We start from the raw sequence: 72,089 nt of genomic DNA, 5'->3' as shown, positions 1-72,089 counted from the left end.
GTGGTACTTCTTGTACCTCTCAAGTCTGAGCTGCTCCGCCTTAGAAACTGTTGCCCTAACCTCGGACTAAGCTGGAGCTACCGGTTGTATCAGTATAATCTCTGGAACCTGGTCGACCTGAACCCGCTGCTCTAGAGTACCGGCGACGGGAGTTTGTGCTCCTCCCCCGGCCTGAGATGTGGCAGGAGCAAGTGGAATCAATCCAGCCTGAGCTAAGGTGCTGAACATGCTTAGAAACTGGGCTAGAGTCTCATGGAGGGTTGGTGCAGCAACAGGTACCTCAGGTGTCTGCTCTCCAGCTGGAGCTACTGGGGGCTCCTCTGTTGCAGCTCGTGCGGGTGCTCTGGCTGCACCGCGTGGACGTCATCGGCCTCTACTCCGGTCCCGGCCTCTCGCGGCTCTAGCAAGGGGCGTGGGTGCCTGGTCGTCAGATCCTCCGGTACGGGTCCTCACCATCTGTGAGAAAGAATAGAAAAAAGAAGTTTAGAATTTGATGCCAACAACTTCGCACGACAAGGAGTCAAAGAAGTATAATTGTTCCTAACAGTTCCATAGCCTCTCGAAGATAGGTACAGACGTTTCCATACCGATCCGCGAGACTCTACTAAACCGACTTGTGACTCACGACACCTATGAACCTAGAGCTATGATACCAATTTGTCACGACCCGAAATCCCTCCGTATAATGTCATGACGGCACCTAATCTCTACAACTAGGTAAGCCTAACAAATTGCGAAAAATAACAAAACGAAAGTAAAATTTGGCAACTAGCAGCAGTGGATAACTGAATAACTAGTAAAAATGCCGCCCGACATGTACAATAATCAATACTCTATAATTACACAGTCTTCCCAAAACCCGAAATATCGTAAGTCACAAGCTACAAAAGGAAACTAGTATCTCTATACACTAGAGTTTAATAAAAGAAGTACAGAAGGTAATTGACATAGGGGAGAATAGAAGGGGACTCAGAAGTCTGAGGACGTGACAGATGTACCTTGAAGTCTCCGTACAGCAGCAAGCACTCTCAGCTAATAGCGGGGCTGATAAGAAGTGCCTGGATCTGCAGACAACAACATGTGCAGAAGAGTAGCATGAGTACACCACAACGGTACCTAGTAAGTGTCAAGCCTAACCTCGGTCGAGTAGTGACGAGGTCAGGTCAAGCCCACTAGTAAATAATAAATAAGGCAGGAGAATATATACAGTATAATAAGAGTCTAGAATTTAATAAAAGGAAGCATAACAAGGCAGTAGTACAACATACATGGGTAAACATCAGGGGATCTCTCGAGATACCGTCTCGTAGTCCCAAAATAAATATACAGGTAGAACTCCCGAGGTACTGTCTCGTAGTCTCAAAAGTATATATACAGGGAGAACTCTCGAGGTACCGCCTCGTAGTCTCAAAAGTAAATAAGCAGGGAGAACTCTCGAGGAACCGTCTCGTAGTCTCAAAAGTAAATGTACATGGAAAATTCCCGAGGTACCGCCTCGTAATCTCAAAAGTAAACACACAGCTCAAACCAATAAATACAACAAATAGTAAGATTTCTACAGTTATACTGATAAAGAACAAGGAAAAACAGAAAATCAACTAGGCATGCTTCACAGAGTTCAAATAAGCCGTTAAAGCACGTAGACATGTGATATTAGACTAAACAAGATAACTACACATATTGGAATAGCTCAATTAAGAATGAAAACAGACTAATACTCATTTAAACGGTATAACTCAAATGAAAGGGGAAACATGTTGCTACTCAGTAAAATAAATCGGGTTTTACAACAAATAGCCCGTGTACGTACTCGTCACCTCACGTACACGGTGCTCACATATCACAACAGTGCCAAATCCTAAGGGAATTTTCCTCACACAAGGTTAGGCAAGCCACTTACCTCGAACCAAGCTCAATCAATCAGTAAGAATGCCCTTTCCTCGATTATCCGACTCCGAATGGCCCAAATCTAGCCAAAAATAATTTCATACCATAAATACACCTATATTATACTAATTTAATTAATGAAATCAAGGCTTTAACAAAAATTTCAAAAATCGCCCTAAAAAGCCTCCCGGGTCCACGTCTCGGAATCGGGTAAAAGTCACAAAATATGAACAACCATTCACTCACGAGTTCACTCGTACCAAAATTATCCAAATCCGTTATCAAAATCTCAATCAAAATCCAAAACCTTAGTTGAAGAACTTTTTTCCATTTTTTCCAAATTTCCACCCAAATCCGATATTAAAAGATGAATTTAGTGATAGATTAGTGGAGTATAACCATAAATGGGTTAAGAATCGTTACCCAAAAGCTTCCTCTGAAAATCTCCCAAATTATCGCCTCAATCCGAGCTCCCAAAGACCCAAAATGAAAATGAGATCAAACCCTCGAAATTGATCTTTTCTGCCCAGCTATTCTGCATCTGCGGACTACTAGTCGCACCTGCGGAAAAATCCCTTGCAAGTGCGGAAATGACTTAAGGGGCTGGGTCCGCATCTGCGAGCAAGGGGTCGCACTTGCACGCCCGCTTCTGCGAAACCTCACGCTCCAGGCCCCGTCCGCTTCTGTGCTCCATCTTCCGTACCTGCGGTCTCCCAACCGCAGGTGCAAAAACACCAGAAACCAGAAATTTCAGCAAAAACACAAGTCCAATTTTCGATCCGTTAAGCATCTGAAATATACCTGAGGCCCCCAGGACCTCAACCAAAGATACCAACAAGTCCTAAAACACCATACGAACTTAGTCGAGCCCTCAAATCACATCAAACAACGCTAGAAACACAAATCACCCTCCGATTCAAACTTAATGAACTTGAAACTTCCAAATTCTACAACCGATGCCGAAACTTATCAAACCACGTCCGATTGACCCCAAATTTTGCACACAGGTCATGTTCAACCCTACGTACATACTCCAACTTCCGGAATCGGAATCCGACCCCGATATCAAAAAGTCCACTATCGGTCAAAATCTTCAAAAATTCGACTTTCGCCATTTCAAGCCTAAATGAGCTATAGACCTCCAAAACAAAATTCGGACACGCCTTAAGCCCAAAATACCCAACGGAGCTAACAGAACTCCATTTCGGAGTCGTCTTCACACAATTCTGACTATGATAAAAAAATTCTAAGACTTAAGCTTCCGTTTAGGGACTAAGTGTCCCAATAATACTCCGAAACCAACAACAAACCTCTCGGCAAGTCACATAAGCAGTAAAAAGATACGGAGGAAGCAGTTAATAGGGGATCGGGGCTATTACTCTCAAAACGACCGGTCAGATCGTTACAATCTATTAGTAAATATATAAATATTTAATTACGAATTTTGAGTTTAATGACAAATTCAAAATCCATGAACTTCAAATTTTAGTTCCGGCAATATAGATGGCAAGCTGCCTTTGAGCCCATTCAGACTGCTTTTTGTTGAGCTTGTTTTCTTTTTTGATGCGTGTGAAATGAATATATTGTCGGAATATCTGTTACGTACGTGAGACGGCAAACCTCTCATTCTGTACTTAATCCTTTTATTTTCATGTTCCTTTCATACCAAAAAGGACGTATCTGAATGGTTTTTGTTTTAGGTACAATTTTATCAATCTTTGATGAGTGATTGACTGATTGTAACATACTAATTGCCTAGTTGATGGTAGCAATTTACATATTACTATCAATACTTATTTATATGACATATTAAAGACATTATTGTAGACAAATTTTTTCTTAAATTTCAATGTTTCCTACATATGCTAGATAAAATAAATTTGTTCAAATGAGGGAACTTTTGCTCTTTATCTTTTCCTATACTGTTAATCATGGTGTAAAAGTAGGAATATGTATTGATTAGAAGCAAGTTCCCACTTCACTAAAGTATTAGTACTGTAATTTTTTTTCTGCTATTATATCGATGTCCAATATTCTCTTTGTGGCTCGAATAATTTGAATTTGCACGAAATAGTACATGATCACTAATAATATAGATTCGCGTCGAAATATACCTCTTAATAATTAGTAATGGGTCAGAGGCAAAATGAAGCAATAGGTGAACGACGGATCGAAAAGCTCGATTGGAAGGAATAGACGAAGAAATGATCTGTCCTACATAAGACCATATTTTGGAGGTTTGAATGCATTTACTATAATTAAGTCGTAATTTTGTATGGTTATTACATAAATAAATTAAAAACCCCTAAAAATATTGACAATCTATTTAATTTAAGCGTACCTATTGCAAGGCCTACTAAATTAAATGCGTAATTCATTTCGGGTCGCAATCCACATTAAAGAAATCCAACTGCCATTCGGACATTTTCTGTTTCTGATTCAGAACAGTAAATGCAAAAATAGAAAAAAGAAAAGAGAAATCTGCCAAAGCTGTAGCTTGTGGACTGCCTCAATTATCTGATCATGGACGCCTCCTTTCTCCTTTGTCTTTGTTAAATTCTCCATTTTTCTTCCTTTGCCAGAATTTGCCAGAATATCCCCTACTCTTGGAAATTACCAATCTGAGAGTAGGGGGACAGAGAATTGTACACAGACCTATAATTCCCCTATCAAAAATTCAAAATGGGTGCCTCTTCATCAGTTCCACAAAAATCAATTCATGAATTCACTGTCAAGGTGATAATTTTTACCACCTCCTGTTCATTTTTCTCAGGCATAATCATTCTCGTATGTTGGATTTCCTTTTTGTTCCCCTTTTTTCTTATTCTTGTTTTTTTTTTTTGTGTGTAAAATTGGTGGGGTTGTTTCCACTTTCCAATATACAGGATTGCAAAGGAAAGGATGTAGACCTCAGCATCTACAATGGAAAAGTGCTTCTTGTCGTCAATGTTGCTTCCAAATGGTCTCCACTTTTCCTTTTTCCCTTTTTTCTGTATACAAGTTTTAAACTCAAGTTTCTTCTTTTTTCTTTTTCACGATAGTTTTTTGTATTATTCTTGATGATATGAAGTCCTTGGACATATGGTGATGTTGATCATGTTTGTTGAAACAGTGGGTTCACAAACTCCAACTATACCCAATTGACTGAACTCCACAACAAATACAAGGATAAAGGTAACTTTACTCAGATTGTTAAGATTAGTTACTGCCTTATACATGATCACATGTTCATATTATTAAATATACAACATGGCTCATTAATTGTATCTGGAGTTGGTACTTTTTGAGGTATTTTGTGACTGTGCATATTCCATCATATTTATTTTAATTGAAATTTAGGCTTTGAGGTCTTGGCTTTTCCTTGCAACCAATTCTTGAAGCAAGAGCCTGGTACAAGTGAGGAAGCACAACAATTTGCTTGCACAAGATTCAAGGCAGAATATCCCATTTTCCAAAAGGTAAGATAACATAACTGATAAATTTTGATAATTGAGGCCTTTTTATCTAATGACATGGATTTAGTTATTGTTACAATTAGACTGATGCTCTTAGTGGTCTCTCGGGTGAAAGAAGCAGCTCACAGTCTTCTCTATTATGCTGAAAAAGTACAAATATAAAGAGCACAGTTCAATTTAACCGTAGTACGTGTAAAAAACATGAAACCTTAGCATTTAGCTCATCAGTGTTTTAACTTGCTGCATTTTGAATCCAATCATTCCATTATTTATAATTGCATCATTTCCAGTTATTACTCTTTGTTCGTTCTCTACTCTTTACCTTTGTTTAAACTTCAATAAGTAAACCTTATCTGTGTTGCACCCAATGGTAACACAGAGAAGCGATAGGTTTCAATACATTTTCCAATAGGTTTGTTGTCTACTCTTTGTCTCTGTCTAGACTTTTCCTGAGTAATCCGCATTTGTGTTTGTTGTCTACTTTATAGGTTTCTATACCATATGTCATTGCTTCTCTTTGGATTCTTTCTTGTTGCCATATGGTCATCTTACCATTCAGATATCACTTACTTTTTAGTATCTGCTTTTAATTCTATAAGAAATGGTTGTTAGAGTTATCCAACAGAAAGCTTATTTATTTGCTGGACTAAATCTCGTTAAAAGACCAAAAAGCTGATTAAATGTATTGGGAAATGATAGCCATTGTTGTACTGGTTCATTATCTCTTTATCATTTTGGTATGGAACTTCCCTAATCTAATTATGTAGACTTACCACAGATCAGCAGGAACTGTATAAAGGGAATGTGTGTGGTAGCAATTGCTTTTTGTTGCTCTGCACCTTTACTTTTTAGCCATTTGTCGTCTTATTTTTTTCGTTATTTCAATTTAAAGGTGATAATTCAAGTTTTTCAATTGTGTTGTACCCTTGAACATGTTTCTGCCCTTGTACCAGAAATTGGAAGCAGCCGCCCTGCTATATATGACCTTTTTGCATTCCATGTATTAGTCAGTCTTGTAGATCAGGATTTTGAAGAGTCTATCTGCAGCTGGTTATTGAGGATATCTTTTGTTGTTTTATTGTAATTTTGTGGACCTTATGACAAACTTGAATGTCAAACTAGGTGCGAGTTAATGGTCCGGATGCAGCACCAGTCTACCAATTCCTTAAATCAAACAAAGGTGGTTTTCTTGGTTCCAGCATCAAATGGAATTTCACCAAGTTTCTGATTGATAAGGAAGGGAAAGTTATCAAGCGTTATGGCTCCACTACTACACCATTGGCAATTGAGGTTGGCCTCTCTCTCTCTATGTCTCTCTCTCTCATCAACCCACCAGCAGAGAAGTTTATATGGTTTTACTTGCCCTTGCCTCTACATCTTAAATCTTTTTAGGTAAAGGTGAGGATTTGTTTTTGAAGTAAATGCATCTTAGCAGTTCTCCTCCAAGTATGACAAAAACTTGTTTCCTAATGAAGCTAATATACTGATCCTTCTATTCAAATACCTATGATTTGTTGGACAAGATAATTTTGTGGACAAATATATTCTGACCATCTCCTTATTTTACTTGGTCTCATGGGAAATAAACTTATCCAAACGTCCCTTTATAACTCACCAAAGGTTTCCTCTTATCTTTCAGTAAGAAAACCTATCTTGTCCTGCTCTTCATGGCGAGAAATACTTCAGAATCTATCTGTCGCAGGATGACAAAAGTTAATACTTTGTCCAGAGGGGGAAGGGTTGTTGGGGAAGGAAAGTAGGAGATGAAGAGAAGTAGAGAACTGTCTAGAAGCTGATGATATCGGCTTTCAAGAAGTATACTATTTGACTTGAGGATATGCCAAAGTTGGAAAAGGCAGATATTTAAAGGAAGAGGAAACAAAAAGAATAAGGAGCACCGAAGGTTAATAAACTTTCATGTATAGAAAGGAGCGCTATGCATTTCTTGTTTGCCATCATTGACTGTTGTCTTCTGGAGATTATGATGTACATATCTTGTATCAGGAGGCTTAATGGTTACCAGTTACTAAAGCTTATCTTGTTAACATTTGCATATGATTTCTTTTCTATGAAGTCTTGAGCAGTAAACTTGCAGCTGAGAATTTTCCACTCAGGTTGAGGAGGCTTCAAGTTGCTACCATCTCCATAATCTAATGCTTATTTACTTATTTTTCGATAAGGAAGATATCCAATATCTCATGTATTAATGGAAGACTATTAGCTTTTCTGATATATACTTTTGGTTGATGACTCCCAATCAAGAAGCTTATTCAGTGCCCTTTACGAGGTTCATGTACATTTTGAGGTGGTTTTAACAGTTCTCCTTTGATTTACTTGCAGGCAGATATCCAAAAAGCACTAGGGGAAGTGTGAGAGGCTATCAAGTACAGATAGTTCAGTTGATGAACTCAATTATATAAATAAAAAGAGAGGATGGAGATTTCTGTTTGTTCAACCTGCTTGTGCTCTTGTATATTGTGTTATCCGGGGAACAAGGTTTCAATTGTCGTGTGTCTCCTATTAATATAATTTGTATTGAATACAGTATATAGTCTCTGTTTCATGGTAAAAAAGTATAACTTCTATTAATTTTATTCTTGGGCGCGCATTCATGGTGAGAGCCTGTCACAGGCAGTTGCAGCTAAAACTAATTGCTTATGATATAGCTTGCAGTTTACAACTGTCCAAACAAGTTGCTCATCATAACATCAATTATAACTGCTGCTGTTGTTGAGTCAATTGAACTCGGTCGAATACGAATCATTGATTCCCTTTAACGCTCTTTTGATCTCTGAATTGAATTAGGGTGTCAAATGGGCGGATTGGTCTGATTTTTGGCTGGTCAAAATGGGCGGGTCAAAGTTACTTGGATTGAGATGGATTGGGTCAAGATGAGCTAAAATTTGGTTCATAGCCCAACACATCCAACTCTTATTAAGCTTTAATTAATGTGTGCTATTTTCTTATGAATTGCTTAATTACCAAATAAGACTTCTTTTCTTTTGTTATGGTCATATATAATATATCAAACAAAAAAAATTATTTTAAAGATATTTTTACAAAGTTGCTCATGGATCAATTTGGGTTAAAAATCAGCCAACTATAGATGGGTTGTGCCAAGATGAGTTGAGTTCAATAATTGGGGGAGGTCAATGAGCGGCCCAACCTTGAACGAGTTAGGCAGGTTGAAATTGTCACCCCTAAATTGAATTGAGAAAATCTTGATAAGATTTGAGAGTGATTGTGAATGAGGTCGAAGGAGATTGAGAGATTAATGTAATGATAAATCGAAAGCTTATTCTTTTTGCTAGAAAATTAAAATATTTCAGACGTGAAAGATTAAAAGTCTTATTAAACTCGATAGAATGTTCTGCCCATCTATTACATTTAGAATCTCCAAGCAGGCCATGAGATGAAAAATAGTACTATATATTATATAACAAAATGTGATACAATGAGTCATACTACATTTAAACCTTTAATTAGGAGGTTAACAATTAAGCTATATATCCCCTCATAAATATGTTTACTTATTATTGACTATTAATATACTGATTGTCAAATTTCCCAACATATGCTATTTTAGTTATTAATAAAACATAATCATGTGAACGTACTTCAGTGAAGAAGGTAGTGAGAGAGACATCATGGAGACTGCGGTGACTTCTCGTTTAAATTTTCATACCTAATCCTCGAACTACACTTGAAAGTGACACTGCAAGATGCATCAACCACAGCAGTATACTGGTGAATCGGCTTAGAAAGGAAAGGAGGCAAATGAGCCAATAGGGCACAAACACATTCGCTATCGATTGATTTCATCCACCTACAACATTCTTCTTCTACAGGAGTTTTTTCATACTCAAGGCTCGAAGCTGAAGGAGGTGACGCTTGTGGCTCGGGTGAAGGGCTAGGGATAGGGGTAGTGGATGGTGGAGGCAATGGAGTATATGGCAAAAATCGACATGCATGGTTAGCAAGTGTAAATTGATGGAGACAAAGCGGACGTGTGACAATAGGTGGCCAAGGCATAAATTGGCTATTTGATCCTCCTAGGTGAAGTACTAGGAATACCAAAGTTAATAAAATCTCTGGGATCATATTCTGTCGGTTCATTTTTGCTTGTAATGTTGTAACAAATAGCTAGGAAAAGTTAGATACTTACCCAGAATTAATCCTATGTTAGTCTTTTATAATGACAAGATTGCATTCATAATCTTTGTATGTTTTCATAGTTAGGTATTTTCTTCTGGTTTTGCAAGTAAAGAAGACAAAAGGGGGGTGAGTAGGACTCATTCTTTTTATGTTAACAACGCTTCTTTTATTCAGCACTAAAAACTTCCTAACTGGGCGAATTGATATGTAAACAAAACTTTAGAAACCCAGTTTGAAATTGAATATTTTTTACTCGTCAAATTCAATCACATTTGACTAATAATAGTATGGTCTAAGGGTTGAATATTCTATATATGCACCGTCAATGTCAAGATATTCTGACAATTAGGTCATTTACATGGTAGTTACAAGTAAATTTTGATGATAAACATTAATTGATGTTATGGTAAAAATCTTTTTATAATAGTACTAGTTCCTCGGCGTGTATGTCAAATCATAAAGTACACACAATTTTATAAAATAAATTTAATCTTAGTAAAATAAAATTTTGATTAAATAATTTTATATGAACCAAGATGGTCAAGTTTCTATATATGGATAATTAATGCGGACTGTCTTATGATGACTTATTTGTTCAAATCAAGATCATGAACCTCTCAAAAAGCAACAATTATATGATCATACTCATGCATGTTTTAAAGTTACAAATTGCATAAATTACATTAACTTATCCATATATATAGTACATCAAATAAATATTTTTCATGGAAACTCTTGTAATTTCAACTTACCTTACGTTGTAACTTTATCTCTTTTCTCCTTCATCCTTCTTCAACAAGCAGTTCACTATTACTAACATGTAAATTACATCCGAAAAGTATGTTAATATTAGTGATAAATATCAAGGGATTATGTAGGAAAATAATTCATAAATTCCTAAAGATTATTATTACCTAAGCTAGTGCGGTCACTAAATTTTTTCGCTTCTTCAAAGGATAGAAAACCATTTGAATTTCTTTTGTTGGAGTGAGATTGCCGAATTCTTTTACAATGGTGGTGTTGTAATTTCACGTTTTTGTGCACTAAAGAGTAGTTGGAGTTAACATGATCTAGTCGAACATTCATAAAATAGTAACTCTTAGTTGGTTTAAAGAAGTTTTTTTACTTTTCAACATGATTATTGAAAAGTATTGCTCGAATCTTATCCCCAAGTGAAGATTTAGCCAGCATTTGATGCTATTAATAAAGGCATATAAATAAGTAAAAATAAAATATAAAAATAGTATTACCTCTTCTTCAATTAATATTATAGTCCGAAAAATAACTTTGTGTCTTGGATTTGTACGGTGTTACTGAACCTCTTCGAATTAGTAATACTTTTATCACAGCATCAAATGAATAAGGGACGACATTAACTTGGTTCAAAATGAAGGAAAATTTAGGTGCTGACAAGAAAAATAAGGAAGATATTTTGATTTTTGGAGTTCTCAACTACAAACATCTACCCCATATGTTAGTAACTTTTATCATGATTCAATCAAAAAAAATTCGCGTTTTTTGAATTTGTATCTTCACCTATATCGAAATAGTTCCTACAGTTCTATATTTATCAACAAGAAACATTGGAATGAAGAAAGTTGTGTCAAAACCACCTTCCCCCCCCCCCCTTCCCCCCTAAGGGTGGCAGGCGGGCCGGTCTCGGGTCTAAACGGGCTAAGTGGACCGGTCCAAACGGTCCCGGTCCCAAATTAAATGGGCCAAACGGTCTTTTTATAGGGACCGGGACTGAGACCGTTTTGTCCCGGGCTAAACGGTCCCGGCCCGGGGGCTAAATGGGCCCAACGGATTTAAAAAAAATAAAAAATTAAATAGATATTAGAGACAAAAGGATGTTAAAAAAATTATCTAAAGCAATGCTTTGTAAATTTTATTATAGAATTGTGACCTAAATTTTATTTAATATATATATACACTATACTATATATACATCTTATATCGAATATAACTTTTTTATATATATATATATATATACACTATACTATACTATATATACATCTCATTTAGTATATATACTATACTATACTATATATACATCTTATATATAGTGTATAAGATGTATATATAGCTTATCGAATATTAGCTTTATATATATATATATATATATATATATATATATATATATATATATATATATATATACACACACACACACACACTTTTTAATAGTAACATGAAAGGACCAAAGTATGGTACTTCTTAGCTCGTATAAATATAGAATGATAGAAGATCAAGTTTTAGCTCAACTCAGATTACAGTTTCAACTAAAACTGAGTTGAGCTAAAACTTGATCTTCTATCATTCCATATTTATACTAGCTAAAAAATACCATACTTTGGTCATTTCATGTTACTACTAAAAGTATATATATACTAAGTGTATAGTATATAAGCTATATAAGATGTACATATAATATAGTATAGTATAATATGTAAAGCTTATATATTATACATTTAGTATATATACAACTTATATAAATATATATATATATATATATAGATGTACGTATAGTATAGTATATATATATAAAAGTTATATTCGATAAGCTATATATACATCTTATATAGCTTATATAAGTTGTATATATATATATATATATCGAATATAGCTTATATATTATACACTTAGTAACAATAAAGTAAACAATAGTAGCAATTATAGAAGAAAATTAGAGAGAGATTGTGATAGATTGATGATTTTGTAAGAAAAAATAAAAGAATGATGGGGTATTTATAGTTGAAAATAGGAAAAAAATGTAAGTATAAAAAGTTTGGTATCAAAACAAAGTTGGGAGGGGGGGGGGGGGGGGAGGGGTTAAATGGCTATTTTATAAATAGCCAACGATTATTTTTGTATTTTAAAATAAAAATATATATTTTTTTAAAAAAATAGCCGTTGGGACTTTGGCCCGCTAAGGGACTGATCCTGTCCGGGGCCGATCCCTGGCGGGTTAAATGGTCTCGGGCCTGGCGGGCTCAAATCATAGGACCGGCCCAAATCATACGACCGGCCCAGACCCACTAAAATCGGGCCAAATGGTCCTGACCCGTTTAACCCGTTTGGCCCGCAGTCCCGATCCGATCCCGGACCTGAACCGGCCCACTTGTCACCCTTATTACCCCAAGAAAAATTTCTGCTAGAATGGTTACTTTAGCATGGGTAAGATCACAAATCACAACTAATAAGAAAAAAATTCTCTTGAAAACAAATGTACTTTGTTTTCGTAAAATTTCCCATATTAAAATATATTAGAGGATATTTTTATGTAAAATTGATGAGATCAGAACACTTTATAATCGGAGTAGTTCGAATATAGAAAAGGGCAGCTCAGTGCATTAATCTCCCGCTATGTGTGGGGTGCGGAGAAGGGTCGGATCACAAGGGTCTATTATACACAAGCCTTACCCTACATTTCTGCAAGAGGTTGTTTCCACGGCTTGAACCTGTGACCTCCTGGTTACATGACAACAACTTTACCAGTTACACCAAGGCCCCTGTGATATATTTAAATTAATTATGATAAAAAAGTTTGCATTTAAAACTGCCAAAACTTCAACCATTTTATCGCAAAATGGAGGAAAACAAATATAAGCCATACAATAAGTAACTTCATACTGGGCCTTGGGCTCCGGAGCTTTTTTTTTCACCAAACTTTAACTTCTTCTCTTGAACGACTCTCTTCTTCGTTGTATTAGAATTGAAACGCCAATATTTCGGTATATTAGATATTTTGGAAACATAATGATCAATTACATTAGATTGAAGTACATTGGAGTCTCTTCCTAAGCGTAAGGCTTTATTTTTAAAAAAAAAAAAAAAAAATTAAATAGGACAATTAGGATAGTATGAAGGTTATTATGGTAATTTAACTTTTTAGTTTAGCTCTTCCCATTCAAACTATTACTATTTTAATTTTATCTTTAATGATTTGCTTTTAATTTATAGCCACAAAAATATCATGACATATATTTAAAATCATAAATTTTAAAAGTTATTCATTTTTTCTTAAACTCCATTGTCAATCAAACAATCTCACATAAAATGAAATTAAGGAAGTAATTCTAGCTGTCTTCGTGTCATTTGATAATGTGAAGCAGTTCAAGTTGGTAACAATTACATAGTTACTGCCAGCTGAAAGCCATAAAGGGACATACGTTTTGGAAATGATAAAATTAAGGTCCAAATTATTTTTTATGTACATATAGTAGTTCTTGAATCCTTCTACTTTTTAGTATTTTTACCTTTTTATATTTTGAATATTTTTAGTGAAAATTCTTGTTCCCTGTGTATAGCTAGTAGTAGTTGCTGCTGCCGCAGTCAATATCGCTCTGTTAATGGCTTTCCCATCACTACTACAACTCATTGAACTCTTATAATTTCCGCATAAAAATCTATCAACAATAATCTTGCCTTGTCCCACAATTGAATTCTTTCACAATTCCTCTACACTTTCTTCCTCCTCATTTCCACGTTTTTTATACACTTTTGTAGCATCCAGTCGATGTACACGGTAGGAATGATGGATGTGTTCATAACACGCACCAGAAGATAATAATAATCCTAGACAGGTCTTTTCGCGTTTAAAATTTATTTACATGTCAAAGATCGGATCTAAGACGTATCTGGTGAAGAGAGTCTCGTTTCAAAAATTTCTTCGATAGTGCGAAGACTCTATTCGTATCCACACCGAGATTGGTCCTTACTATCAACTCTTTGATCAATGAACCCGCGAACAAATTGAATGAAAATATTATGTTAAATTTTTTCTCAAAAATCTCAACTCAAAAGTAGAAGAACAAGAAACATCTTTCTTGTAATATTCTTTTCTGTCTTGGCTTTGTATTGCACTCTCACTTTCACAAGTGGTTCAAGACTTACTGCCCAAAGTTGCACGACGATTCTTGTACGTCTTTCTCTTAATTTTGTGGCTTCTTAAAAGTATTATTTTGACCATGGATTTTCATGTCAATTGGACATATTTATAACCGCTGAAAATCCTTTTCACTATATAAAGAAAAGGTTAGAGGCGGTGAACTTTTGTACAATTCTAAACCAAAAGTAAGTTTGCTATTGTTGAAAAATTAAATCTCATTCTAAATGAGATTGTGGGTGCCCACATGTTGGACTTTCCAATACAATTCAAATTTAGATTCTTGTCTAAACCGAAAATAAGTTTGCTATTGTTAAAAAATTGAATCTCATTCTAAATGGGATTGTGGCTGCCCACATGTTGGACTTCCACGTGAATCCAAATTCACTTTCAAAGTTTCCACCAAGCTTCTTTCTTAATTAATATTCTATATAACATCTTTTAAATAAAATAAGTATTAATTATATATATCACATATATATCTTAACCAAGAGATACAATTTAATTTTCTATTCCAAATAGAAAATTTTAAGTTGTTCACATATTAATTATATCCTCTGTGCTAACAAAGAATATAATAATATTTTATTGGACTAATAACTAAATTTATTTGACTAATTAAATTTTTTAATTTAATTATCAAATAATAAAATAATTAATTCTTTAGCAAATATCAGAACACTCGTCATTGTGCGACCCCATTGGTTCAATACTAAGCCGGTAGTAAATTGATCACATCAATGTACTAATCAAGGTGGCATCTAGCAACACTCCTCAACGACCAGATAGAATGAAGTATACAATTTACTCCCAAGAACCAGTAGAAGAATAATATAGAAATTCTTTCTGTCCTTATAGCTCTGGGTCACCCCTAGGAAATGATTCAATTGTCAAATCCTAATAGGCGACAAACTATGTGTTCATGTCAAATATAATCGACCATTGAATGACCTAAGAAACTCTTTTCTTCTTTCATTCAATTGCCGTGGCCAAGATCTTAGTTTGATCGTTTATAATTCATGACAACATGGAGCTTAAACTCATTACCAAGAGTTGACAGATTTCATCTTGATCAATCACTAATTTTACAAGTATTTAATCATACCTAATATCCTTTCAACTATCGTCCTATAGCCATATGTGTCTAGTATCAAAGCACAATAAATAACTTGTCAATTACTATGATGATATCAGGTCAAAGGAAACTCTTACATCACATTCTTCAAGAGAATATCCTATTGACAGTTTTATGATAATTCTAACTATTAGGAATTATCCAATGAGTCGGTTCAATAATCATATCTCTATATGCATCATCTATCCATGTGATTTAGTTAATGAGATCAACTAATCTTTATCCAATAAATACGGTCACATAAATATTGATCTAACCGAATTACTAATGTCCAAATTAATAATCCTACGATCAAGAATAAATTTAGATTAAATTATAAGAAACTTTACTCTCACTATCATGATCTCCATCACGATGACAAGTCTCAAAATTTAATCAAGGACCTTATTAAATTAATCAAGCAATTAATAATAAATATGATAAACGAATATCAAATGCCATATATTTTTATATCAAATAAAATTCACAAAAATATGTTCAAATCATCAAATATGAGATTGGATCTAGGTCATATCTAATATATCCCTAACAATCTTCCATTTGCACTAGAGCCAATCTCTCTTGTACTTCATTCCCAATTTCCACTTGTGCTTGTCAAACTCCTTTGCTCCAAGAGCTTTAGTGAATGAGTCTGCAACATTTTCCTTTCCATCAACCTTTTGAATCTCGACGTCTCCACGTTCAATAATTTCTCTTATCAAGTGATACCTTCGCATGACTTGTTTAGATTTTTGGTGTGATCTTGGTTATTTTGCTTGAGCAATGGCTCTAGTATTGTCACACAATAATGGAATTACACCTTCTATTGAAGGAACCACACCAAGTTCAGTTAAGAACTTTTTCATCCATACAGCTTCCTTAGAAGCTTCATTAGCTGCTATATATTCTGCTTCAGTCACTGAATCAGCTACTGTAGCTTGTTTGGAGATTTTTCAACTCACTGCACCACCATTTAAGGTGAATACATAACTAGAAATAGATTTGCTATCATCTCTATCTGAAGAGAAGCTTGCATCAGTATAACCTTCAAGTTTCAACTCAGAATCTCCATAAATGAGGAATTGGCCTTTAGTCCTTCTTAAGTACTTAAGAAGGGTCTTTACCACCTTCCAATGTTCCTCACCAGGATTTGCCTGATATCGGCTAGTCACTCCTAGTGCATAAGCCACATCAGGACGTGTACATATCATGGTATACATGATAGCTCTCACTGCACTAGCGTATGGGATCCTACTCATGCGTTCTCTCTCTTCAGGTATTTTAGGACAATCCTCCCTACTGAGAGTAATTGCAGTGCCTATCTGTAGATAGACTCTTTTGGAATTATCCATGTTATACCTCTTTAAGATGCTATCACTGTACAAGGACTGGGAAAGCCCAAGCATCTTCCTAGATCTATCTCTATAGATCTTTATTCCAAATATATAAGTTGTTTCTCTTAAGTCTTTCATAGAGAACTGTTCAGATAGCCAAATTTTGGTACTTTGCAATGCTGGTACATCATTTTTGATGAGCAATATATCATCAACATAAAGTATTAAGAATATAATTGTGCTCCCACTAACCTTTTTGTACACACAAGGTTCTTCTTTGCATCTAACAAAATTGAATTTTTCAATTGTCTTGTTAAAGCGAATATTTCAATTTCGAGAAGCTTGCTTTAGTCCATAAATGGATCTATGTAGCTTGCAAATTTTATTCTGATCAGGCGGAGATGTGAAACCTTCAGGTTGTGTCATGTACACATCCTCTTCTAGCTCACCATTAAGAAAAGTTATTTTCACATCCATTTGTCATATTTCATAATCGTAGTATGTTGCTATAGTAAGCAAAATCCGAATTGATTTGAGCATTGCCACGGGAGAGAAAGTCTCATCATAGTTGACTCTTTCTTTCTGATGATATCCCTTGGCAACAAGACAGGCTTTGTAGGTATCCACCTTTCCGTCTACTCCAATCTTTTTCTTAAAAACCTATTTACAACCTATAGGTTTAATATCCTTTGAAGGTTCAACTAAAGTCCATACTTTATTTTCCTTCATGGATTCCATTTCGGATTCCATGGCCTTTTGCCATCTCTCATAGTCAGAACTTTGTATAGCCTCTTCATAGGTCTTAGGGTCATCATCATTTTGATCAACCTCATTTGATACATAATCTTGTACCATTAGATTATATCTAGTTGGTACATGACATTCGCGTGTAGACCTTCTAAGTGGTGCTTGTGCAACTTGCTCACCTTATGTTGGATTTGGCTGTTTTTTAATTTGGTTTGGAACTGGTTCATTAACTTGTTCTTGAACTACATTTAGTTCTTGAACTTCAACTATTGAAGATGGAAACTTCCTTGTCAACTTCAAAACATCCAATAAAGGCTCTTCTACTTGTGTCTCATGATCTTGATATTGTGTTTATTTATTGGTTTCTTGAACTTCATCAAGTTCTATTTCTCTACTATAATTTTCTTCTAAAAGAAATTCCCTTTCCAAAAAGGTTGCTCCTCTAGACACAAACACTTTATAGTCAGAAGGGTGATAGAAATAATATCCCATTGTTTCTTTGGGATACCCTATGAACCTACACTTATCAGATCTTGAGTCAAGTTTATCAGATTGTAGTCTCTTAACATAAGTTGGACAACCCCAAACTTTAATATGCTTAAGGTTAGGCTTACGTCCTTTTCATATCTCATATGGTGTTATAGAGACTGACTTAGTGGGAAGTTTATTAAGTAAGTATGTTGCTGCTTGCAAAGCATATCCCCATAAATATATTAGAAGATCAGTGAACCCCATCATAGATCTTACTATATCTAATAAGGTTCGATTTCTCCTTTCAGACACACCATTATGTTGTGGTGTTCCTGGAGGTGTCCAATGTGAGATAATCCCATTCTCTTTGAGATACCTCGTAAAATCTTCACTAAAATATTCTCCACCTCTATCAGACCTTAGTACCTTGATACTTTTACTCATCTATTTCTCAACTTCACTACATAACCTTTTGAACATTTCAAAAGATTCAGATTTGTGTTTCACAAGATAAACAAATCCATATCTTGACATATCATCAGTGAAGGTGATGAAGTAAGAATATCCATCTCTAGCTTGAATTTTTATGGGCCCACAAACATCTGTATGAATTAGTCCCAATAATTGAGTAGCTCTTTCTCCACTTCCAATAAATGGAGATTTGGTCATTTTTCCTTTGAGACAAGATTCATAAGTTGGATATGATTCAAAATCATACTTGTGAAGGTACCCGTCATTGTACAACTTGTTAATTCTTTTCTCTCCAATATGACCAAGCCTACAATGCCAAAGGTATGTATGATTTACTTGATCATCTCTTTTCCTCTTAAGACTTGAAACATGCATAATCGAATTAGTATTTACATTAGGTAAGACATAAACATCATGTTAGAGATATCCGGTCACATATAAATTATCACCATAATAAATAGAGCAAATACAATTGCTTATAATAATGCAAAAACCACGTTTGTCTAACATAGAATTTGAAATTATATTCGAAACAAATTTAGGAACGCAATAACAATCATCCAACATAAGTACTTTGACCGTAGGAATTATTAAAGAAATTGATCCTATAGCTACGACCGCAACTTTTGCACCATTTTCAACTTGTAGATTAATTTCTCCTTTCTTCAACTTTCTAATTATTTGGAACCCCTACAACATATTACATATGTTATAACCACTACCAGTATCTAATACCCACAATGAAGCATCAGTAGTAATTAAAGAAACTTTTAAAATATTTTTCATTCGAGTCTTACCTTGTTTCTTGTCATTTAGAGTTGCAAGATACTCCTTGCAGTTTCTCTTCTAATGCCCTATATTCTTACAATGGAAACATTCAACATCAGATTGGTCAAATTTGCCTCCTTTGCCTTTGGATTTGGTCACACCACCCTTAGGCGCAGTAGGCTTCTTCTTGTGTTTACTTTTACCCTTACCCTTCTTCTTAGGAGAGTCTCCAACCAACATGACAATTCCTTTTTTCTTCTCAGATGCAAGTTGATTCTCATAATCAATAAGTATCTCATGATGATCACAATCCATTTTATGCATATTAAAATTAATAATAAATTGTGAAAAGGATTCAGAGAGTGACTGCAAGATCAAATCTTGAGAAAGCTCTTTGCACCCCAACTTCTTAAGTTCTTCAATAAGATCAATCATATGATTGACATAGGGTCCAACTGGAGAGTTTCCAGTCAATTTAGATCCATATAAAGCCTTAGATTGCTGGTATCTAGATGTCCTGCTTTGTGTACCAAACATCTTCTTAAGATGTTCAATGATTGCAGTTAGATCCATATCCTGATGTTTCCTCTAGAGATCAGAACTCATAGAAGCGAGAATGATGCATTTGGTAGTAAGACATTCTTCCAAGTATTTCTGATAAATCTTGGTGGCATCATCATCCGAGACTTCTTTGCCAGGCTTATCGATCACATCAATAAGCTTTTCATGCATGAGAACAATTCTCAAATTTCTGTACCAATCATCAAAGTTTGGTCCTACCAACTTGTTGGTCTCAAGTATTTCACGCAGTGATATAGCAGACATATTGAGAAATCTAAAATGTAGGAAAGAAAATATAAGAACATATTTACACATATCATAAAGATATGGACTTTTATCTAAATGATATTTTCACTAATTATTTTAAATTATTTACCCTCATTATAGTTTAAGAAATCTTAATTTTTGTTATTTGGAGTAAAGGAATCTTTCAACAATATGTATGAGCCACTTGGAAGTCAAGTTGTTTCTCACATATATTTTAAAGGTAGGTACACTTACCAATTGCATCCCCATACAATTTTCTTAAATAACTCTATGTCAATTAGTCCCCTGGTAGTCAGGTCGATTCTATTGGCATAGTTGAGTTCAACCATCATGATAACAAAGAACTTATTAAATTTTTATACTCCCCGGATAGTCCAGGCGTCTAGTATAAAATTAAATAAATCTTTCAATCCATGCATCTAATGCAATAAATAATTTTAATATATTCTCAAACTATAAGTCTCCTGGTTGTCAGGTAGCTCCTTATGAATAAGAAATTGTCACGACCCAAATCGCAGGGCCGCAACAGGTACCCGGTGCCTTACACAACCGAGAACCAACGTAACATATCTTTCTTATCATACCGTCATTGGTAAGTGGGCTAGAAGGGCCATCATGAGATAACGGGAATAAAACATAAGGGAATACTAGCCATAGGATGACCCAACATAATATAGAAACTTATACATGTGACATACGGGCCTATAAGGCTGACATGATCATTTGTATACTCAAAACATAGGCCGATAAGGCCATACAAGTATTCATATATATGACATCTGTCTATAAGCCCCTAAGAGTACATAAATATCATAAAGGTCGGGACAGGGCCCCGCCATACTGATCAATACATGTCCAAATCATACTGACCAAATAGGCAACTTCGGAGCAATTGGAGTGCACAAACACCTTCGGCTGAGCTGATAGCCTACTAGGAGAACTCTCAACCTATCTATCGGGACCTGCAGGCATGAAACGCAGCGTCCCCAAGCAAAAGGGACGTCAGTACAAATAAAGTACCGAGTATGTAAGGCATGAAAGCAGTATAGAAAAGACATGAAAGAAACATGGAGTAAAGAACTCAACCTGTAAGTCTGAATAGCTCTGTGAATCATGAAACATTTATAATGTCATGCATATGTGTATAAATGTTATACCATGCATAGGTATATGCGTACATAATATCATTAAGCCTCTGAGGGCATCCCATCATATCATCTCGGCTCTGTGAGCAAAATTATCAACGTATACCAGCTGATAAGTTAGTGGTGCATATATAACGCTACAACCTTTCCCCATACCCTATACCCCATATACTATACACATATATAACTCCATCTGGTCATGGGTCAGTATACATGTATAAATGGATGCAATTCATAATAAAGTAAGTCAATAAGATCTCTTAGAATGTCATAAAATCATTATGCCTTCGATTAATATCATAAAATAAACTTTATCAACTTACGTATTTTCTGAGACCCATGAACAGACGATAGAATAATAGGACACATGGAGAATCAAGAACATAGGAACCCCTAGTAATATTAAGAATATAATCATTTATGAAAGTTGCGTGCTTGCTCGTTTCGTTGTATCATATGGATCATGCCAAAAGAAAAGAAGGGATAGCCTTAACATACCTCAAGTCATCAATGCAACTCAACAACAAGATTATGACAACTAGCGCACCAACCCTATAACAAAGAAATACATGTACAACTTAGATGGTGCTAGTATATCACGTATCTCAAATGATAACTCGATTCTAAAATAAAACGAGCAGCATTTTTCCTGATTTTACTGCTCCCTCAAGCTTACTATAGGCGAGATACAAACATAATACAATCAACAACTCAAAAACAATCCACTACAATTCGGGACCTTCAATGCAACAAAAACCCCAAATATACCATAATACACCCAATCAACAAGTTATCAATTAGCCTGAAATTGTAACGATTAGTGACCAGCCTACTACCCTACCACATGTGGCATTTCTCCATACCCTTCATCCTTCCAAACTCCATAAATAAGCAGCACAATAGGCCAACACGAGTGGACTACAAAACTGTCTACTGAAAGTGAAATAAATCGAACTCACGACTTCCTATCACCCTCCCGTGAGTTCTAACTATTAGGAAACGAATTTATCAACCTTACTTGATATATAAAATCTTAAATACAGAAAGTAGACATTTTATTAACTATGAATTACCTTCCAAAACTCAAACTACAAAAAAAAAAAGAGGCGATAGAGCGATACTTACGTCGTAGGGATCGTTCTAATGTTATCGCTTCTTGATTTCGTACCCGGGATTTTAATCTTCATTGAAACCATAGAATAGAGCTTAAGGATATGTTTATGGGTGTTCTATGGTCGTGTTCTATGGAAACAATGAAGATAAAGATGACCTAAGACCTTAATATATCAACTTTTGAAAAATCAAAGAGGTGCCAACTTGGCACTCTATCATTGGCCCTTCTTCCAACGCTTATATCATTTTATATGGAAGTCATATAAATAAATGGTTAAGAGCATTGGAAACTAAATTCCAATACCTTCAATTTGGTATATAATATATCCCAAAAAGACATCATATAAAACACAAAATGTATTGCTTAAAAAGCTTCAGTGACACACATACTTGTCACCTATGCAGTCTGAGCAGTCTCGCAAAATTATAAATATCTCTCTAATCCAATGTCGTATCAACAAACGGTTTAATGACTTAGAAAATAGACTCGTAGATATTCAATTTGATATATAGATCATCCCGTAATTCAAAGTATATTGGGAGAAAAGCTCCGCTATATTTGACCTAATTTTCAGCACATTATGAATGTAACTTGTGATGACCTTTGTCAACTTTTGTTCCATAACTCGCTTGACTTAAAAATGTAACACACGACTATCATACGACTAAAATAACTCATAACATAACCTCCTTATCATGTTAAGAACCCTAGTATCACCCCAAAATTACATGTTATAACATTCCCAACTTGTCGACATTCGACGAAACTTATTTTCTTCAATATGTTTAGCTTCTAAGCCTTTCAACCCTCTTGGTACTTGTTATCCATGATCTTAAAGATTTGTAACCTCCATGGTAACATGATTACTTACTTTATAGACTTTTCAAAGATGATTTTATTTATGAGCTTACATCAATTGACTTACAACGTACTCTTACGTACGAAAACATGGGGTGTAAAATCATTCCCCCCTTTGGAACATTCGTCCTCAAATATTGACTGATGCGCTTATCAGTCTCATAACTCATAGCTCTTACGAATACTTTAATACTGTCTTTGCCATGTAGGCAACTGTTCTGTGAATAAATCCAAAGGCCAGTGCATTCCCCCCTTCAGGCCTCTTTCTCATACCACGATTTGTTGTCAGAATTCTTCCAATCTCGTAACTGTTTCTACCTCCTGTCATGCAGCCTGTACGAATTTGTCCTTGTATGTGCGCCTATATGACTCTTCTATCCTTTTACCTCCAGTTTAAAGACCCGGCCGGTCATTTTGGGTATTACGACCCCATTCCTCTATTTACTGCTCTATTTGTGCTTTATAGCTGTATTATGACCTATTAGATTAGTTAGTTCGGGTCCTGAAGGATTTTGGAATGAATTGAGATACTTAGTCTCATAATGGAAAGCTTAAGTTGGAAAAGTTGATCGGATGTTGTCTTATGTGTAAATGACCCCGGATTTCAATTCTGATGATTCCAGTAGCTCTGTATGGTGATTTTTCACTTAGGAGTGTGTACGAAAAATTATTTGAAGGTCCGTAGTGGAATTAGGCTTGAAATAGCGAAAGTTAAATTTTTAGAATGTTTGACCGGGGGTTGACTTTTTAATATCGGGGTCAAAATCTGATTCTAGAAATGGGAATAGCTTCGTTATGTCATTTATGACTTATGTGTAAAATTTGAAGTCATTCCGGATTGATTTGATGTGTTTCGGCACAAGATACAGAATTTGAAAGTTCTAAGTTCATAGATTTTGAATTGGGGTATGATTCGTCATTTTGATGTTGTTTGATATGATTTGAGGCTTCGACTAAGTTCGTATGATGTTTTAGGACTTGTTGGTATATTTGGTTGAGGTCCCGAGGGGCTCAGGTGAGTTTCGAGGTGGTTTCGGACCATTTCTAGGCCATTTTTAATTGCTGGTTTCTATCTATAGAGGTGTGCATCGCGATCGCGAACATTTGGTCGCGTAAAAGCAGTTTGGGGCCTTGTGAATCGCGATAGCGGAAGCTCTTTCGCGATCACGTAGAACAAAATCTCTGCTGCACTAACCCGACTTTGGAAGCTTATATCTCGCAATCTATAAGGAATTTGGAGATGATCCAAAAATAAAAGTTGTAGCCCCTGATTCTAGTTTTCAGAAAGTCAAACCATTTGTCATTTGGAGTTTTGTAAAAAAGGTTATGGCCATTATACTAGAGGTTGTCTGGAAAAGTTGGGGAGTTTGTTCTTCGCGATCGCGAATGGCAAATTTTGGGCTGGTAATTTTTGTGCTTTGCGATCGCGAAGAGTAAATGCTTGGACAGAAGCTATATTTTGAGGTTTCGGCCATTTTAACACATTTGGAGCTATGGAGCTCGGGTTGAAGCGATTTTTGAGGTGATTTTTACCATATGGATTAGGGTAAGTGATTCTAACTCGATTTTGGTTAAATTATACGAATCTATTGTTATTTTTATCAACATATTAGTGTTTTGGGTTGAAAATAGTAGAAACGTTTATAAACTTTAATTTGAAGATTTGAGGGTCGAGTTGATGTCGGAATTAGATAAAATTGATATGGTTGGACTCGTGGTTGAATGGCCGTTCATATTTTATAACTTTTGTTGGGTTCCGAGATGTGGGCCCCACAGGTGATTTTTTATTTAATTTTAGATTTTTATTGGAGAATTAGTATTTCCTTATGGAATTGATTACATTAATTGGTATTGACTGAATCAAATTAATTGTGGCTAGATTCGAGCCGTTCAAAAGTTGATACGTGAAGAATGGGATTTCTGGAGCATTGTTTAGCTTGCTTGACATTGGATTCGTCTTGTTCGAGGTAAGTAACTCTTGTAATCTTGGAGCTGAGGGTATGAATCCTGAATATACGTATTATGTGAATTATTTGGAGGTGACGCACATGCTAGGTGATGGGTGTGTGGGCATGCACTATAAAAATTGTGACGTAATTGGTTTCGTAAAATTTTGTAGTCAAATAATCTTGGCATTTTCAATGTAGTTTTATGTATTAAAGAAATTGACCTGAGAACCATATTAAAAATCATGCTGAGGCTATGTGCCAGTATTATTTAGACCCACAGAGGTCATATTGCTGTTGAATTATTTATTTAAAATGAAATTTCATATTCAGTCATGTTCATTCATTTCATATCATCTCTCAGTCTCTGTTGCTATTTATTGATTCATCATATCATCATTTTGGGCAAGTTTCATGGCATTCTGATCCCGAGAGACTGGAGAGATTGATGAATGAGTTAGGCCGAGGGCCTGATTGTGAGGATAATTATGGGATCGGGTTGCACGCCACAGCAGGCCATATTGGCTTTATATACTTTATTATTATGTGGATCGGGGCTGCCCGCCTGCAGCAGGCCTTATAGGCTTTATTATAGCACGTGAGTTGTTCGGGCGGATATAGATATTGATACCATAGAACGTGAGTTGTCCGTGCAGCACGTGAGTTGTCGGTGCAAATTATAGCGCTTGGGCTGAAGGAGCCCCTCCGGAGTCTGTACACACTCCCAGTGAGCGCAGGTACCTACTGAGTGCGAGTGCCGAGAGATTGGGAGGATTGAGTGACTGTGAGGACTGAGTGATGGGAAGGACTAAGTGAATTGATACTCTAAGAAGTATGCATATGGTTTTATCACTGAGATACATTGCATTGATATGCACCCATGACATACAGACATAGAGATATATTTTCCTCACGTTGTACGGTATCACGTCATTCATGACTTCTCACACATATTGGCCTATGGGCATAATGATGCATTTTTCACTGGCTATCTAGAAAGAAAATGAAACTTCTTATTTATTGTGGAAAGGATTTTTGGGAAAATTACTGTTTTCAACTTACTCATATTTTTGGCAACTTCGATAAACGATTTGGGTTTTTATTGATGTACTTGAAAGGTAGAACATTTTTCAGAAATCATGTTTTGTTGAGCATTTGATCGTTGAGTTACTTATGGTATTACTTGTTTTATTTTCTTATGAACTATTGTTAGTTATTGAAATTGGACCCGTCCTTGGTACAAGCTCGTCACTACTTTCAACCTATGATTAGATTTATTACTTATTGATTACATGTGGTCGGTTGTACTCATACTACACTTTTTCACCTTGCGTGCAGATATTGGATGTTGATGTTGCTGTACTCGACGGGAGCTAGAATTAAAGACGTACCTGTGTTCCAGTTGTAGCTGCCTCTTGTTCATGGTAGCTTTAAATTTATAAGAATCTGTTTATGTACATTTCGAACAGATGATGTATTTATTTCATACCAGTTTTATAAATTCTAATCTTAGAAGCTCATGAATTGTACTACCAGTTCTTGGAGAAATGTATTGGTTTTATATATTTTCTTTTAATTAATTGCCTTATTAAATTCATTGGAATTAGATAGTTAATAATTGACTTACCTAGCGGGTTGGGTTAGGTGCCATCGCGACTAGTCGGATTTTGGGTCATGACAAAGTGGTATAAGAGCTCTAGGTTTATAGGTTCTACGAGTCATGAGCAAGTGTCTAGTAGAGTCTTGCAGATCGGTATGATGACGTCCATACTTATCTTCGAGAGGCTACAGGGCATTTAGGATAATTTCCCATCTTTCTTTCCTTATCGTGCAGAATTGATTCAGCTTAAAAATATAACTCTTTGAATTCCTTCCACGCATTCGTGTGCGTATGTGAGCGATCGGTATCAGCTGTGTATCGCCGACTTGTGATTTCAGGGATGATATGCTGGATGTGTTAAGATAGATTGAATGTGACAGGAAGTGTTTCCTTGGAATGTAAAGAGGGCCATTGGGTGCTTGATTTTCGTTTGATGTGACGTACAGTCTCGAATTGTAAGTGTGTTGAAGGATCTGTCATGTAGTTTAATTATGGAGAGAATTAAATTTTCATGTCTTGTTCATGAGTTTGGACTCAGGAAGATTAAGTGATTGCGTTAGTAATTGTGGATGCGAAATGTTATAACAAGATGCCAATTTGAGGCTAAGTAGGTGTGTTTCTTATAATGTTGATTGGAGAGTTTCTTTTCTACCAGCGGGTTATATGTGTTGAGATTTGAATTTGAATCTAGTTGAGAAAGTTGACTTGACTGTCAAAAGAATGAAATGCGAGATTAGCGGATGATTGAAGTATTTTATGGTTGGTGTTGCATGGGCCTGAGAAGAATTTTCGTTGAACTGACTGCAGTATTAAGGCAGTAATAGAGTATAGGTATTGTGAGTTATCGAGTGTTTTAATCTATAGCTTTGGCCAAGTGGGGGAGCCTGCTATTGACAATTCAATTTCATGGTTATATGTAAAGGCTTAGTTTTGGGCTGAGGCATACTTGTGGGTTAGTTATGACTTGCAGAGGTTGAGATCGAGGATGACTCGAATAAGGAAATTCCTGGATACGGGTTATATTGCACATATGAATACATGAAAATCATGGAATGAGTGAGTTATTATTTGTGAAGGATGTAGTGCGCACGGAGTATGAATTTGATTGGTGGTGTTAAGGCAGGGGTACTTCTTTGGGTGTTGTTGTGCTATAGGGGCATATGTCTTTCGGCCCGTTTGGGCGGTGCAATTAATATTTGAGCAGAGTGGATGACTCTCGAGAAAGTTCTAATGGATTCAAGATTAAAATGTAACAATTAAGAATTTTTGGCGGGTTTGTTTATGGCTAAAATCTGAGATTTAAGTTGGATGGTGTCGAGACTTGTGGCATTTTTGTATATCAGTATGGATTTTATATTTCGGTATCAGGAAGGTGAATGAAATTTCCTTAGACTCAAATAAGGTATTTTCAGAGTGTGTGTTTCGGTTGTGGTATTTATAGGGGTAATTATGATGTGGTGAGTCTCTACAGATGTTTTGGTGGCAATATTCTTGGGTTTTGGTGACCTACGTGGTTTGGTCGAGTTAGAGGAATTTAGTTCTAATAGCTTGGTTATGTGAAGTTGGATTTCAAAGTGTTCTTGATGGTTTCTACCATGGTTGGAACCAAATATTTTCTACTGGTGTGGGAAATATGTTGTGTATTGTGATTTCTTCCTGGAAGGAAGCAAGAGGAAGATTTCTAACTAACCGGGTATGTAATTTGCTGGTGACTCAGAGTTGATAATGAGATTTTTGTGTTTGTCACATGATGAAATAATAGATGTGGTGTGTTGTGCGGGATTAGGATTTACATGTACAATGTGACAGTTCAGTCTTGAAGAGAAGGTAACGAATATTGGACATAATGGTCAGTTTCAGATATTTCGATGAATGTTAAACTGCTCGGTAATTCCTGAGAAGGGTGCGCATTTCAGAAGGTGCATTGTGTTTTGACTTACGGATGTTCATCGGTATTGCAGTACTTACCTGGTTGATAGACTGTTGATATTCAAATTTTGCTATGTGGCACGGAAGAATTTTAGAAGTATTCCTCGTGGGATGATCGTGAATGAGAGATGTGTTAGACATTCTGGCGGTGGAGTTGGGATCAGATATGGGATTCGTGTGTTCTATGGATTTGGAGACTGGGAGTTCTCAAGAGCAAGTTGTTTTCATGGTTGTGGACTATGAAGTCATGGCCGAAGCTAGCTAGACGATAGTATATATTATGATTCAGTCATTGTGGGATTTCAGAGGGTTATTTATTCATGTGTGGGTGCCCGGAGTTGATTTAGGGGTCCATTGGTAGGCCCAATTAGGATGTGTATTCTACACAGAGCCAGATTGGTTGGCTCCATACTGCTATTATTGAGGGATGTGTTATTCGGTTGTTGTTGAGCTTATTCGTGTTCTGTTATGTTCGGTGAGTTACTCTTCTATGCTACGAGGAGTTGTGATTCGTTGGTTATAAGCACACATGGTGCAGTTCTATTGGGGCCTTATAGCGAAATTTGCGCGAGATGGGTATTTGGGTGATGTATGAGTGGTTGCGCATTGGTTATGTTCTTTCGGGTTTGTGTGGCATTGTGTCATTTGCTTCTCCATGGTTATGGTAATGCATTGTGAGTACTTGATGTCGGATTGCGCGTAGCTATTAATTTTGAGCATGGTGGCTGAGGTATTTCATATGGAACAGTGTTTGGATGGGGTCGCGCATTACAGCAGAGTTATGTTGAGATATGATCCTTTGTGTTAGATTCGTGTGTTATGGTTCTACGGTGTGTGATAGTTTCTTAGCATTGCGTTGGGGTGGTACCCGTCGAGCTTGCAGGACGGTTCTTTTGTTTGAGTCATTTTCGTGATTGAGTACATTTGAAATGTTGCTTATTGGTGCACGGGTTGCACAGGTTGTGACTTTAGGTAGTATTGGTGTGGCATGTCAGTAGAGTAGCTGGTATTTGATAAGGTGAAGTCATCGGATCTAGGATAGATGCTATCAGATTTGATTGTGGTATATTTGGAAGGATAATGTCGAAAGTCGGCTTAGAAATTTGCTATAGTTCTTGTCGAAGGAGAGGGAGCTCCACGACTGGTGGATCTGATGAATGGTTACGAGTTTCTACGTGTTTCTTTCATCATCGGTAGTGTACGAAGGTTTTTAGACTGGAGACTTGTTTGATGTGAGGTTTATTACCGGCATTGGGTTATTTTGAGCAGCTACTGTGATTAGAAATTATTGCTTCGAGCATTGTAGCTATGTGGTATTTGAGTTTTGAGTTATGGTTATAGTTTTTGGTACAACTTGTTCAGACTTATACAGTGTGTAGGTTGCGGATTCAGATCTTATAAGAAATTCCGAATGTTGGGAATTGGATTCTAAGGCTTGTGGGCTAGGTTGAATTAAGAAATTTCAGTTATGTGGTGTTGTCAGGCCTATGTGGAATAGGGTGACATGGGATCACCCCGGGTACGTGCATGGTAAGATGGAATAGTGAGTTGATGGCATGGAAACAACTCTTAGCACATTCGAGGACGAACGTATGTTTAAGTGGGGGAGAATGTAACGACTCGGCCGGTCATTTTGGGTATTACAGTCCTGTTCCCCCATTTATTGCTCTATTTGTGCTTTATAGCTGTATTATGACCTATCGGATTAGTTAGTTCGGGTCCGGAAGGATTTCGGAATGAATTGAGACACTTAATCTCATAATGGAAAGCTTAAGTTGGAAAAGTTGACCGGATATTGGCTTATGTGTAAACGACCTCCGATTTGAATTCTGATGATTCCAATAGCTCCGTATGGTGATTTTGGACTTAGGAACGTATACGGAAAATTATTTGGAGGTTCGTAGTGGAATTAGGCTTGAAATGGCGAAAGTTAAATTTTTGGGAAGTTTGACCGGGGGTTGACTTTTTGATATCGGGATCGGAATCCGATTCTGGAAATGGGAATGGATTCGTTATGTCATTTATGACTTGTGTGCAAAATTTAAAGTCATTTCGGATTGATTTGATGTGTTTCGGCACAAGATATAGAATTTGAAAGTTCTAAGTTCATAGAATTGGGGTATGATTCGTCATTTTTGATGTTGTTTGATGTGATTTGAGGCTTCGACTAAGTTCGTATGATGTTTTAGGACTTGTTGGTATATTTGGTTGAGGTCCCGAGGGGCTCGGGTGAGTTTCGGGGTGGTTTCGGACCATTTCTAGGCCATTTTTAATTGTTGGTTTCTGCCTACTGAGGTGTGCATCGCGATCGCGATCGCGAACATTTGGTCGCGTTCGCGAAGAGCAAATAATAGTTTGGGGCCTTGTGAATCGCGATCGCGGAAGCTCTTTCGCGATCTCGTAGAACAAAATCTCTGCTCCACTGACACGAATTTGGAAGCTTATATCTCGCAATCTATAAAGAATTTGGAGATGATCCAAAAATACAAGTTGTAGCCCTTGATGTCTAGGTTTGAGAAAGTCAAATCATTTGTCATTTGGAGTTTTGTACTAAAAGTTCTGACCATTATACTAGAGGCTGTCTGGAAGAGTTGGGGAGTTTATTCTTTCGCGAGTGGTTTTCCGCGATCGTGAAGGGCACATTTTGGGCTGGAAATTTTTGTGCTTCGCAATCACGAAGCATTTTCCGCGATCGCGAAGAGTAAATGCCTGGACATAAGCTATATTTTGAGGTTTCGACCATTTTAATACATTTGGAGCTATGGAGCTCGGATTGAAGCGATTTTTGAGACAATGTTCACCATATGGATTTGGGTAAGTGATTCTAACTCGGTTTTGGTTAAATTATACGAATCTATTGTTGTTTTTATCAACATATTAATGTTTTGGGTTAAAAATAGTAAAAAATTTCATAGACTTTAATTTGAAGATTTGAGGGTCGAGTTGATGTCGGAATTTGATAAAATTGGTATGGTTGGACTCGTGGCTGAATGGACGTTCATATTTTGTAACTTTTGTCGGGTTCCAAGACGTGGGCCCCACAGGCAATTTTTGAGCTAATTTTAGATTTTATTGGAAAATTAGTATTTTCTTATGGAATTGATTACAATAATTGGTATTGACTGAATCGAATTAATTGTGGCTAGATTCGAGCCGTTAAGAAGCTGATACGTGCAGAATGCGATTTCTGGAGCATTGTTTAGCTTGCTCGACATTGGATTCGTCTTGTTCGAGGTAAGTAACTCTTCTAATCTTGGAGTTGAGGGTATTAATCCTTAATATACGTATTATGTGAATTATTTGGAGGTGACGCACATGCTAGGTGATGGGCGTGTGGGCGTGCACTATAGAAATTGTGACGTAATTGGTTTCATAAAATTTTGTAGTCAAATAATCTTGGCATTTTCTATGTAGTTTTATGTGTTAAAGAAATTGACGTGAGAATCATGTTAAAAATCATGCTGAGGCTATGCGCCAGTATTATTGAGACCCACAGAGGTCATATTGCTGTTGAATTATTTGTTTAAAATGAAATTTCATACTCAGTCATGTTCGTTCATTTCATATCATCTCTCAGTCTCTGTTGCTATTTATTGATTCATCATATCATCATTTCGGGCTAGTTTCTTGACATTGTGAGCCTGAGAGACTGGAGAGATTGATGACTGAGTGAGGCCGAGGGCCTGATTGTGAGTTTAATTATGGGATCGGGCTGCACGCCGCAGTAGGCCATATTGGCTTTATATACTTTATTATTATGTGGATCGGGGTTGCCCACCTGCAGCAGGCCTTATAGGCTTTATTATAGCACGTGAGTTATCCGGACGGATACAAATAATGATATTATAGCACGTGAGTTGTCCGTGCAGCACGTGAGTTGTCCATGCAGATTATAGCGCTTGGGCTGAAAGAGCCCCTCCGGAGTCTGTACACACCCCCAGTGAGCGCAGGTACCTACTGAGTGTGAGTGCCAAATGCTAGTGTCGAGCGATTGGGAGGATTGAGTGACTGTGAGGACTGAGTGACTGTGAGGACCGAGTGATAGGGAGGACTAAGTGAATTGATACTATGAGAAGTATGCATATGGTTTTATCGCTGAGATATATTACATTGACATGCACCCATGACATACATACATAGAGATGTATTTTTCTCATGTTGTACGGTATCACGTCATTCATGACTTCTCACACATATTGGCCTATGGGCATAATGATGCATTTTTCACTGACTATCTAGAAAAAAAATGAAATATCTTATTTATTGTGGAAAGAATTTTTGGGGAAATTACTGTTTTCAACTTACTCATATTTTTGGCAACTTCGGTAAACGATTTGGGTTTTCATCGATGTACTTGAAAGGTAGAACTATTTTCAGAAATCATGTTTTGTTGTGCATTTGATCGTTGAGTTACTTCTGGTATTACTTATTTTATTTTGTTATGAACTATTGTTGGTTATTGAAATTGTACCCGTCCTTGGTACAAGCTCGTCACTACTTTCGACCTAAGGTTAGGTTTATTACTTATTGAAAACATGGGGTTGGTTGTACTCATACTACACTTCTGCACCTTGCGTGCAGATATTGGATGTTGATGTTGCTGTACTCGACGGGAGCTAGAATTGAAGACGTACCTACGTTCCGGTTGTAGCTGTCTCTTGTTCATGGTAACTTTAGATTTATAAGAATCTGTTTATGTACATTTCGAACAGATGATGTATTTATTTCATACCAGTTTTGTAAATTCTAATCTTAGAAGCTCATGATTTGTACTACCAGTTCTTGGAGAAATGTATTGGTTTCATATATTTTCTTTTAATTACTTGCCTTACTAAATTCATTGGAATTGGATAGTTGATAATTGGCTTGCCTAGCGGGTTGGGTTAGGTGCCATCACGACTAGTCGGATTTGGGGTTGTGACATCCAGCCTCTAGCCAATCTCTAGGCCTCACTTTGTGAACATATACAGAACTATGACAAGTTGTCCCTTTGGGCATATATAGGTGTACTAAAGTTCTTTGCTCGGAACTTTATCGAACTTACAACTATTGATGTATCTTGTTTCACAACCTCGATTATCTATGATTATGGTTTTACTACAACTAGGTAGGTCATACTATACCATAACGCTTACTTCAGTTTATTATTATCGGGGTCTGCTACCCAACACCAGGTTACTCTCTCACTAAGTCCTTTAGTTTTTCTTCATTACTGTTCATCTTAAGAATGACGGCCTAATCTCATCTCATACTTTGTAACTTTTATCCATCCATTGTTGATTCACCTCAATGTTGATCCATAATCTACCACTGATAACTTGAAACTTCTTATGTAATACATTGTCACTAGGGCTCACGTCTCATCGGGGAACATCTGAAGTGATTTGCCTGATCCACCTAGGGAAAATACTATACTTCAATAAACGTATTCATGCCATCCCAATGTGATTCATCTTATGGGGATATTCTAATCCCGTGCAATTCATGAAATCCCTTTTCTTTAAATCATTACTCATTCAAAGGACTAAACGTCATCCTCTTATTAAATATAATTACACCCTTATTCTACTATTTCATCTCTTCCAAATGCTCATAGTCTTAGACTCCTCTGAGTTCATTCATGCTATACTGAGCTTTCTATAACTTACGAAAACCGCCGGCTTTCTTGTTTTGATGGGATTAATCTCGAGGCCTTACATATTCTTGTCACTTTGTCACTAACCTTTTCTTATCCTCACTCCTATCTACCTAAAATCTTGTCGCTCTATGATACTTTAGCTTGCGACCTACACATATCTATTCATACTACTCGCAACCTTCCTTTAACTTTCTAGCACCATAGATTTCCTTCGTGCCTTCTCATCTTTCTTTAAATGTAAGATATTACTTTTCCTGATCGTTCTGTCACTTGTTGCCTGAATACATGGCTTATCTTATTGCCCACGAATACTGAAATTTCCTGTAACTCATATAATCTTAAACATCACCTTTGATTTTTTTTTTTCTGTTCATTAGCCACGATAGGTGTCACTTTCTTATGGAGTGTATACAATATTGTAGTGAGACTATTGTTACAAGATCATTTTTTCTTTATGTCACTATGCTTAAGTTGAAGTCTTCTTCCTTATTTCCTCAGCTAGTCTTTCTTTGTAGTACTTAGGGGGGGACCCTTTGACTCATGTAAAGATGCAAACTTATTACATCGTATACCCAAAATAATTTTTGATGTTCTTACTCGCCTATAATTATCCTTAGTTACTTACCTCTGTGCCCTTGTGCTCGTAGGGTTGCTTCTGAACTAAAATTTTTGACTGACTTCCCAGTGGCACTCTCTTTTATTTCCGTAACACTTATACGTACCTTTAATTACCCTAACTCTTATTTGAATATTTCTCAAGGGTTACGACATCATATCTGCGAGACTGAATTCACTATGTTGGGGTTCACTACATTTATCTTGCACAATCTGCTGATTTGTCTGTATCCTCTTGTCTAACCATGACTAAGCTCTTCCTGAATCAACTACTAACTACTCATTAGTCCATTCTCATATTTATATTCTGCGTAATCTCTCTTGGGTTATATCATTTGTCTTAACTTACCCCGCACACTGGCTCCTTATGTATCAAGTATTCATTTGCACTTATTTATTAATAACATCTAGTGATGGAACCCTTACTCTCTCTCCCCGTCATCATGCTTGCATAATGTTCTAGAGTCGTATCATATCCGTATGATCTGAATAAATGCAATCTCATTCCTTTCGCCTTTCTACCATATTCTTCCTTTATTTTCCATAGTTACCTGAACCACATAACTCCGACTTAATACCATATCACACCATCTTCCCCCTTTAGGGGAGTACTAACATTTAGTGCTATGAAGATTTACCTATAAAAGTTTTACCTCTTCATCTTTGGCGTCTTTTCACATTTCCACGGGCTTTTACTTGCTGTCAGGACCCAAAACCTAACCCGTCGTGATGGCGCATATCGTGATACTAGGCAAGCCGACCTTTCCAAAATACTTTCAAAATTTAACAGAAATGAAGTAAGACATTTAAAATAATCGGAGTTTTTCATAAAAACGGGGATAAAACCCAAAAAGAATACAACTGCGGAAAAATAGCCTGACATCGGGGTGTCACTGAGTCATGAGCATCTAGATATCCAGTCTAATAAAACAGTGTCTAAGTATCAATACAGAAAATAAGGAAAACATAGAAGGAGGAACAAGATCTGCAGACGCCGGCAGCTACCTCGTAGCCTCCGGTACTCAATCGCGCACGAACTCAACGACCTCCGTGATCAAACATTCCTGGATCTGCACATGAAGTGCAGGGTGTAGCATGAGTACAACCAACTCATCAAGTAACAGAAATAAGTAAGGAACTGAGAAGGTAGTGACGAGCTATACAAATACAGTTCATTTTCAATAATTTCAGCAAATAATAGACATGCTTTCAAATCCGGCAGTTCAAATCAAATCATTTTATACAGTTACAGTGCAGGTAAATCCGGATATAGAATCTTTCAGAAATTTCACGACAATGACAGATAGCAACTAAGTGCATTAACAAATGAAAAAGCAAGTACAACCTCTCAGGGCAACATTCACTAAATTCGTCACAACAGCTCAATCACTCAGCTCTCAACCCTCAGTACTCGCACTCAATAGGTACATGCGCTCACTGTGGGTGTGCAGACTCCAGGGAATCCGGAGGAGCTCCTTCTGCCCAAGCTCTGTATCGCTACAGCGTGCAGCCCGGTCCCATAATATATAAATAGCCATAAGGCTCGTTGCGGCATGCAACCCAATCCATATAAATACAACCCTCAGACTCGTTGCGGCGTGCAACCTGATCCATATATATACATATAGCTCACAGCTCGGCACTCAGGCCCTAACTCAGTCACCAACCTCTCCAGTCTCATGGGCTCTCAGAAATCATAAAGATCAGCCCAAACAAAATAACATAGTGCATCAACAAGAATCAAGAAGAGACTGAGATATGATGCACAAGTAAAATCATGATTGAGTACAAGACAACAATTAGCAAATAATTCAACAAGTACGTGACCTCTGCGGGTCCCAACAGTACTATCACATAGCCTAAGCATGATTTCTAACATGATTTGTAGTCAAATTTCTATAACACAAAGAGAATAGGTAATTAACAATAATTTATTTGACTTTACAGTCTCACGGGATGGACCAAGTCACAATCCCCCACGGTGCATACCCACACGCCCGTCACCTAGCATGTGCGTCACCTGTAAAATAGTCACATCATATTAAAATTCGGGGTTTCATACCTGAGGACCAGATTTAAAAATGTTACTTACCTCAAATCGCGCAAAATCCTACTTCGCATTGCCCTTGCCTCTCGAATCAATCTCCAAACGCCCCGAGTCTAGCCACAAGCAGCATGATATAATTAATATAAGCTAAAAGAATCAATTCCACAAGAAAAACACGAAACTTTAAGCCAAAATCCGAAATAGGCTCAAACTCGGCCCCCGGTCCCACGTCTCGAAATCAGACAAAAGTCATAAAACCCGAAAGCCTATTCACTCACGAGTCTAACCATACTAAATTCATCAAAATATGACATCATTTAGTCCTCCAAATCCCCAAAATCCAATCTCCAATTTTCAAGCCCTAAACCCCCAAATTTCACTTCCAAATCTCGCTAATTAGGTGGGGAAATCAGTGGGGAATCAAGATTTATGATAAATAACGAGTATCAGAAGCTTACCTCAATAATCCCCTCGAAAAGCTTCTCCCAAATCGCCTAAGTCCGAGTCTCAAATGGTGAAATAAGACTAAAATCACGAACCCTTGCCTTTTAAACCTTCTGCCTAAACTTTTCGCATCTGCGGACCCACTGTCGCATCTGCGACGCCGCACCTGCGAAAAATCCATTGCAGGTACGAATTCCACTTAAAATCCCAGATTCCGCTCATGCGGCTTCAAGACTGCACCTGCGCCTATCGCAAGTGTGGAAACCCATCGCATTTGCGGCTAAAACTCGCACCTACGCCCATCTGCCCGCTTTTGCGACTATCGCATGTGCGGGAAAATCTTTGCACATGCGGCTTCTGCTCAACTCCTCCTTGGACGATTCTGCGGTCCCATTTCCACTTCTGCGAGCTCGCACCTGTGGTGCCCACTCCACAGGTGCGGTTACACCAGTAGCAGCAACACTTCAGTTGCTTCATCAACTCAAAAATCAAGTCCGTTAATCACCCGAAATCTACCCGAGGCCCCCGGGACCTCAACCAACATACCAACCAGTCATATGACCCAATGCAAGCTTAGTCGAACCTTCAAATCACCCAAAACAACATCAAAACACCGATTACACCGGGATTCAAGCCTGAAGAACTTCTAAACTTTCAAATTCCACAAACGACGTCGAAACCTATCAAACCACATCCGATTGACCTCAAATTTTGCACACAAGTCATATTCAATATTACGGACCTACTCCAACTTTCGAAATCGGAATCCGACCACGGTATCAAAAATTCAACCCCCGGTCAAACTTTCCAAAGATTCGACTTTCGCCATTTCAAGCCTAAATTAGCTACAAATCTCAAATTCACAGTCCGGACAAGCTGCTAAGTCCAAAATCACCCAACGGAGCTAATGGAACTGACGGAACTCCATTCCAGAGTCGTCTTCATACACTTCCGACTACGGTCAAAATCGTGAGACTTAAGCTTCCGTTTTAGGGACTAAGTGTCCCAAAACACTCTAAAACCAAAACCAGGACCTCCCGGCAAGCCACATAAGCAGACACAGATACGGGGAAAGTAGTAAATAGGGGATCGGGGCTAATACACTCAAAACGACCGGCCGGGTCATTACATCCTCCCCCTCTTAAAATAATCATTCGTCCTCGAATGAGCATAGAGACATATCTGAAATGGTGAAAAGATGAGGATAACGACTGCGCATATCATGCTCGGTCTCCCAAGTCGCCTCATCGACCGGCTGACCCCTCCACTGAACCTTTACAGAAGCAATATTATTCGACCTCAGTTTTCGAACCTGCCTATCCAAGATCGCCACCGGCTCCTCAATATAAGATAAATCCTTGTCCAACTGGACTGAGCTGAAATCCAATACATGAGACGGATCGTCGTGATACCTCCGGAGCATAGACACATGGAATACTGGATGAACTCCTTCTAGACTAGGAGGCAAGGCAAGCTCATAAGCAACCTCCCCAACACGCCGCAATACCTCAAATAGACCGATAAACCTCGGGCTCATCTTGCCCTTCTTTCCGAACCTCATAACATCCTTCATGGATGACACCCGGAGCAAGACCCACTCTCCAACCATGAATGCAACATCGCGAACCTTCCGATCCACAGAACTCTTCTGTCTGGACTGGGCTGTGCATAGTCTATCCTGAATTACCCTAACCTTCTCCAGAGCATCCTGAACCAAGTCTGTACCCAATAATCTAGCCTCGCCCGGCTCGAACCAACCTACTGGAGATCTACACCGCCTACCATACAGAGCCTCATATGGTGCCATCTAGATGCTCGACTAATAACTGTTGTTGTAGGAAAACTCTGCTAATGGCAAGAACTGATCCCGCGAACCCCAAAACTCCATCACACACGCACGTAGCACATCCTCTAATATCTGAATAGTGCGCTCGGACTGTCCGTCCGTCTGAGGGTGACATGTTGTGCTCAACTCCACTCGAGTACCCAACTCATGATGTACGGCCCTCCAGAACCGTGATGTAAACTACGTACCCTGGTCAGAAATGAAAGATACCGGTATGCCATGAAGCCTGACAATCTCGCTCACAGGAATGAAATGAGCTGGCTTGGTCAGCTGGTCCACAATCACCCAAACTGCATCGAACTTTCACTGAGTCCGTGGAAGCCCAACTACGAAATCCATAGTGATCCGCTCCCATTTCCACTCCGGAATCTCTAACTTCTGAAGCAACCCACCTGGTCGCTAATGCTCATACTTCACCTGCTGGCAATTTAGGCGCCGAACTACATATTCCACTATGTCTTTCTTCATTCTCCTCCACCAGTAATGCTGTCTCAAGTCCTGATGCATCTTCGCGGCACCCAGATAAATAGAATACCGCAAACTGTGAGCCTTCTGGAGAATCAACTCACGCAAACCATCTACATTGGGCACACATAGCCAGTCCTACATCCTCAATGCACCATCATCCCCAATAGTGACTTCCTTAGCATCACTGTGCTGGACCATATCCTTAAGGACAAGAAGATGGGGGTCCTCATACTGACGCTCCCTGATACGATCATAAAGAGAAGACTGAGAGACCATACAAGCCAATACTCGACTCGGCTCAAAATCATCCAATCTAACAAACTGGCTAGCTAAGGCCTGAACATCCAATGCCAGTGGCCTCTCTGCTGCTGGAAGATATGCTAAGCTCCCCAAAATCTCCGCCCGACGACTCAAGGCATCGGCCACCACATTGGCCTTCCCGGGATGGTACAAAATAATGATATCAAAGTCCTTAAGAAGCTCCAACCACCTCTACTGACGCAAATTAAGATCCTTCTGTTTGAACATATGCTGCAAACTCCGATGATCAGTGTAAATCTCACAATGGACCCCATACAAATAGTGCCGCCAAATCTTCAAGGCGTGAACAATAGCTTCTAACTCAAGGTCGTGGACATGATAGTTCTTCTCACGGGACTTCAACTGGCGTGAAGAATAAGCAATCACTCTACCCTCCTGCATTAGAACACACCCAATGCCGATCCGTGAGGCATCACAATACACTGTGTAAGAACTATAAACTGATGGTGAAACTAGAACTGGAGCCGTGGTCAAAGCAGTCTTGAGCTTCTGAAAACTCTCCTGGCACTCCCTCGACCACCTGAAAGAAGCACCCTTTTGGGTATATTTAGTCAAGAGCGATGCAATAGATGAGAAGCCCTCCACAAAATGATGGTAATAACCAGCCAAACCGAGAAAACTCCGAATCTCCGTGGCTGAGGACGGTCTGGGCCAACTCTGAACCGCCTCTTTCTTCTTCGGGTCTACCTGAATACCCTCATTGGACACCACGTATGCCAAGAACGCTATTGAACTGAGCCAAAAATCACACTTGGAGAACTTTGCATAAAGCTTCTCCTCCCTCAATTGCTGTAACACAATCCTCAGATGCCGTGCATGCTCCTCCTGGCTACGAGAGTACACCAGGATGTCATCAATGAATACAATAACGAATGAGTCAAGATAAGGATGAAATACATTGTTCATCAGATGCATGAACACTGCTGGGGCGTTGGTCAGTCCAAAAGACATCACAAGGAACTCATAATGGCCATATCGGGTCTTGAAAGCTGTCTTAAGAATATCTGAGTCCTGAATCTTCAGCTGGTGATATCCTGACCTTAAATCAATCTTGGAGAACACCCTCGCTCCCTGAAGCTGGTCAAACAGATCATCAATACGCGGCAATGGATACTTGTTCTTAAGTGTGACCTTGTTCAACTGTCTATAATCAATGCACATTCTCATAGTACCATCATTCTTCTTCACAAATAGAACTGGTGCACCCCAAGGTGACACGCTAGGCCGAATAAACCCCTTATCAAGGAGTTTCTGAAGCTACTCCTTTAATTCCTTCAACTCCGCCGGTGCCATACGATATGGAGGAATAGAAATAGGTTGAGTGCCTGGCACCCTGTCAGGCGGCATGCCCGGCAGGTCTGCAGGAAACACATCCGGGAAATATCGCACCACCGGAATAGAATCAATAGTAGGGGCCTCTGCACTAACATCCCTCACAAAGTCCAGATAAGATAGACAACCTTTCTCAACTATCCGCTGAGCTTTCAAGTATGAAATCACTCTACTAGGAACATAGTCTACAGAGCCGTTCCACTCAACCCTCGGCAACCCCGGCATCGCCAACGTCACGGTCTTAGCATGACAATCTAGAACAGCATGACATAGAGACAACCAATCCATACCCAAAATCATGTCAAAATCGACCATACTAAGCAACAAGAGGTCCACTATAGTCTCCAGACTCCCAATAGTCACCACACATGACTGATATACATGGTCCACAATGATAGTATCGCCCACTGGAGTGGATACACGAACAGACGCAACTAGAGACTCACGGGGCATAAGCAGATAATGAGCGAAATACGAGGACACATATGAATAAGTGGAGCCAGGGTCAAATAATACAGAGGCATCTCTATGGAAAACCGAGACAATACCTGTAATCACAGCATCCAAAGCAATGACATCTGGTCTGATAGGAAGAGCATAGAAACGGGCCTGGCTGCCCCCTGATCGGCCCCTAGCTGACTAGGCTCCACCCCGAGCTGGCTAAGCGAGTGGTGAAGAAACTGGTGCAGATGTCATAAACTGGTTCCTCTGCTGAGATGGACCTCCCACTAGGCGGGGACACTGCCTCCTCATGTGACCAAACTCTCCACACTCATAGCAACTCCCCGGTGCTGGTGCTGGGGACTAAAGGGAGCCCCGAGCACCCGGATAACTAGTAGAAGGACCTGGCATAGACGAGCCCTGACCCGATGGAGCACGGGACGAACTCTGAGCTGGGAGAACACTGAGAGATGAATGGACCTGCTGATAACTGTTTGAACCATGACCAGATGATGCACCACGGTAAACTGGACGAGCCGTCTGAGCATGCCTGAAAGGATGACCTCTACCATGGTGGAACTGCCCCTAGAAGGAACACCGCTAAATCCACCATGTCTATGAGGTCCCTCTCGAGCCGCTCATGGTTGCGAACCATCTCAATCTGACGGGCAATATCGACAACCTCATCAAAAGTAGCACCGGACACTCTCTCTCTGGTCATAAGCAATCGCAGCTGAAAAGTGAGGTCATCTATGAACCTCATGTTCCTCTCCCTGTCTGTAGGAACCAACCATATAGCATGACGGGCCAACTCTGAAAATCTTATCTCATACTGCGTCATAGACATATCACCCTGTCGAAGCTCCTCAAACTGTCTGCGCAACTCCTCTCTGCGGGACTGCGGCACGAACTTCTCCAGAAAGAGAACGGAGAACTGTTGCCAGTAAGGGGTGTTGCGCCCACCGGTCTACGCATCTCGTAAGCCTCCTACCATCTGAATGCATCCCCTGAGAACTGAAAGGTAGTGAACGATACCCCACTGGTCTCCAGAATACCTGCCATACGGAGTATCCTCTGACACCTGTCCAAGAAACCCTGTGCATCCTCTCCTTCTGCACCACTGAAAGATGGAGGCTGGATCCTCCCAAACCTCTCCAATCTTCGCTCCTCATCCTCAGGCATAGCAGGAACAACATAATCCTGAGCAGCGGTAACCGGCTGGGCTGGTGGTGCCCCCGGTGTCTGGAATCCCTATACCTCCTGCTCTGGTGTGCGGACGACGGGAGTCTGAGCGCCTCCCCCGGCCTGAGAAGTGGCTGCTGCGGCCTGAACAGAGATCGCCTAAGTAAGACTGGTACACGCGGTCAGAATCTGAGCTAAGGCCTCTTGAAGGCCTGGAATCACAATAGGCACATGTGGTGCGTGAGCTGGTCCCACAGGCTCGTCCATAACTAAAGCTTGCTCCTGAACTGGGGCAACTGGTAGATCTGGAGGTGCTACCCTAGCTGCGGTGCGAGCTGCACCTCTGCCCCTACCGCGACCTTAGCCTCTCGCGGCACTGACTGATGGTACTGGTGGCTGTCCATCTTGCCCCGTAGTACGCGTCCTCACAATCTGTGAGAGAATTAGAACAATAGAAATTTAGTTACTAGAATCAAAAGATTCGCACGACAAGAATTCAAGAATGTGAAGTGTTTCCTAAGGGTTCTGCAGCCTCTCAAAAATAAGTACATACGTCTCTATACCGATCCGCAAGACTCTACTAACCCTTCTCATGACTCGTGAGACATATGTAACCTACGCTCTGATACCAACTTGTCACGACCTAAAACCTAACCCGTCGTGATGGCGCCTATCGTGATACTAGGCAAGCCGACCTTTCCAAAACACATACAAAATTTAACAGAAATGAGCTAAGACATTTAAAATAACCGAATTTTTTCATAAAAATGGGGGTAAAACACAAAAAAAATATAAGTGCGGAAACATAGCTCGACATCGGGGTGTCACTGAGTCATGAGCATTTAGATATCCAGTCTAATAAAACAGTGTCAAAGTATCAATACAGAAAAGAAGGAAAACATAGAAGGAGAAACAAGGTCTGCGAACGCCGGCAGCTACCTCGTAGTCTCTGGTACTCGATCGCGCACGAACTCAATGACCTCCGTGATCAAACACACCTGGATCTGCACATAAAGTACAGGGTATAGAATGAGTACAACCAACTCACCAAGTAATAGAAATAAGTAAGGAACTGAGAAGGTAGTGACGAGCTATACAAATACAGTTCATTTTCAATAATTCCAGCAAAGAATAGACATGCTTTCAAATCCTGCAGTTCAAATCAAATCAGTTTATATAGTTACAGTGCAGGTAAATCCGGATATAGAATCTTTCAGAAATTTCACGAATTTGACAGATAGCAACTAAGTGCATCAACAAATGAAAAAGCAAGTATAGCCTCTCAAGTCAACAGTCACTCAACTCGTTACAATACCTCAATCATTCGGCTCTCAGCCCTCAGTACTCACACTCAATAGGTACCTGCGCTCACTAGGGGTGTGCAGACTCCGGAGGGGCTCCTTCAGCCCTAGCGTAATATTGTTGCGGCATGCAGCCCGATCCCATAATATACAAATAGCCATAAGGCTCGTTGCGGCGTGTAACTCAATCTATATATCTATATATATATATCTCTCTCTCTCTCTCTCTCTCTCTCTCTCTCTATATATATATATATATATATATACACACACACACACACACAACCCTAAGGCTCATTGCGGCGTGCAACTCGATCCATATACATACAGCCCCCAGGCTCGTTGTGGCGTGCAACCCGATTCATATATATACCTATAGCTCACAGATCGGTACTCAGGCCCTAACTCAGTCACCAACCTCTCCAGTCTCACGGGTTCTCAGAAATCATAAAGATCAGCCCAAACAAAATAACATAGTGTATCAACAAGAATCAATAAGAGACTGAGATATGATGCGCAAGTAAAATCATGACTGAGTACAAGACAACAATTAGCAAATAATTCAATAAGTACGCGGCCTCTGAGAGTCCTAACAGTACTATCACATAGCCCAAGCATGATTTCTAACATGATTTGCAGTCAAATGTCTATAACACAGAGAGAACATGTAATTAACAATAGTCTATTCGACTTTACAATCTCACGGGATGGACCAAGTCACAATCCCCCATGGTTTACACCCACACGCCTGTCACCTAGCATGTGCGTCACCTCTAAAATAGTCACATCATACCAAAATCCGGGGTTTCATACCCTCAGGACCAGATTTAAAACTGTTACTTACCTCAAACCGTAAAAATTCCTACTCCGCAATGCCCTTGCCCCTCGAATCAATCTCCAAACGCCCCGAATCTAGCCACAAGTAGTACGATATAATTAATATAAGCTAAAAGAATTAATTCCACAAGAAAAATATGAAACTTTAAGCCAAAATCTGAAATAGGCTCAAACTCGGCCCCGGGCCCACGTTTCAAAATCCGATAAAAGTCACAAAACCCGAAATCCCATTCACTCACGAGTCTAACTATACTAAATTAATTAATATCCGACATCATTTGGTCCTCCAAATCTCCAAAATTCACTCTCCAATTCTCAAGCCATAAACCCCCAAATTTCACTTCAAAATCTCGCTAATTAGGTGGGGAATCAAGATTTATGATCAAACATGAGTATCAGAAGCTTACCTCAATAATCCCTTCGAAAAGCTTCTCCAAAATCGCCTAAGTCAGAGTCTCAAATGGTGAAATAAGACTAAAATCGCGAACCCTTGCTTTTTAAACCTTTTGCCAAACTTTTCGCATCTGCGGACCCACTATCGCAACTGCGACACTGCACCTGCGAAAAATCCATCGCAGGTGCGGATTCCACTTAAAATCTCAGATTCCGCTCCTACGACTTCAAGACCGCATCTGCACCTATTGCAGGTGCGGAAACCCATCGCATTTGCGGCTAAAACCCGCACCTGCACCCAGCTGCCCGCTTTTGCGACCATCGCAGGTGCGGAAAAATCTTCGCTCATGCGGCTTCTGCTCAAATCCTCCTTGGCCGCTTCTGTGGTCCCATCTCCGCTTCTGCGATCTCGCACCTGCGGTGCCCACTCCGCTGGTGCGGTTACACCAGTAGCAGCAACACTTCAATTGCTTCATCAACTCAAAAATCAAGTCCGTTAACCACTCGAAATCAACCCGAGGCCCCCAGGACCTCAACCGACATACCAACTAGTCATATGACCCAATGCAAACTTAGTCGAACCTTCAAATCACCCAAAACAACATCAAAACACCGATTACACCCGGATTCAAGCCTAAAGAACTTCTAAACTTCCAAATTCCACAAACGACGTCGAAACCTATCAAACCACATCCGATTGACCTCAAATTTTGCACACAAGTCGTATTCAATATTACGGACCTATCGGAATCTGACCCCGATATCAAAAAGTCAACCCTCCGTTCAAACTTTCCAAAGATTCGACTTTCGCCATTTAAAGTCTAAATTAGCTACAGACCTCAAATTCACAGTCCAGATACACTCCTAAGTCCAAAATCACCCAACGGAGCTAATGGAACTGACGGAAATCCATTGCGGAGTCGTCTTCACACACTTCCGACTACGGTCAAAATTCTGAGATTTAAGCTTTCGTTTTAGGGACTAAGTGTCCCAAAATACTCCGAAACCAAAACCAGAACCTCCCGGCAAGCCACATAAACAGACACAGATACAGGAAAAGCAGTAAATAGGGGATCGAGGCTAATACACTCAAAATGACCGACCGGGTCATTATACTTGCCTTGCGGTACCCTTTTTGTACCATGGATAACTGAATTTCTTACGCACGAAGGTAACACCTAGTGTAACTGGCACACTTAGTCCCTTAAGCTTAACTCTACTCACAGTCTTGCTTCAGGGAAGCGTTTCCTGAATGGCCTTTAAAGGTTATTCTTTTGTTGTCCATTCTATTATCGCCGGAACGCGATCTCTGACATTCTCACGATGTCGACTATTATCAAATCCTTCAGTCCCGAATTCATGTTCAGTTTATCTTGTTCACTAGCCTATACCAATTTCTATTACCCCGTAGATCTAACTTTTCCTTCTGGTAATCACGTACAAGTCACCAACTCATTTCTCGAAATGAGGATATGACCTTTGGCCTATACTCTTTTATTGTCTCAAGGCCTGTCACCTCTTGTCTTTTCCTTCACTTGACTATAGACTTTGTCATTGTGTCATATTTTGATTTATCATTATCACCCATTTATCACATCTCACTACTCAAAGTTGCACGACGAGAATTGTTCTTGTATGTTTTTCTCTTAATTTTGTGGCTTCTTAAAAGTATTATTTTCACCATAGATTTTCATGTCAATTGGACATATTTATAACCTCTAAAAATTCTTTTCACTATGTCAAAGGAAAGGTTAGAGGCGGTGAACTTTTGTAAAATTCTAAACCGAAAGTAAGTTGCTATTGTAAAAAAATTGAATCCGAGCTGCCCACATGTTGGACTTTCCAATACAATTCAAATTTGGATTCTTGTCTAAATCGAAAGTAAGTTTGCTATTGTTGAAAAATTAAATCCCATTCTAAATGAGATTGTGGCTGCTTATATGTTGGACTTTCACGTGAATCCAAATTCACTTGACAAAGTTTCCACCAAGCTTCTTTCTTAATTAATATTTTATATAACATCTCTTATATAAAATAAGTATTAATTATATATATCACATATATATCTTAACCAAGAGATACAATTTAATTTTCTATTCCAAATAAAAAACTTTAATTTGATCACAATATTAATTATATTCTGTGCTAGCAAAAAATATAATAATATTTCATTTGGACTAATAACTAAATTTATTTGACTAATTAAATTCTTTAATTTAATTATCAAATAATAAAATAATTAATTCTTTAGCAAAGATCAGAACACTCGTTAGTGTGCGACCCCATAGGTTCAATACTAAGTCGGTAGTAAATTGATCACATCAATATACTAATCAAGTGTGGCGTCTAGCAACACTCCTCAACGACCGGATAGAATAAAGTATACAATTTACTCTCAGAAATGAGTAGAAGAATAATATAGAAAATCCTTCTGTCCTTATAGCTCTGGGTCACCCTAGGATATGGTTTAACTGTCAAATCCTAATAGGCGACCAACTATGTGTTCATGTCAAATATTATCGACCATTGAATGACCTAAGAAACTCTTTTCTTCTTTCATTCAATTGCCCTGGCCAAGGTCTTAGTTTGATCGTTTATAATTCATGACAACATGGAGCTTAAGCTCATTACCAATAGTTGACAGATTTCATCTCGATCAATCACTAATTCTACAAGTATTTAATCGTACTAAATATCATTTCAACTATCGCCCTAGGGCCAAAGGTGTCTAGTATTAAAGCACAATAAATAACTTGTTAATTACTACGATAATATCTGGTCAAAGAAAACTCTTATATCACATTCTTCAAGAGAATATCCTATTGACAGTTTTATGGTAATTCTAACCATTAGGAATTATCCAATGAGTCGGTTCAATGATCATATCTCTATATACATCATCTATCCATGTGATTTAGTTAATGAGATCAACTAATCTTTATCCAATAAAGACGATCACATAAATATTGATCTAACCGGATTACTAATATCCAAATTAATAATTCTACGATCAAGAACAAATTTAGATTAAATTAAAGAAACTTTACTCTCACTATCATGATCTCCATCACGATGACAAGTCTCAAAATTTAATCAAGGACCTTATTAAATTAATCAAGCAATTAATAATAACTATGATAAACGTATATCAAATGCCATATATTTTTATATCAAATAAGATTCACAAAAATATGTTTAAATCATCAAATATGAGATTGGATCTAGGGCATATCTAATATATCCTAACAGTATATTCCATCCCTTAACATTTATCAACCTCTTTATTTTCTCTAACTGTTGGCTTGCTAATTTACAGTTGTTGATTTTTACTTCATTAATGGCTTCCTCAAGTAGCTTAATTCTGGTCTCCTCGTCAACGGAATTTGATAATTCAGCCCGAAAATAACGATCAAATTCTGGGACACCAATTGCTTTTCGAATGCCTTTGGAGTAATCTGCATTTTTAGGATTGAACATGTTTCTTACCTCGTTGACAAGTCCTTTCTCGACCATTTTGTCCACTCGTTTGGTTAAAAAAGAATTTAGTACGTGCATGGACACGTCCACCCAGAGAAAACAAAAGTTGTACCTGTTAAAAACATAAGTGTTCGTTCTGAGCAAAATAAAATAAATAATAAAAGGCATTATTTGCACCATATAGACCTTTTTGACGCCACTCCCGTTAGTCCAGTGGGCTTTGCCTTGAAATAGGTGGATGAATTATTTTCAAATAAATTTAGCCCACTAGCCTAATGGGGGACATAATTTAAAGTCTGGTCTCAAAAAAGGCTATTTTTACAAATGCTCTAAAAATTTATAAGGGCAAAATACAAATTGAATGGTTCAACAAAATTAATTGTATTTGCTAGTAAAAACAAACATATAAAAATATGTATATTATATGTGTATAATATCCATATATAAATAAAATATGCAATTATTTTTTAGAACAACAACCGTAACGAACAAACTAGTTTCCCACAAGCCGGAATTTGAGAACTACTAAAAAAAAATACAGTTCTCATTGTTTCTAATACTTTAATCTTTTAGATGAAATAATAACATATTACCATAGTACATTGTATATAATTCGTAGGTTTTATCGTAGAAGAGTGCCTCAATGAACGAATTCCATCCTCCGACGATGATCGGAAGCTTCCCACGGCAAGTAATGTACTCTCCGTGGTGATGGAAGCCACCGGCGCCGGAAAATCAAGACTCTCCGTCGACTTAGCCACTCATTTCGGGGAAGAAATTGTCAACTCCGACAAAATACAAGTGTACAAAGGACTTGATGTTGCAACAAACAAAATTCCCGAAGAAGAACGTTGTGGAATACCTGATCATCTATTAGGTGCTATTGATCCTCATAAGGAGTTCACAGCCAAGAACTTCTCTGACATGGCTTCACTTGCTATTAACTCCATCATCGTCGGAGGATCGAATTCGTTCATTGAGGCATAAAATTTTTAGATTGATATCGGATTTCGAGTGGAGCTGTTTGGCGTCAAAGAAAATGAGGGAAGAGAAAGGTTTAGGGGAAGGGATAGAGAGGATGCGTTGGAGAAGGGAGTCGTTGAGGTGGATGACGCCGGTGGGTGATTGTGATCGGAGGTTGATCAGTTCGGAGAGTAATTAAGGCATCAGAGGTATTGGAATGAGTGTATATGGGTGTAAGGAGGAAGAGGAGGGTGATGAGTAAAAGAGATGATGGAGATGGAGAGATTGCCATTGTTAGATTGATGAGAAAATTTTGAAGGGTTTCATTGATGCAGATGTTGTTGAGAGTATATTTGTGTTGGAAGGGCAAGATATGGGTACTTTCATTTTGGGTCGGGTCTTATTGACTGAGTAAGATTTGTATGTGGATACACAGATTAAGAATGGTAACATTGGAAGTTCCGCCAACTATACGAAATTGTACGGTGGAAGTTGTTATTCAAATTGCATTCCTAGACTACTACACTGCAAAATGTATTTGGGTTTTGGGTTTTTTCTTTTTAGTTCAATCACATTATTAAGACACCAAAATATCTATTTTTAGTGAATTCAAACATAATTATTTATTTTTAATTTCAATACTTCTATGAAAATACGTACTAGTAATTGTTAATTTGTAAAATCATCTCAAGCACTTAAACATTGTCTTTCAGCACTTGGTGTTAAAAGATACTATTGTTCAGCTAAGCTAAACGGAGTCTATTCCTATTTAGTTGAAAAAGAATAAAATCTTGTAACTAAGAGGGAAATGTTAGAATCAATGAAGAGGAAAAAGCAAACATGCAGTTGCGGACGGGCAATCTCTATTGATAAGCTTGATCAAACCTTCTTTTCAAATTCCAATATATAAAATGTCAAAAATTTCAGCTACAATATTCTTCTTTGATCGTAGGGCTGTTTTTGCGCTAAAATCTAACCTTTTGTAAATCTATGGTAACCGGAACTGGTAAAGAGTCTGAAAACAAACATCAATTGCTGAAGAAAAATATATGGAATCACTACTAGAAAATGGCTATTTTTCGACTGTCAAAACAGTTGGAATGTGGTCAGAAAATGCTGGTTTCTGATTACATCCAGACCGAAATAATGCGGTCGCAAAATAGCTAGTCTGAAATAGTTCGCGATCGATTCTGACTGTAATTTGTGACTACGGCAGTCGCAAAGCCAAAATATAAAAACGACTAATTAATGTTGTCAGCTTTGCGACTGACGCGGTCGCAATAAATTAAATTTTTATTTTTATATAAGCTTTCCCACTATGTCAGTCGCAAATATTATAAATAATTATAATTTAGTTTAAACTTTTCCACCACAGTGGTCACAAATATTACAATGCCTTTTTATTTATTTTAGTCTTCCCGCCACTATCGTCGCAAATTTAATCCATATTAATTATTTATTTTATTTTTTCACTACCGCAGTCGCAAATCAATTTTAATATTATTTATTTATTTACTTTTTCCACTACAGTGGTCGCAAATGTTCCTGAATCTGAGAAAGTTTTCGAGCATTTGGTGACTATTGTGGTCGGAAAACTGGAATAGTTTTGCCCAATTTCAGCTGTTTTAAATTCACACCAACTGCCAATTAAAAACTACAACAATCAACGAATCAATCCACCATTTCAACTAATCAAACCCATAAAATGCAAACAATTAAAGGAAACATAAACTAACTAAAACATCCAAACACAAGTTACAACATTCAAGCACCATTCAATCAAGTCTAAACATTACAATCATAGTCAAGTCTAAATATTACAATCATAGTTAAGTCTAAACATTTACCAAGTCTAAACATCCAACCACAACAAATAATAATGTCTCAAACATCACAACAAACTAAAGCTCATCATCCCCATCATCCTCGATATTTTCAGGACCAAATTGAGGTATGCTCATCATAAGTTTCTCCACTAGACCCTGCAACTTGTCAAAATTTGCACGATCTTCTTTCCGTTCCTCCTTCAACTCATCAACTTCTTTTCGTAATACTTCCACCTCTTCTTGATTCTGGGAATAACTCGTATCACTAGACAACAATGCTTCCACTATAATGTGCAAGCTCCATATACACAAATAAATCCAAGATATGTAAACCAATATTACTTAGTGTTATGCCAAATTTTTTTTACTATAATAAACCTATAAAAGTAAAACCTTTATATGAGTTCAACTCCAAGAATATCACTTCTCGAAAGACTTGAAAGCTTTTCATTACTATAAAGGAATACTTCTTTTAGAATAACTTAATACTTTTTGTAAGTAACTATACCATTTTTCATTCCAACTTTCTTAAATATGTTTAAAGTAATTTGGATCAAAATATTTAAACTATATCCCTGAATACTATAACCAAAATAACTCTTTGATAAAGTTTCCCAAAGATGTTTTCCTAAATATGTGGATAGTGCATGTGAATACAACTAGCTTCTCCTCCAAATATTTTTAACTTAAAAAAGAAAATTATTATGGGTATTTGTATACTAACGACTCATGAATAATGTGTATGGGTATCAATTCTAAGAGTGTTCTTCTTGTTTGTTTGAGGTAGGTTTCAAGACTATGTCCAAAGATAGGGTGGGTTGAATGGAAATTAGAATCCTTCAATTAGTCCAATATAATCCCAAAATACCCTAATGAATGAGCCCTAGCTCCTAAAAAATATTAACAGCAACAACGACGACAACAACAACAACAACAACAACAACAACAACAATTATGATTATAATAAAGCGCTTTAGAAGACAGTCCAATGCAACTTCAGACAATTTTCGTTTACCTGTAACGTCCCAACAGTGATAACACAACCTTTTCGACAAAGCACGAGTTTATTTTTACTTAGACAAAGAGCCTAGTAAAACTTTAGTTAGCTAGCTTAAACAGTAAATTAGGATGCGCTCCAGGCAGTGGCGGAGCCACATGCACCAAAGGGATGTCAACCGACACTCCTTCACCGAAAAATTACATTGTATAGCTCGGTATTTTTAAAAATAATATGTATATATACTATATAATGACACCCCTTGACTTCTTGGTGAGTTTGTTTCTTTTATATTTTAACTCCCCTTAATAAAAATCCTAAAAATCAAATTTTCAGCAGAGTGAAAATCAAATTTCCAGCAGTAAAATAATTAAGTTCTAACACTATTGCTCAACCTTAGTATATTAGTTGGCTATAACATGATTCAGTTTGGGGATAAGTTATGAGTATAGATAGCTAAGTAAAAATATATGATTGAGCTTCAACACGAACTTCTTTAAATTAGTCATGATGTTGGACTACATATCTCTGTGAGGAACAATATGCAATAATCTTTTTGATGAATATGTAAGATAGTAATTGAAAAGTTCAAGCTGTTTTAATGTCTCTTTTTGACTATGTGAGAGCTTTAGTTAGATATTACACTTATGGGGGTTATGTCACAACCCAAAATTTATATATCGTGATGGCATCTATCTCAATGATAGGCAAACCGATAACCTCAATAAAACACTATAATCTTTTAAGTTTAAAAATATAATATTTGAATTCAATAGAAAATTCCACAAATACTGATATAAATACACTCCCAAAATCTGGTGTCACTGAGTACATGAGCATCTAAATGATAACATAGTCTGACTGATGAAACACTATCTCGAAATATAGAACAGTACAAACAACTGAAAGGAAAGAGAGACAAGGTCTGCGAACGCCAAGCAACTACCTCGATAGTCTCCTACAGATAAAAATTCTGAAATCTAGCATCCGCCGTATCCGGAAGTAGCTGGATCTGCACACGAAGTGCAGAGTGTAGTATGAGTATAACCGACTCCATGTATTCAATAAGTAACAAGACTAACCTTTGGGCTAAAAATAGTGACGAGCTCAACAGGTACAGTCCAGTATAGAAATGGAAATAACAGTACAGAAATATAGGCATGCTTTCAAGTTCAACAGTTAAACTCAGTACAAGTAAAATAGACCAATTCTGAATGATATGAGGAATATGACATCTCTATATCTACATGCCAATGTACATGCTGTATGTGATGCACCTCAGTGGAAACCTCGTGTATTCACAATCTCAAATTACTCAATCACGCAGTACTGTATATGGCCAATCCAGCCTAGGGAAGATCCATCCCATATATATATATACACATCAACTGACAGTCAGTCACTCAGTACTGTATAAGGCCAATCCAGCCCAGAGGAAGATTCATCCCCAAATATAAATAAATAAATAAGGCAACTCCATGCCTTGGGAAGTCCATCCCAAATATAAACATCAACTGCGCTCACTGTGGGGGATGCAGACTCCAGAGGGGCTCCTTCAGCCCAAGCACTATATAAAGCCAATATGGCCTACTGCGGCGTGCAGTCCAATCACATAATAATAAAGCCTCTAAGACCTACTGCGGCATGCATCCCCGATCCATATAATAATAAATATAAAGCCGATATGGCATGCTGTGGCGTGTAGCTCGATCCCATAAATATCCTCACAAATGGATAAACATGACTGAGTATGAAATTTATATTTTAAAATAATTAATTCAACAGCAACACGATCCTGTGGGTCCCAAAAATATCGGCACGTAGCCTAAATATGATCTTTAATATGAGCCTCAGCTCAATTTCTCTAACACGTGGGGAACATGTGAATAATGACATGATTCTTTGATTATGCAACTCTACGAAATTTATTTAAGTCACCATTTCTATGATGCACGCCCACACGCCCGTCACCTAGCATGTGTGTCACCTCCAAATAATTCATATAACACCTAATTCAGAAATTCGTACCCTCAGAACCAAGTTTAGAAGTATTACTTACCTCAAACCGTGTAATTCTTTATTCCAATATGCCTTTGCCTCGCGAATCGGCCTCCGAACGCCTCGAATCTAGTCATAATTAATTCGATACAATACAAATTATAGGAATTAATTCCATATGAAAATACTAATTTTTGAACAAAATTTGAAATTCAACTCAAATATTATCAGTGGGGCCCACATATCGGAACCCGACAAAAGTTACAAAATATGAACGTCCATTCAACCATGAGTCCAACCATACCAAATTTACCAAATTTCAACATCAACTCGACCTTCAAATCCTCAAATCTTATTTTCAAATTTTTAGGCCCAAATCCTCGAATTTCACCTCAAAAATACGTAATCTAGTCGAAATGCTCAATGATAATTCAATCTTATTAACTAACAATGATCATAAGTGACTTACCTCAAGATTTCCCTTGAATTCTCTCTGAAAAATAGCCTAAACTCGTGTTGGAAATGTCCAAAAATGGAAAAAGCTCGGAACCCTATGTTTTTGTACACTGTCTAGAGGTTTCGCTTCTACGGAAATTTTAACCGCTTCTGCGGTAATTCTTCCTCACCTGCGGAACATTCGCTTTTGCAGTCCCATATCCGCTTCTGCAAGACAAGGACCGCTTCTGCGGACTTCCCCTATGCCAGGTCCCTCCGCTTCTGTGCTGCCTCCCTCGCAACTGCAACCTCTTCCTTCCTTATCCCAGGCCGCATCTGCGACCATTGTATCACTTCTGCGGTCGTGTACGTGCGACCAATTCCATCGCAGGTACGATTGCACCAGAACTAGAAATGTTTCTAGAATTGTTCTAAGTCCAATTTCGATCTGTTATCCATCCGAAACTCACCCGAAGCCCCTGGGACCTCAACCAAATATACCAACAAGTCCTAAAACATCATACAAGCTTAGTCGAGGCCTCAAATAATATCAAACAACGCTAAAAATATGAATTACACCCCAATTCAAGCTTAATGAAAATAAGAAATTCCAACTTCTACATTCGATGCCGAAACCTATCAAATCAAGTTCGATTGACCTCAAATTTTGCACGCAAGCCATAAATGACATAACGGACCTATGAAAATTTTCAGAATTAGATTCCGACCCCGATATAAAAATGTCAACTCCCCGGTCAACTTCCAATTTTCAATCTCTTATTTTAGCCATTTCAAGCCTAATTTAACTACAGACTTCCAAATAATTTTCCGGACACACTCCTAAGTCCAAAAGCACTATACGGAGCTATTGGAATCATCAAAACTCTATTTCGGAGTCTTTTATACATAAGTTAATATCCGGCCAACTATTTTAACTTAAGCTTTAAATATTGGATCTAAGTGTTCCAATTCATTCTGAAACCTCCCCGACAAGTCACATCATTATAATTTAACACAGGATAAGCAGTAAATGGGGAAAAGAGGCTGTAATACTCAAAACGACCGGCCGTGTCGTTATATTCTCCCCTTATTAAGCAAACGTTTGTCCTTGAACGGGTTTAGAATTATACCTGGAGTCTCAAATAGGTGTGAATATTTGCTTTGCATCTCCCGATCAGTCTCCCAAGTGGCTTATCCGACTGGCTGGCCTTTCCACTGCACTTTCACTGAAGCTATGTTCTTTGATCTCAACTTTCAAACCTGTCGGTCCAAAATGGCCACCGGCTCCACATCATAAGTCAAATTACCATCCAACTGCACTCTACTGAGATCCAAAACATGAAACGGATCTCCGACATACTTCCGGAGCATAGATACATGAAACACTGGATGAACACCCGATAGACTAGGCAGCAATGCAAGTTCATAAGCCACATCTCCAATATTCTTGAGTATTTCAAAAGGCCTAATATACCTTGGACTCAACTTGCTCTTCCTCCCGAACCTCATAACACCCTTCATAGGCAAAACTCGGAGTAGTATCTTCTCTCGTACCATGTATGCAACATCGCGAACCTTCCGGTCGGCATAACTCTTCTGTCTAGACTGCGCTCATGCGAAGTCGATCCTGAATTAATTCAACCTTCTCCAAAGCATCCTGAACTAAATCAGTACTCAATAGCCTAGCCTCACCCGACTCAAACCAACCCACCGAAGACCGAAATCGTCTCCCATACAAAGCTTCCTATGGAGCCATCTGAATACTCGATTGATAGTTGTTATTGTAAGCAAACTCTGCAAGCGGCAAAAACTAATCCCAAGCACCCCCGAAATCTATAACACAAGCACGTAGCATATCTTCCAATATCTAAATAGTGCACTCGGACTGTCCGTCCGTATGAGGGTGAAATATTATACTCAACTGAATCTGCGTGCCTAATTCTCGCTACACTGCTCTCCAAAACTGTGATGTAAACTACGTGCCCCGATCTGAAATGATGGACACTGGCACACCGTGAAGGCGAAAAATCTTGCGAATATAAATCTCAGCCAACCGCTTAGAAGAATAATTAGTATCGACTGGAATAAAATGTGCTGACTTGGTCAACCGATCCACAATTACCCAAACAGCATCAAACTTCTTCAAATTTCACGTGAGTCCAACTATGAAGTCTATGGTAATATGCTCCCATTTCCACTTCAGAATTTCAACTCTCTGAAGCAATCCGCCCGGTCTCCAATGCACGTACTTCACCTGCTGACAATTTAAACACTGAGCTACAAACCCCACTATATCTTTCTTCATCCTTCTCCACCAGTAATGCTGTCTCAAATACTGGTACATCTTAGCGGCACCTGGATGAATGGAATACCGCAAACTGTGAGCTTCTTCAAGAATCAACTCACACAGTTCATCTATATTTGGTACACAAATCTGACACTGCATCCTCAATATCCCATCATCTCCAATAGTAATATCTTTGGCATCGCCGTGTTGAACTGTGTCCTTCAGGATAAGCAAATGGGGATCATCATACAGGCGCTCTCTGATGCGGTCATAGAATGAAGATCGAGAAACCACACAAGCTAGAACCCGTCTGGGCTCCAAAATATCTAATCTCACGAACTGGTTAGCCAAGGCATGAACATCAACTACAAGAGGTCTCTCACTAATAGGAATGAATGCAAGGCTACCCATACTCACCACCTTTCTACTCAAGGCATCGGCCACAACATTGACTTTCCCGGGATGAAACAGAATAGTAATATCATAGTCCTTTAGCAGCTCCAACCATCTACGCTGCCTCAAATTAAGATCCTTCTGTTTGAACAAGTGCTGGAGACTTCGATGATCTGTAAATACCTCACAAGACACACCATAGAGATAGTGCCTCCAAATCTTCAATGCATGAACGATGGCTGCCAATTCTAAATCATGAACAGGATAGTTCTTTTCATGTGGCTTCAACTGGTACGAAGCATAAGTAATCACTCTACTCTCCTGCATTAAGACACACCCAATACCGATTCGAGAAGCATCACAATATACTGTATAAGAACCTGAAGCTAAAGGAAAAAATAGAACTGGAGTTGTGGTCAAGGCAGTCTTGAGCTTCTGAAAGCTATTTTCACACTCATCCGACCACCTGAATGGAGCACCTTTTTGGATCAATTTAGTCATAGGCGCCGCAATAGATGAGAAGCTCTCCACAAAGCGACGATAATAACCGGCCAAGCCGAGAAAACTCCGAATCTCAGTAGCTGAAAATGGCCTGGGCCAACTCTGAACTGCCTCTATATTCTTCGAATCCACCTTAATTCCCTTACTGGACACTATGTGTCCCAAGAATGCCACCGAACTAAGCTAGGACTCACACTTAGAGAATTTGGCATAAAGTTTCTCCTCCCTCAGCTTCTGTAGTACAATACTCAAATGTTGTGCATGTTCCTCCTGGCTACGTGAGTACACCAGGATATCATTAATAAATACTACGACAAATAAATCAAGGTGCGGCTGGAATACACTATTCATCAAGTGCATAAATGTTACTGGGGCATTGGTCAGCCTAAAAGACATCACAAGAAATTCATAGTGACCATAACGGGTCCTGAATGCCGTCTTTAGAATAGCCCAATCCTGAACATTTATGCACTTGTTCTTGATTGTAACTTTGTTTAACTGCCTGTAGTCGATACACATCCGCATAGTACCATCTTTCTTTTTCATAAACAGAACCGGTGCACCCCGAGGCGACACACTAGGCCTAATAAACCGCTTATCAAGAAGTTTCTGAAGTTGCTCCTTTAATTCCTTTAACTCAGGTGGTGCCATACGATACGAAGGAATAGAAATAGGTTGAGTGCCCGGCACCAAGTCAATACCGAAATCAATATCCCTGTCGGGTGGCATACCCGACAGGTCTATAGGAAATACATCCAGAAAGTCTCATACTACAGGTACAGAATCAATAGTATGAGTGTCTGCATCAACATCTCTTACAAAGGACAAATATGACAAACACCCTCCGTTGGGCCTTCAAGTAAGAAATTACTACGCTGGGAACATAATCTAGAGAACCTCTCCACTCGACCTTCGGCAATCTAGTATTGCCAACGTCATGATTTTTGCGTGACAATCCAGGATGGCATGACATGGAGACAACCAATCCATACCCAAGATTACATCGAAATCAACTATACTAAGCAATAAGAGATCAACTCTACTCTCCAGTCCCCCAATAGTTACCACACACGACCGATACATACGGTCTACAATAATAGTATCGCCCACCGGCGTAGATACATGAACATGTGAAACTAAGGACTCACGGGGCATATCCAGATAACAAGCAAAATATGATGATACATATGAATATGTGGAACTAGGGTCAAATAATATAGAATCTTCCCTGTGGAATACTGAGACAATACTTGTGATTACTGCATCTGAAGCAATGACATCTGGCCTGGCAGGAATAACATAGAATCGGGCATGACCGCCACCTGATCGGCCTCCCCATCTTGGGAGAATCCTAGCTGACTGAGCCCCACCTCGAGCTGGCTGGGCGGGTGGTGAAGCAACTGGTGTTGAAGTCGTAGTTTGACTCCTATGATGAGCTAAACCTTCCGTAAGGCGGGGGCAATATCTCTTTATGTGACCCAAATCTCCACACTCAAAACAACCCTTCTCTAAAAATGTAGGCAAGTACCGAGGTGGACATCGAGAACTAGAATAACTACCAGAAAAACCTGGTACAGATGAACCCTGAACTAATGGTGCACGAGATGAACTCTGAGCTGGAAGTGCACTAAGGGAAGACTAACTCGGTCGAGCATTGTATGAACCATGGCTAGCTGATGCGCCATGATGAGCTGGACGAGCCATCTGAACAGGCCTATAAGGTCGACCCCCGCTGTGATAGGACTGTCCCCCCAGAAGGAAGACCGCTGGAATTACCCGAACCACAAGACCTCTTGGCCTACCTCTCCTCACACTCCTGAGTACGAACCATTTCTAGCCGTCGAGCACTGTCAACCACCTCATCGAATTTAGCACCTGCTACATTTCCCAGAGTCATAACAAAATGGAACTGATGGTTGAGGCCATTAATGAACCTTATGATCTTCTCTCTCTCAGTGGGAACCAACCAAACTGCATGACGAGCCAATTCTGAAAACCACATCTCATACTGAGTCATGGACAGGTCCGCCTAACGTAAATGCTCGAACTGCTTGTGCAGTTTCTCTTTGCAGATCTGTGGCACAAACCTCTCCAGGAATAATACGGAGAACTCATGCCATGAATGTGGTGCTGCACCAACTGGTCTGCTCCTCTCATAAGTCTCCCACCATCTGAAGGCTGCTCCGGTCAGCTGAAAAGTAGTAAATGAGACCTCACTGGTCTCCAGAATACCCGTTGTACGAAGTATCCATTGGCATTTGTCCAAGAAATCCTGACCATCCTCTGACTCAGCTCCACTGAAAGATGGAGGTCGGAGTCTCTCAAATCTCTCTAGTCTCTTCTGCTCCACATCATTCATAATAGGACCCACCTGAGCCTCAGCAGATGCAACCGGCTGGACTGGTAGTACCCCCGGTATCTGAAGTCCCTGCACTACCTGCTCTGGAGTATGGGCGACAAGGGTATGAGTACCTCCCCCGACCTGAGAAGTGGCTGGTGCGGCCTGAGCCAAAACCACCTGAGCAAGGCCAGTGCAAATAGTCAATATCTAGGCTAAAGCCTCCTGAAGGCCTGGAATCATAATAGGCATAGCTGGTGCCTGAGCTGGCCTCGCCGGCTCAACTATATCTAGAACCTGCTCCTGAGTTAGAGCAACTGGTGGTTCTACAGGTGCTGCTCTAACTGTTGTGCGACCTACACCTCGACCTCTACCACGACCCCGACCTCTTGTGGCCCTAACTGGTGACACTGGTGGTTGACGTCCGATCTGTTAGTATGTGTCCTCACCATCTGTGAGAGAATAGAATAACAGAAATTTAGTTTCCGGAATCAATAAATTCGCACGACAGAATACAAGAAAGTGAAATTTTCCTAAGGGTTCGGCAGCCTCTCGAAGATAAGTAAATACGTCTCCGTACCGATCCGCAAGACTCTACTAAACCTGCTCATGACTCACGAAACCTATGTAACCTAGGCTCTGATACCAACTTATCACGACCCAAAATTTATATGTCGTGATGGCGCCTATTTCAATACTAGGCAAGCCGATAACCTCAATAAAATACTATAATATTTTAAGTTTGAAAATATAATATTTAAATTCAATAAAAAAATCTCACAAATACTGATATAAATACACTCCCAAAACCGGTGTCACTGAGTACATGAGCATCTAAATGATAACATAGTCTGACTGATGAAACATTATCTGGAAATATAAAACAGTACAAATAACTGAAAGGAAAGAGAGACAAGGTATGCGAACGCCAAGAAGCTACCTCGATAGTCTCAAACAAATAAAAACTCCGAAATCTAGCAGTCGCCGTATCCGGAAGTACCTGGATTTGCACATGAAGTGCAGAGTATATTATGAGTACAACCGACCCCATGTACTCAATAAGTAACAAGACTAACCTTTGGGCTGAAAGTAGTGACGAGCTCAACAGGTATAGTCCAGTATGGAAATAACAGTACATAAATGGAGGCATGCTTTCAAGTTCATCAGTTAAACTCAGTACAAGTAAAATAGAACAATTCTAAATGATATGAGAAATATGACAACTCTATATCTACATGCCAATGTACATGCTGTATGCGATGCACCTCAGTGGAAACCTCGTGTACTCACTATCTCAAAATACTCAATCACTCAGTACTGTATATGACCAATCCAGCCTAGGAAAGATCCATCATATATATATATATATGGCCAATCCAGCCCAGGGAAGATCCATACCATATATATATATATACACACACACACACACATCAACTGACAGTCAGTCATTCAGTATTGTATAAGGCCAATCCAGCCCATGGAAAGATCCATCCCCAAATATAAATAAATAAATAAGGCAACTTCATGCCCCGGGAAGTCCATCCCAAATATAAACATCAATTGCACTTACTGTGGGGGGTGCAGACTCCGGAGGGGTTTCTTCAACCCAAGCGCTATATAAAGCCAATATGGCCTACTGTGGCGTGCAGTCCGATCCCATAATAATAAAGCCTATAAGGCCTGCTGCGGCGTGCATCCTCGATCCATATAATAATAAATATAAAGCTGATATGGCTTGTTGCGACATGCAGCTCGATCCCATAAATATCCTCACAAATGGATGAACATGAATGAGTATGAAATTTATATTTTAAAATAATTAATTCAACAGCAACACGACCCTGTGGGTCCCAAAAATATCGGCACTTAGCCTAAACATGATCTTTAATACGAGCCTCGGCTCAATTTCTCTAACACGTGGGGAACATGTGAATAATGACATGATTATTTGATTATGCAACTCTATGGAATTTATTTAAGTCACTATTTCTATGGTGCGCGCCCACACGCCCATCACCTAGCATGCGCTTCACCTCCAATTAATTCATATAACACGTAATTTAGGGATTCATACCATCAGAACCAAGTTTAGAAGTGTTACTTACCTCAAACCGTGTAATTGTTTATTCCAATATGCCTTTGCCTCGCGAATCGGCCTCCGAAATTCAACTCAAAAATCATCAGTGGGGACCACATCTCGGAACCCGACAAAAGTTATAAAATATGAATGCCCATTCAACCACGAGTCCAACCATACCAAATTTACCAAATTCCGATATCAACTCGACCTTCAAGTCCTCAAATCTTATTTTCAAATCCCTACGCCTAAATCCTTGAATTTCACCTCTAAAACACATAATCTAGTCAAAATACTCAATGATAATTCAATATTATTGACTAACAATGATCAAAAGTGATTTACCTCAAGATTTTCCGTGAATTCTCTTTGAAAATTCGCCTCAACCCGTGTTGGAAATGTCCAAAAATGGCAAAAGCTCGGAACCCTCTATTTTTGTACATTCTCTAGAGGTTTCGCTTCTGCGGAATTTTTAACCACTTCTGCGCCACCTCTTCTACGGTAATTCTTCCGCACCTATGGAACTTTTGCTTTTGTGGTCCCATATACGCCTCTACGGACTCGCTTCTGTGAGACAAGGACCCCTTTTTGTGGAACTCCCCCATGCCTGGTCCCTCCGCTTTTGCGCTGCCTCCCTCTTATTTGCGTGATCGCAGATGCGGAACCTCCCTCGCATCTGCGACCTCTGCCTTCCTTAGCCCATGCCGTATCTGCGACCATTGTGTCGCTTCTGTGGTCGTGCACCTGCAACCAATTCCATCGCAGGTGCGATTGCACCAGAACTGGAAAAATTTCCAGAATTGTTCTAAGTCTAATTTCGATCCGTTATCCATCTGAAACTCACCCGAGGCCCCTGGGTCCTCAATCAAATATACCAACAAGTCCTAAAATATCATACGAACTTAGTCGAGGCCTCAAATCATATCAAATAACGCTAAAACATGAATCACACCCCAATTTAAGCTTAATGAAACTAAGAAATTTTAGCTTCTACATTCGATGCTGAAACCTATCAAATGAAGTACGATTGACCTCAAATTTTACACGCAAGTCATAAATGATAAAACAGGCCTATAAAAATTTTCAGAACTGGATTCTGATCATGATATAAAAATGTTAACTCCCCGGTCAACTTCCAACTTTCAATTTCTTATTTTAGCCATTTCAAGCCTAATTTAACTACAAACTTCTAAATAATTTTTCGGACACACTCCTAAGACTAAAATCACTATTCGGAGCTGTTAAAATCATCAAAACTCTATTTCAGAGTCATTTACATATAAGTTAACATCTGGTCAATTATTTCAACTTAAACTTTAAATATTGGAACTAAGTGTTCCAATTCATTCTGAAACCTCTCCGACAAGTTACGTCATTATAATTTAACACAGGATAAGCAGTAAATGGGAAAACAGGGCTGTAATACTCAAAATAACCGGTCGGGTCGTTACATGTGAGTTGCATTCTCTGTTAAGATGAACCTGACTTAATAGCAGTCAAATATGTTAGAATTGATTGCCAAACTTCTGTCAAAAATGTTAGGATTTATGGGGATACATTTTTATTCAACGTTATCTCTCAACTATGAATGTGTATGCGTGCATATATAATCGAAGAGTTATTTTCCATCTAATTAAGAGTTACACGCCTAACTGTTAAAAGTAATATTATTAGTGCTTCAATATTAGTTGTATGTAGCTAAGCATGTTACTATTCGAATTTTGTTCATTTCTTATTATTGATAACTGCTTACCTTTACAATAAAGTTAACTTAAGACATCAGAAAAGGCTTGAATGGCTAAAGCAACTCATACAAGATTCTATGAAGATGCAAAAGGGAGTGAAAATATCCCAGAAACCAGAAAATTAAAATTAAAAATTCTGCGATTTTCAAAGAAGAAAGAAACCAATAATTGACTTCAAAACTTTTTGTTATTTAGTTTAATTTCGAATAATGCAGCTTCAGTTTAATTTCCAATCCACCATAAATTATCTAAAATTTACAACAATAAAAGAGCTGGTCATTTGTTCTATCCAATTCTTCAAACCCTAGTAATTTTTTCTCATCTCTCCCTATTCCAAAATCTTCTTTTTCACTTCCCCCACCAAATCCCCATAAAATATTTCTAAATCTGTAAATCCTCTAAAAAAATTTGAAACATTACTGATGACTAAAATCAAAAAGTTTCTAGGTAATAAGAATGAGAGAAACTAACCGAGAAGAGGGAATTTCACAAATCTGTACACTAATACCCGACGTAGTCAATCACTCTTTCCCGCCGTTAGTCGATAGGTGGAGTGGAAGAAAAATTGGAGAGGAAAAAGCTAGAGAGAGAGAGAGAGAGAGAGAAAAATAGAGAATCGATAGAATGAGTCTTTTTCTTATTTTTAATTTGGGAAAATAAGTCTGTTTTCTTAATTTTAATTTGAGTTCCGACTACCACCGTCGCAAACTGCTTAAATATATATATTTTTGTTTAAATTTTATATTTACGACCGATGCGGTCAGTGATTGGGTCAACATATTTTTTTGACTTTTCACTTTCCGACTGAATCAGTCACAAATGTGAAGGCGGAAAATTCCCGCATTATTTTCTCACCGCTTTAGTCAGAATAACAGTTGATATTATATTAGAAAAATAATAAATAAAATTACAATCATTTTCTGATTACTTCAATCTCAAATTTAGTCGCATTAGCGACTGCATAATATTCAGCCGCAAATTTCGGTCAGAAAATAGCTATTTTCTAGTAGTGAAGCAACAATTAAAATTGGATCAATTAAATACCAACATAATATCCCAAATATTAATAGTAATCAATTAAAATATAAGCTGCAGCACTACAAGTCTACAATTAGGCAACTCTACCGATTTCGGTTGCAAAAGGTAAGCTCTTCCTACTAGATCAAGGAGAAGTTCATTTAGCAAAAATTGGATCCACAGCACTTCAGAAATTTTGGCACATGAAGTATATAGTGTTGATCTCCTGGTGCAGTAGTAATATGTCAAATCAAGCAGCAAAATTTGGATCGTAATTGGACTAGCAAAGCATTAGCTGTCTGTTTGAATCACTTCTCCCATGGCAAAAAAATACTGGTACAATGACTATCTTCAATTTAAGGCAAGTACTATATAAGCAAATTGCATGGTCCTTTACGGATTTCAGTTCAAACTGTTTGCTGATTCCGTAGAATAAAAAACTATTGACGAAGTCAAGATCCTCACTTGCTGCATTTCCATAGTTATCTTGCAATTATTAAACACCCAAGAAAATGGCAGCTCACAAAGGCCGTACGGGTCAAAGTCAAGATGCTGCTAGTTAAAAGTGACACTTCAGAAAGCACAATATATACCATGTATGGAGGGAAATGAACTATAGAGTTTTTCGGCACAAACCAAAATACTGAGATTCTAATTAGGCAGATTATCTAGGAGATCCATTACAAAGGTGCCAAGAAAATAAAAATTGCAAAGTGGCTTGAGGGGTTCAATAATTACCCATAGTAGTTTTGTTTTTGAGTATCTTTTGTTTGTTTGGCTTGTTACTTCTTTGGAGCTATGACTGGCTGTTGGGACATGATGTCCACCAAGCAATTTTTTTTGTGTACTGTACATATGTTTCAATTGGTAACAAAATTTAATTAGTTACCAAAAAGAAAAAAACACAATATATAAAACAAGTAATCTATGTCATCAGAAAATCACTAAAGTTGTTTGACCCACATATATGATACTTATGCATTTTTAAATCTGTAAAACTGAAATGAGTGGAAACTTCGGACCAGATGTAGGAATTCGGAACATACTATAGCAAAAAAATGGAAGTTGAAGAGATATCTGGCTCCTAATAACCATGGCCACTGCCATCACATTACAAAAGAGACGAAAATCATATTTTGCACCTTATGAATTTACAGAGGCCCAAATTTTCATCAAGTAGAAACATCTACTTTTACATTCACTAACCTCAAGCCTGTACAAATAATCTTCTAGAAAACAACCTTATAAAAGAATCAAGAGTAAAATTTGAAACTGAAGCACTTCTCTACATCACTCTCAACACTAATTATGTCACTAAGGGGCCATCTTCTAGCTTATGTTTAGCGCTTGCACTTGCGTTGGAAAGAACTTCGAGTGTGAGTCCTCACCATTTTTCTGCTTCCAATACCTTCATCCCTAATCAGCACAAGGAGAGATTCCCCGTGGATCATCCATATCAGCGTGCAAATAGGTTATGACACCTGGTGTTCAGTTTTGAGACTTGAGATTCCCCTTGAAACATTTCCACTAATACTATAACAACTTCGGACCGTATATCATTAACTTATGTGACACTCGCATCTTAAATACTTTATTAATGAATAAGAGACATATAAAAAAAGGCAGCCCGGTGCACTAAACTTTCGCTATACACGCAGTCCGGAGAAGGACCGTACCACAAGGGTCTATTGTACGCAGCTTTACCCAACATTTCTGCAAGAGGCTGTTAAAAGGATATTTTAAACAGCAAAAGAAACTGCAGGTTCCACTTAATATATATTTACAATAAATATGAACATACTTAAAAAGGGAAATAAAGAAGTAACAGAAATCATCTTTTGTAAGTAGAGAACATATTAAAATTTTCTACTCGTATGATGTTCCATTTGTGCATATAGGGATACCATGATTGGATGGCGCGCATCACGCCATCACCAAAATCTACTCTCAGATGAGCAGCCATGTTGTACAGTATGTATAGTAAGGGAATAAATAAAATATGACTGAAGCCAAAATATATTATTTAGCCAAACCCAGAAATCAAACGCTTATATGCTTTTGTGTGGGGTTTAAGCCCTAATCAACATCTCATCATGCAATCTCATTACTTTTCTAAATTTATTTTCCTGACACATCCCCCTAACCATGATTGAAAAACTCACTGCTTAACATGTCATGAGTTCTGTCATGGGCGAATTTCCAACCATGCCCCACGACCCCTTGAACGTGCCTCGTGGCATCCTGGACAGCTTTCCAACGCCCGTCGCCACGGTCGGCCCCGTGGTCTCGGCAGCTCCAAGTGACAAGCGCGCATGTGCCTCTGTCGCCCCACCGATAGCTATCACCAGCGCCTAGCCATAGGTAGATGCCAACACTACCGCGCGCGCAGACCCTGATGCTAAAGACAAAGTTGCTGCCAACGGACTTATTTCTGCTTTGTAGAAGACTAAGCCCTTTTCATTGTAAATATAAAGTAGTTTTACTACATTTTATTTAAGTGTGATTTTCCAGCTTTCATAGGTCTAATGATGTAACTTTCGTTTATTCTTTTTAAGCATTATTAAGGGGGATAAGCAATCAAAATTTCAAGCAAGCAAACAATTCTCTATACTGGTGTCTCTCCCCCCGACACCGTATTATTTTTCTGTAATAGCTTTCATTCAATGCAATCAAGATTTATTTCATTCTCAATTCTCTTTTATGCTCTCTGTTTCAATTGATCACGATATTGGTTTTCCCGTACGGTACTGACAATCTAGTCTAGCGTACGGAGGGGACCTCAGTTGGCGGATAACAATCGCACTGACATCGGTTGCTTAGCCTTACATCGCCCTTCCAAGGAATTTCAGGAAGGTGCCACGTAACAGTTGGTATCAGAGCCTAGGCTCGACATCAGACGAGGTATTACATTGCAATTACCACCATTTCTGACCATGGTGAATTATGGGGATCGCATCGCGACCCTTGAGGGAACGGTTGACGCATTACGGCCCATCGTGGAAATGGTGCCTGACCTAAAGACTAGCCTAGTGCAAAGGTTGGACGACCTGGACCGCAGACTGATCCAGGCCGAAGTTGACATAGAAAACATCAGTCGCGACTCTGAAGGAGACCGGCAAACGGCAGCCACAGACGCAGCCAAAATGTTTGGTAAATTTGAGGTCCTCCAATAGGAGCACGTTGAGGATTTAGCCAACAGGGCACAAGAGGCAGACAGGATGACTGCCATGCAACAAACTATAGACAACTTGACAGGCCAGCTCAACATTGTCAATGCTGCTTTACAAAGCCAGCTTCGAGGAGGTGGAAACCAAATTGGGGGTATTGTGAACCTCGCCCCTGTGGCCCAAAAACTGACAATTCCTGAGCCAAAGCCATACAGTGGAGCTCGAAATGCCAAAGAAGTGGAAAACTTCATCTTCAATATCGAACAATACTTCGATATCATGGGCGGCCTAGAAGAAGCTAAGAAGGTAGCAACTGCTGCCATGTATCTTCAGGGTGATGCCAAACTCTGATGGCGGGTGAAATACGAAGCCATCAAGGCTGGTGAAGATGCCCTCGAGACATGGGCAGAACTGAAGGCAGCCATACACCTACAGTTCTTCCCCGAAAATGTTGAGTACAATGCTAGGAGAAAGCTACGGGAGCTCCGCCAGACCAAATCAGTGCGGGATTACGTGCGGGAATTCTCTGTGCTCATGCTGAACATCCGCGACATGGGGGACAAAGACAAACTCTTCACCTTCCTGGAAGGGTTGAAACCTTATGCCCGCATGGAGTTGCAAAGTCAAAGGGTAGACACGTTACCTAAGGAAATCCAAGCAGCAAAGTGCCTTGGGGATTATCAAGTGGAAGCCCGAAAGGACAGGCCTCAACAGCCTGTCCGAGGAGGATACAAAGGAGGCCAGCCGAACACTGGTGGCCCTAGCAGAAGTGGAGGAGACCGGAGTGCAACCAAATCTAAGGCTCCCTCCTAAAGCAGTACTAGCGCTGCATCTAACAACAATGATCGGGGGAGTAAACCCCCCTCAGGATGTCGTCATTGCGGCAGACCACATTGGAATAATGAATGCCCACATACACAGATGAACGCCCATTAAGCTTTTGAGGATGGGACGGATGACGATGCCGATGATGCGGACCAGACCGAACCAGTTGGTGCATTCAATGCCATTGTTGGCTCTATTTCTAAGCCTCTAACAGGAACCGGTACTGGTATCCGTAAGAAGAAGGACCCCTGCCCAATCACCAAGAAAGGGAAAAAGAAGGCGAACGAGAGGACTCCTCCTCATCAAGAGAGGAACTTAATGTTCATTGACATGAAGGTAAATGTCAAGCCCATTCGGGCGATGATAGACATGGGTGCTACCCATAACTACTTAGCCTCAACTCAGGTGGAGCGCCTTGGCCTAGTTGTAGAAAAGGGCAAAGGTCGTGTCAAGGCTATCAACTCACCACCTCAGCCAGTGGATAGAATAGCCAAAGAAGTACCGGTGAAACTTGGCCCTTATGAAGAAAAGTTCAACCTGCGCGTGGTGATTATAGATGACTTCGAATTGATAGTGGGGTTGAAATTCCTGAGACAGACCAATACCATGCCCGCACCGTATGCAGACTTGCTACTGATGATGGGAGAATATGGAGCTAAGCCCTGCATTATTCCGTGCATTCCTATGAAGATGGCCACTGAGAACATCTCGGCCTTGCAGTTGAAGAAGGGGCTAAAAAGACATGAACCCATGTTCCTGGCTACCCTCTGCCTGGAAGATATAGAACGCTCCTCGGGTCCCATTCATGCACCCATGAAGGAGTTGCTTCTGGAATTTGAAGACATCATGCCACAAGACATGCCAAAGCGTCTTCCTCCTAGGCGAACTGTGGACCATGAGATTGAGTTGGTGCCAGGTGAGAAGCCACCTGCCCGGGCGTCAAACACAATGTCACAACCCGAACTCACCGAGCTTCGGAGACAATTGACAGAAATGCTAGACACAAGGATCATCGTGCCCTCCAAGTCCCCATACGGGTCCCCTGTTCTATTCCAAAAGAAACATGATGGTAGTTTACGACTCTGCGTGGATTACCAGGCTCTAAACAAAATCACCGTGAAAAACAAGTACCCTATTCCGCTAATGGCAGACTTGTTTGATAGACTGGGTGGTGCGACAGTATTCACCAAAATAGACCTGAGGACAGGTTATTGGCAAGTTCAGATTGCAGAGGGTGATGAGCACAAGACTACCTGTGTGACAAGATATGGGTCGTACGATTTCCTGGTTATACCCTTTGGCTTGACTAACGCGCCAGCCACATTTTGCACCTTGATGAACCAAGTCTTCCAAGAATACATTGATGAATTCGTCGTGGTTTATTTGGATGACATTGTGGTATATAGCCAAACACTAGAAGAACACCTGGAGCATTTGCGGAAGGTCCTAGCCCGATTGCGGGAGCACGAATTATATGCGAAGCTATCCAAGTGCTCCTTTGCTCAGAAACAAATTGACTTCCTCGAACATGTCATGGAGGAAGGGCGGATCAAGATGGACCAGCAGAAGATTCAGGCCATCACAGAATGGCCGCCTCTTGAGGATATTCACGCCTTGAGGTCGTTCCTTGGCCTATGCAACTTCTATCGGCGTTTTGTGAAAAGTTACTCCCTCGTTGCAGTGCCGCTGACAGAACTTCTCAAGAAGGTCACACCGTGGGATTGGGGCCCCAAGCGGGCAGAGGCCTTCGACGCATTGAAAATGGCTATGTCTAGTAGCCCAGTCTTAGCCCTCCCTGACTTGGCCAAGCCATTCGAAGTGCAAACGGATGCCTCCATCTATGCACTTGGTGGAGTATTGCCACAAGAAGGGCATCCCGTAGCGTACGAGAGCCGAAAACTGAAGGATGCAGAGCGGCGCTATGCCGCCCATGAGAAAGAATTATTGGCTGTCATTAATTGCTTACACCTTTGGAGGCATTATCTACTGGTAGCCCCATTCGTGGTCAAGACAGACAACACACTCGTTAGCCATTTCATGAACCAGCCAAAGCTGAATGGTTGACAGGCTAGGTGGCAGGAACTCCTAGCAGAATTTCACTTCAACCTGGAGTACCGAAGTGGGAAGACCAATCATGTTACTGATGCACTCAGTCGGAGAGTTGATCTAGCATCGGTGTGTGTACTCGCCGCCCTAAAGGGAAGCGAAGTAACCACCATAAAAGACCAGATACAGGATCTACTCATCAAGGATCCTGCTGCACAGTATTTGGTTGATTTGGTAGGACAGGGCAAGACTCGCCAGTTCTACACCGAAGATAGTTTCCTGAAAGTGAAAGGGAACCGACTTTATGTTCCTAAAGGAGGAGATCTAGAAGGGCTCTTCTGGCGGAATGCCACGATACTTTGTGGGCCGGTCATCCCGGTGAGGAACGCACCATGGCATTGCTTCGCCGTGTATATTATTGG

At 39.0% G+C, this 72,089-nt stretch overlaps 1 protein-coding gene and 1 pseudogene across 1 annotated transcript; one reads left to right on the top strand and one right to left on the bottom strand.

The window, feature by feature from the left end:
• The first annotated feature begins 4,273 nt into the window (after positions 1 to 4,273).
• On the top strand, positions 4,274 to 7,936 carry LOC104096452 (probable glutathione peroxidase 5). The gene is made up of 6 exons (XM_009602855.4): positions 4,274 to 4,623; positions 4,773 to 4,849; positions 5,000 to 5,061; positions 5,227 to 5,345; positions 6,465 to 6,632; positions 7,683 to 7,936. The coding sequence occupies exons 1-6, from the start codon at positions 4,570 to 4,572 to the stop codon at positions 7,713 to 7,715; spliced, it is 513 nt and encodes a 170-aa protein (XP_009601150.1). The 5' UTR covers positions 4,274 to 4,569; the 3' UTR covers positions 7,716 to 7,936.
• A 5,700-nt stretch (positions 7,937 to 13,636) lies between these two features.
• Positions 13,637 to 50,002, bottom strand: LOC104096377 (adenylate isopentenyltransferase 5, chloroplastic-like; annotated as a pseudogene).
• Between the last annotated feature and the right edge of the window lie 22,087 nt (positions 50,003 to 72,089).

Source organism: Nicotiana tomentosiformis, chromosome 6, assembly GCF_000390325.3.
Source record: "Nicotiana tomentosiformis chromosome 6, ASM39032v3, whole genome shotgun sequence".
Lineage (NCBI taxonomy): Eukaryota > Viridiplantae > Streptophyta > Magnoliopsida > Solanales > Solanaceae > Nicotiana > Nicotiana tomentosiformis.
This window is presented reverse-complemented; position numbering and strand designations above follow the sequence as displayed.

Coding starts and splice junctions, on each gene's coding strand:
- LOC104096452 (XM_009602855.4), top strand. CDS start 4,570: ATGGGTGCCTCTTCATCAGTTCCACAAAAATCAATTCATGAATTCACT. Junction 5,346..6,464: donor AATATCCCATTTTCCAAAAG/GTAAGATAACAT, acceptor ATGTCAAACTAG/GTGCGAGTTAATGGTCCGGA. Junction 6,633..7,682: donor CTACACCATTGGCAATTGAG/GTTGGCCTCTCT, acceptor ATTTACTTGCAG/GCAGATATCCAAAAAGCACT.